This window comes from Beta vulgaris, chromosome 9 (genome assembly GCF_026745355.1).
Source record: "Beta vulgaris subsp. vulgaris cultivar EL10 chromosome 9, EL10.2, whole genome shotgun sequence".
In the NCBI taxonomy this organism is placed as follows: domain Eukaryota; kingdom Viridiplantae; phylum Streptophyta; class Magnoliopsida; order Caryophyllales; family Amaranthaceae; genus Beta; species Beta vulgaris.
The window spans coordinates 52,977,135-53,038,082 of record NC_079210.1 but is presented as its reverse complement, the minus strand read 5'-3'; the positions used below and the strand labels follow the sequence as shown (position 1 = coordinate 53,038,082).

Here is a 60,948-nt window from a genome sequence, read left to right as displayed (position 1 = left end):
GCTAATTCTCTTTTTAATATCGGGCTTCTATTGCCTAATTTTAATTTAAAAGTAGACGGTTTCTTACAAGACAAACTCATAAGTCATAAGGTCTATTATGCTTACTCCGTTTTTGAATAATTATTATATTGATATATGCACAAGGACTATGGAGTTGAGAGTGATAAAGAAGAATCACAACACGTTAGGAGAGAAGAAGATATAGCCATATAGGGATCATTTAGTTCACTATTTTCGGGCTTTGATAAACGAAATTAATTATCGATTTTCTTTCTTATTCTTCTTTTTTGATGATCCTTTATTCTTGTTTAGTTCAACCCCTTATTAATCTGTTACCATTATTTGATAGTATGAATTCCCTCAATTTATTACTTTCCCCTCCTCTGAAATAGCAAAATGTATTATTTGGTGGTAATGATTACCGTTCATTTTTATTTCTTGGCTTGAACCAAACATTCAATAAAGGTAACTATTTTTGTTACCATTCACTTTCTCTAGTTGTGTCCATTCCCTTTTCATTTCTATCTTGAACCAAACGATCCCATAATAATAAAATAGAATATATTGTCAAAAATGAAAAACGTTGCAAGTATTAAATATCGCAGTTAGTTTAGTACTCCCTCCGTCCCATAATATAGTGCTTGTTTCTTTTTTCACGGTCTCCAAAATGTAACTTTGACCTTTAATATCTTCAATTCCTTATTAATAAAAAATATAAAAAGTTGATATTATGAAACTACACATTGAGACGAATCTAACAAGATCCTACATGAATATGTTTTTTTATATATACAAATGAGAATATTCGGTCAAAAATTTTAAACTTTGACCACCAAAAATGAAATAGGCACTATATTATGGGACGGAGGGAGTATATGAAGTATTGGATTTTCCATTGAGGTTACTTTATTATTTTGGTCCCTATGCTATTGGGTTATTTGCATAGTCCAATTAAGGGGCCTGGTTATAATATGAGAGGAATGTGATATAATTACTCAATAAAAATACACAAACTTCAGGAATTTGATTTTATCGTGTATGAAGATTTTATCATGTACATTCATATTGGTGTGCAAGTGCGACTATTCTATGTTTCTACATGTAAGATGTAACATCGTTAGTAATGCACATTTTTAATTTAGAAGTCTTAACAAAATTTGAAAAAATATTACTGTCTACAGTTCTATACAATTAAATTAATAGAGTAATCAATTTGTGAAGCTAAAAGCCTAAAACTAGTATAGTAAAACTAAATACATCATGCATGTGACTTTTAAACAGCCCTAATATTCTTTTCGTTATCTAATCTCTATTATATAAGGCAATACATGGGGACACCAAAAAATAGAAAAAGGAAAAAAAGAAAAAAAGAATAGAGGATAACTAACTATTTCATTTGAATGAAAAAAGGGGGGGGAAGTAAGACATTTAAACTGAATATCAGTTTTTTGAAAAAATAAAATCTAAAGACGATTTTTCTACCCAATTAATTTTATTTTCTACTTCATTTATTATCACACATTATCGCACGCATTGCGTGCATGTAAGACTAGTTGTTATTATTATAACACTTTGACTTCGCCTAGTGATTAAGATTAAGGTGCTGTGAAATGTAACAAATAATGAAATAAGTGAACAAATAATAGAAAGGGAAAGACACCCTATAAAAACTAAATTTCAGAACACTTACATCATCCCCAAAATTCCAAATTTGACTCGAAATATTTTGGCACATAAAAAGGCCGAATATATGTTAACGGGCTAACAATATTTCAAAAACGGGCCGATCATTTTTGGATTATATTAAGATCGAGGAGCCCAATATGTTCACTTATTGCAATCTTATACGAGACTTTGGAGTTTGGGCTCATCAATCATCAGTCATCACCGACGTGATTACCAAACAAGATATAGTTATACGCTTATGAAATCAAATCTTATGTGCTACATTTTTTTTTATATTATTTGTGTATCATTTGTTCTCATTGGTTAATTATAATTGTTTTGAGAGAATATTATGAAGTATTTTGGCAATTGAATTAAAACTAGAAGCCTATAATAATATTGCCATAATAAAATAAAGTGGTACATAAATGATACAGAAAAAGTGAGTTAGGAGATTTTCATTGATCTATACTTCATTTATACAATCGATATTGACTTAAGAAAGATGAAATTTAATTACTTAAGCCCTATATTTTTTACTCTCCAATCCATTTTTATCTTTTATTTTTCCTTTTTTTTCTAAATTAAAATGAAATATGGGAAAATCCAAAAAAAATGATGTCTATTACGGACATGTAGGAGCTCACGTGGTAAGAGTTCTCACCTTCCCCACCATGAAGTTGTGTGGTTTTAAACCTTATCACCCTAAAGTTAGGGTAGCTTTTTTGGCAGTTTCTATTTTTAGGTAAAATTTCTAATACTTTACCATGTAAGTTGGTTAGCATTCAACATGTAATAGTCGTCAAGAATCAATCATCTTATATAACTTCTTAAATTTATCTCATGTAAAGAACCATGTGTTGTAATTCCGAATTTTAACATTATTTTATTTATAACTAATCTCATTTATTAAACTAAAAGTGACCCAATTTTAGTTAATAACAATCACTTAGTTAATTTTAATTGTATTTGGATTTCTAAGTTATGATAAAAAGGTATCAAATATTTTGAACTTATCTGATTTGAACTTATTTTTTCTGACCTGATCTGAAGTGATCTGATCTGATTTACAAGATCTTATCTTTTAGATTTTTCTCAATATATAAGAAAAAATATAGTCATGTGGGGTATTGTTTGATTCGTTTCAATTAGTACTTTACTAATATTTAATTATTATAATTTTTACTAATATGTAATGACATATATTTAATAGTAATAATGATTTTTAAATATAAGCATGATCTGATCTGAACTTTTTTTTTTTTTATCTGATCTGATTAGATTTGAAATAAGCAAAAAAGAAGTGAACTGAACATAGCGTGCTGGTCTTCTTTGTGTTTGGTTAAGTAGCCATAAGAATGTGTAATTGTGTATGATGTGTTTCTTTGTGTTTGGATCAAACTAAAGGTCTTCTTATGACTCACACAATCTCCGCATTTGGCTACTTAACCTTGCCTTCTAATAAAACTCATACACATTCTTATGGACTTTCAAAATGGGCCCATATAATATATTTCTAAGAAACATCAAGATGTTTAGAATTGGTTAAATAAGATCACTTGTTTTTTCTTTCTGTTTGGTCAAAATGGTTCATATAGTGCTTGAATTATTATTACACTCTGTTTGCAAATAAAATAAATTAAAATGAATTTACATTGCTAGAGTAGCTTATTGTTGAGTATCGGCTCATAACGTTTTGTATTTATGTTTTAGGTATTGCTGGGCGCAAATAAGTACATGCACCCAAGTGCATGGAGAGCATGGTGCACCTTTTCTAATTACGTCGTTTTATCACTTTTCGAGTCTATAATTTTAAAAAATTATTATTGTTATTTGCTTCCTTAAATTTTGCAACTAAAGATTTCTTTTTCAAATTTAAATTTAAGAGGTATATGTTCTTTTATCTTCAGTGTAAATGTTCATTTACTATATATTCTTTTCATTATAACCTTTATTCTTTTATAAATATAAATTTACACGTTTTTTAATTTTAAATCGCGTGTTCTTTTTTAGAGTAGAAAAGTTGTTGAAAAAAGTTTGTGTTCTTTTATATAAATGGTATGTTCTTTTTGGGTTCACGATTAGCATTATGCACCCTAGCGCATAATTCATGCTTTGCTGGCTGGGAACGATGGTATTGCATAGTGCGTGGCAAGGATTACCACCTTATTTAATCATCTTGTGGTAGTGCTTCCTACTTATAAGGTTAACTTAACTATGGATTACCACCTTATTTAATCATCTTGTGGTAGTGCTACTAATTTGTATGGTTAACTTAACTATAATGTAAGATCATACACTTTAATATAAGTTATTGTTGTTATATCAAGTAATGTTAACATTATCTGCTTTAATATAATATATGTTGTTTGAGTAATCGTTAATATATCTCAAAATGTTAAAATATATTATATAATTGTAGCCTTTTACTTTATTAATTGAAGGTGCAACACTAATGCCTCGACCGGATAGGTATTTCGTTGCTAATTAGTCGTCTTAAATTGTAAATTAGTGGTCAGGGTGCTACATGTGTATTGCATTTATTTTTCACTATTATCATCAAAATACACGTTACAATATCTTGAAATACACATTATTCTCAAAATACATCATATGTGCAAAGCACCTCATACTTTTCTTTATTATCCTTATAATACACATTATTTTTCTTAAATTATTGAAAAATGTGGTCCTCATAAACAGTTATTTGCCTATATAGAAAAATTAATGATACATCTAGGAGATGTACATAATTTGTCAATCAAGTGATTTCATAAATAAATGCAGTATGAATATTTGGTCGTAGAGTTTGTCTTATGAGAGACCGTTTACTTTTAAATAAATTAGGCAATGGTAAGCCCGATATAAAAAAGAGAATTAGCCCGATAGTGACTATAGGATAATTTCTCTCGGTGACTAGTTTAATGCATTTAGTAACTAGGTCTATTTTTATATTAAAATTAGACCGTTTTTTTAATAATTTTTGTTGGTCGTATAAATTATATATCATGTCGTTATTTAAGGATCGCTGAACTAAATACTTATCCTCTATAGTCTGAAAATGTCACTCGATTGACAAAATTGTCAAACCTCGTAAAGTATCGAATATTGGGATAACCTTCCTCAAGTATGATATAACAAATTATAACAATTTTTTTCTTGATAGATACAAACTCCAAATCCAATCCATTTCAACAATCAATGAATTAACTATCAAAACCCAAAAAAACAAAAATAAGATAATCCTTGCCTGGCATTTGTGTAACCAAATTAAACCACATACATTACATCAACCTACCCACTATCACCTCACATCATCATCCAACTTTATAAATACTACAGTATTAAAATTGTGATAGTAAATCTTACTTCCTCCGTTTCAAAATAAGTGCAACATTTGCATAGTGTTTACTATTCACAGTTTAAACTTTAATTAGCTTTGGTGATTTACATTTTAGGAAAAACATAGTCATGTGGGATCTTGTTAGATTCGTCTGAATGTGAATTTTTTTAATATCAACTTTTTATAATTTTTACTTATTGATAATTGAAGATATTAACGATTAAAATAATGCATTGGCAAACGTGAAAACAAGAAGTGTTGCACTTATTTAGAAACAGAGGAAGTATATTTGTACTGTAAAAAATATATTTGTATGTCACAGGTCTTGTCATTTCCTACTCACTGCTAAGATCCTACTGTTAATCCTAAGTCCTATCCTCTGAATCTTTGCACAGAAGAGATACGGATAGACGAGTTTGTCTAGGCAACCAACCGTTTGAGTCTCTTAGGGGACTCAAACGGGGGCAATTTGGTCAATTTAAGCTTTGGAAATTTCACGCGCGTGTTGTTTGGTACCAATGCTAGGTTAGATTGGTACCATTGTCCGAAAATTTTGATATCAAAGTAAGGTTGCTTGGTACCAATCCTGATAAAGTGATAACAATGTGATACCAATACCAGGTTATAATGGTACCATTGTGTAACTTTATGAGTGTTTGAGTCTTTTTTGGACTCAAACAGTTGGTTACCAAGACTTTCTCCGGATAGACGTAGCAGCTACCTGAGCGTGATAATGACGAAGCTGTATTTACTATTTAGCAGGCATTAATTACGTACCGTCTTAATTAATTTCATTTTCTTCTTTGTCCTTTTAACTGGATTTTATAATACTCCTACTATGCATTTGACTTTGTTTTTATTATGCATTTGACTTCATTGCATGCAAATTAAAATTAAACGATGTGGACTGTGGACAAATTTACAGCTTCCAAAGGAACACATACTCCTTCCATTTCATTTTAATTGTTACACTTTGATAAATATTCACAAATTCACTTTGATCATACGCGCGTGAAAATATAGTTATGTGGGATTTTGTTAGATTCATCATAACATGTATTTTATTAATATGTAGTTTTTATAATTTTTACAAATACAAAACTAAAGATATATGTTCTCAAAGTTTTGCATTGACATGCGTGAAAAGTGTAAGTATGTAGATTAAAATAAAATAGATGAAGTATCAAGTAGAACCCTTTTTTGGGTATAGTTTCAGTTCAAGAGAAAAAATGAAAAATAATTGATGACATTAATTGTAACATTTTGGTTGAATAAACAAAGGAAAAACAAAATTCAAAAAGCAAATAAATGATGGGACACGATTTTTCTAGACAAATAACGAAAAAATGTGGAACTAAATATAGAAAAGGAAACTATATTTTGGGACACCCAAAATGAAAATGAGAATTATATTTTTTGATGAAAGGAATATTTTTTTAATGGTTTAATTCAGTTTAGTTGAAATCGTTTTAGTTAATTCAGAGTAGAAAAATATGACATTACTTCATTGTTGGATGTATATTAACATGGTAAATTTGCACCCATACATAGGGATGGCAGCAACCCAGTCTGTATCTGATCCTAATCCGCTCCGATCTGAAGGAAAATTTCGAATCGACTCTGACAAAAAAGTAATCCGACTCCGTTTAAAAAGTCTGGCTCTGAGTCGGAGGAGGTGGAGTCGGATTTCATAAAATAATCCGACTACGACTTTGAGTCAATCAATCATTTTTTCTTACTTATGTTAATGTATTGTTTATGTATAACCTGACTTCGACTTTCATCCAATTGTATTATATAAGAATTTTCTATTGAAAAAATAATTGTTAAAAACAATTGTAATATTTAGATTATCTGTACTATATAAGATTTTCATATGATTATTAGAATAAATTATAATGATTAGATTATTGTATTATAGAAGACTATTATATTATAAAAAATGGGCAGAAAAATAAGTCGTGTTCGGTTCAGAGACATATTTTCGGATTTTAAGTCGAATGTTCGGATTTTAAGTCGGATTGAATTTGGAGCCGGGTGCTTGAATTTTAAGCCGTGTCGGATTCGGGTTTTCAGAATCGGGTGTCGGAATCAGACTCAGATTTGAAATCCGACTTCTTGTACGGCCAGAGTCGGATTATGCATAATCCGGTCCAAATCCGACCTGTTGTCATCCCTACCCATACAATTATACAGACATACAACGATACAAACGTGTATTAGTAATATAACAATATTTGAGGATTTCTATATAGGTATGCAACTTATTATCAACTCAAATGTCATACTCATAAAATTTTCTTATCTCAATTCTCGGCTTAATTAAGGATTTGTTCTTTTGGAGTCGATTGAATTGAATGGAAATAAAGTTAACTAAACTCAAACTGTGAGAGAATTTTGTTTGAACTAGACTGACCGAATTTACCTAAACTAAGTTGAATTTCCATTAATTTGGTCCCAAAATATAGGACCGAATTGTCAATTTAAACATTACCATATTTGTCTTATTTGAGGAAATTTAATATATTAATTAATAAATGAAATAATCCCTTTCAAAATAAAATAACCTAAATCATTAGATTTTGTATTTGAAATATACACAAAACTCATATAAAACACATGACGATCAATTAGAGTTCATGAAAATGTGGACTAGAAATATTTTGGTGGATTCTCTTTATAAAATTCTTTTTAATTATTATTATGTGTGAATTAGATTGATTTCAGCTACTTGAAACTTAAATTTGAAAAATTGATTAAAATTTACTATATGATATGAATTTATTTTTTTCGATGTAATATGATAAGGTGAGCTAATATATATACATTTTCTATAAATGTAGGTGTTTTATTATTAACATTGATCTCTTAACATCTTTATTTAATGAAACATAATTCATAATTTAAGTGTATGTTTTCCCCTTCGATTTTTGTAGAACTAATAAGTTCAGTCTTGGAGATAAGTTCTAATAAATTCTAATAGATAGTAATAAATTTATATAACTTCAATAAACTTAGATAAGTTAAAAAAATATAAAATAAAGAAAAAACACCTTGAATTTGTTCATAATTTATTGTATATATAAGGTTAATTTTTTAAAGGAATCCAATTTATGAAACGTACATATAAAGCTAAAAATTAATATATCAAGTAATAAATATGTAGTAATATAATAATACTAATCAACGCATTATCTTGTCATAAGTTCCTAACTGATTATCTTAGAGAAAACAGACTTTCACCATATACAGTTGAGTAAATTTATTTTACATAATATACCCTCAAACTTTTCAAAATTCACTATTGCTCTTAATATATAACTAATGATCGCTAACTATTATTGTAGTTATTTGTGTCTAATTATGTTACTAAATCCTAATTGATTTATGCTTGGCCATTGAATTCTAATTGACCATCAATAAATCACCACCCATGTCCCATTTATGTCATTTCCTCCATAATAACTCTTTTTAGTCAAATTAAAAGTGGTGTTTTAATGGTGGTTGTTAAGGTAAATGGTCAAATAAGAGTTAATTACGATCAATTACGAAATAAAGGGTTAATGATAAAAAGAAAGTTGTGTTGATTCAATAGCTTACCAAGGGGGGTGATCAGTAGCTGGTCCAAGAGGATGATCAACCACACTAAGACTGAGATACGACCCAAGCTAATCTCCAACAAAAGGCATCAAGTAGTTGTTATTCATTTAGGGTATATGATAAATTTTAGTGAGATTGATGGGTATACGGTGAATTTTGAAAAGATTGATTTTATATGGTAAATAAAATACACACGAGTGTATATGCAATAATAAAAATTCATAGAAAATACTATATAAATCTTATGTTTATATATAACCTTAAAGGTTGCATATATCAGAACTTGATTGTGACATCAACTTTAAGGTGATCATGGGCTACCCTCCCCCCCCCCCCAAAAAAAAAAAAAAAAAATCGCGACAAAGCTCGCTATTTTGACGAGGACTACACTTAAATTCGACCAGGGTTTAAGTTGTTTGTGCCCCCGTTTTTTAACCAAAATTCGAGCCAGTTCAGGCTTAAACATCGGGTCGAAAAATCTTGCCTAAAAATCATGGACCAACCCATGTTGATCACCTATATGGTTAGAGTAATTTGAACTGAATTTATTAGATCTCAACACTGATTTTACCTTGTAATTATAGGGAAAAACTATATGGAACGTTAAGGTTGCATACAAAAGCTAAAACTGAAGAAAAAAAATGCATTAATTGACTATTTATTATATTGGCCGACACATAATTTTTCCATAAATTCACAACTTATTTTCACATTAGGCAGTACACTTATGTCTTAAATTATGGGATTTGTAAAAGACAAAGTTATCTTTCTCTTTTCAACTGAGTTGATTCAATTAAGTGTAACTTAATTCTTTAATAATTGTAAGATTATTTAACTTCTAACTGTAATTTAATGCTCTAACTTCCTATTAAAATACAACGCAACACATTCCCCCACGAGGGACTCCCGTATAATCGTCGTTCTTCTTTGGTAAAAAAAGACACGCGGAATATCTTAAATTAAATGAAGAAGAGCGTCAACTTGCGTTGGGACGAGGTGCCAAACGACTCCGTCGATAAGAGCTCTTGGGAGTCATCAGCCTGTTATCCCCGGCGTACCTTTGATCCGTTGAGCGAGAGCCCTTCCACACGGGATCCCAAACTGAGTCCTGATCACCCCTTGGTCCACTTTGTTATCACGCCTCGATTGGAGATCCATGGATCACAAACGATATCTCCCCATGGCCTTTCGCCTCTGAAAGCGTCCTTCCTTCTCAATGCCCGGGCATCCATCCAATGCATTCTTTTCGATCTTGTACGAAAGTACACTGAAGACCAACCCAATCTCGACGAAAAAAAGAAAAGCGTTATCGGTCGACGAGCCCTCCTTCGACTCAGTCCACTAAGACACAATGTCGGGCTAGTGCCAACAGTTCATCACGAAAGAAGGGACTCACTGAGCCGGGAAGAGCCACATTTTCCATTGCAAAAAACACATCTAGCCCTTTGTTGATGTTGCACCCATGAAGTATGGAAAGTGCCAAACATTAAGAACTATAGCGCAAATTTTGACATCACCACAGACCAATTTGTGTTTCTCGCTCCTCGCAGGCATAGCGGCATACCAAAAAAAAAACAGAAAGGTCGACACATATCCCCTTTCTTTCCTTTCTCTGAGCCTGAGGCGAGAGCTTGCTTTACCGAGAACTAGACAGGGCAGCTAGGCGAAAGGCAAGGAAGGCTAGTCCGGCGACTGTTGGGTGTCAACGAAAAAAAGTCAAAAGCATTCCTCAAAAAGCGGATTTCTCTCTAAAGGATTCAATCCAGCCACATGTTCTCCTGTACCCGTAAGATCACTCTACCAAGACACCTTACTACCTCTGGCTTCTCCTCCAGGCGATAGTGGCAGAGATCGAAGTGGTGGTATGTACATTGATATGGGACAACTTTTGAGGGTGAGACGAGGTTTACCGCAGTCTGATCAGCTGGAGAATTGGCTTCTAGGAGAATGAGCTTCACTTTCTTTAGCACTTGACTTACCTTCTAATTCCATATCGGAGAATGGCCTTCTAGGCTTCTTTTTTGAGTAGAGCGCTGGTGTTGAATATGGCTCTTTATGCCACTCATCTTAAAGCTATGAGTTAAAACAATGTTCACCAACTCTTCGGACTACGATGTGAAAACACTCGAGACGGAGAATTGTGACCTCCTATAAGCTTGAGACCCCTTCACATGCTATACTGTGAAGTCTTGCATCATTAAGGTTCACTGGCCACTTATGGGATTTGCAAAAGACAGAGTTATCTTTCTCTTTTCAACTGGAACTTTCTCTGTCCTATGCCGATAAAATGAGACAAGTGCTGTTTAAATCACTACACAAGTCATCGCTCTACACCTGTGCCGAAACCCGTGACGATTGTAATTTGGGTAAATGTTACAAGGCTTACAGGAAGACCTCCTAACCCCTTTTAATCTTTGAGAAGTCTAAATGTTATTACACTAGGTTTAGGGAAAAGATGGATATAGTGGAGCGCTTACTAGAATAGGTGCTAAGAAGAAAAGTTGCAAGAGAAAAATATCTGTAGGGGGCAAGGGGCAGTCAATAATTGTTCCTTCGAACGCTAGGATCATCACTCTCTAGCTAAGAGCTGTCTTTCCTGGCGCCAAATCTTTTTATGGATTGCTTTTTTCGCCTCTTTCGGGCGAGGTTGCGCGTGAGCCAAGTGACATAAGTGCCCAAGAGTACTTCGGCCGCAAGTTTTCCCCACCCGCCTCCTATTTTCCAGGGATACGGTTTCCCGATCGGAGATCCATGGATCACAGAACAATTCCCATAAACCTTAAAAACTGCATATAACATAACTTTTAATTATAACTCGAAACTTAATTAATCAAAAGCACCTTAATATACATAGATGAATATATACTTTATCCGCTTCGTTTTAAATGCAATAAATAAATATTTTATATCTCACAAATAATATTCATTTGTTGCATTTAAAATGAAAATAAAAAACTACTTACATTTGTGGTGCAATCAAGGGGGTTGAAATATGACATACTACACCACTCCATAAAAATAGTCTATACAAAAAAGAGTCTAGAAAACAAAGGGACAATTGAAATGAGTTTATTAGTAGTATAATAGTAAATAATATTGAGAGAGAAGCTAGCTACAAAATCGATAGTCGAGACGCATGCAAGAGACTCATCATTCTGTCCTCTGTCTCCCACGCAAACTCTCTCTTCTCGTCCCTCTCTCCTTTTTCCTTTTCAATACCCTTTTTTTTTCTCTTTCTGAACCATAACGTTTTTCTACCTCTTTTATCCCTTCATTTTCCTTTTAATTACCATTTTTGCCACCCATTTTTATTTTCATGCTTCAATAACTCTGCCCATATTTACCCCAGGCATAGCCATGATCATTACTGAAAGTACTCTATGGCTATGTTTAGTTCACCTGAAATTTTCTGATCTGAACTTATCTGATCTGATCTGAACTTATTTTTTCTGATCTGATCTGATCTGAACTTATTTTTTCTGAACTGATCTGATTACAAGATCTTATCTTTTAGATTTCTCTCAATATATAAGAAAAAATATAGTCATGTGGGGTCTTTTTTGATTCGTCTCAATTAATACTTTATTAATATTCAATTATTATAATTTTTACTAATATGTAATGAAAGATATTTAATAGTAAAAATGAGTTTAAAAACTGATAGATCTGATCTGATCTGATCTGAACTTATTTTTTCTGATCTGATCTGATCTGATCTGATTAGATCTGAAATAAGCAAAAATAAGGTGAACTGAACATAATGTTTTTGTTAACTTTGGTAACTAAATTTACATCAAAGTTTGGGCGGCCCCACTTTTTCATTTTATGGTTAACTAACATAGAGGATCAATTTGATGTGTTAACTGTTAACAATATTAATCTATCCTTAATTCTTATGAGTGTTAAGTTTTTACTCATATTAATTACCTTGTGTTTCTATTTGCAGTTTTGCACTGTACTAAAGTTCGTCTATTACCTTCTTTTGTTCTGCACGGACTCTTAAAGTCTAAAAGCATTTGGAAAATTTTGTGTCAAATGCACAATTTTTTTGATGTAACGAAACCATGCCATACCGTGCCATGCTATATGTTATGGGACTTGGTGGGGTGGGTTGGGGGGTTTCGGGTGTTATCAAATCAACAATATTTTATTCGATTTATTTATATGGTTACATTTTGAATTTTAATACTATTTACAAATTTTTGTATGATGATTATTTGTGATTAACGGGTAAGGAAAAATATACTCATGTGAGATCTTTTCGATATAGACTTTTGGAATATCGAATTTTTATAATTTTTACGATTATAAAATTTAAAATATAAATTTGTAGACATTTACATTGACAAATATGAAAAGATAAAGCTTCACTATTAAAAAAAATAGAGGAAGTGTTATGCATGATCTTTTTCATGTATAAAGATTAATATTTTATAAAGTAATTACATAAATGATTTTTTGTACGAAAAAAGTTTATATCATTTTTGGGATTAGGACAATATGGCTTAACTAACAATGGAGTTTTGGTTTTTATGGTCTTAAAGAGAAAAATATCTTATGACGTGGCCTCTGGATCTCTTTACACAACCTAATTTGAAAAACCCTACTTAAAATCCAAAATTAATATGAATGACAAACAATTGTCTAATAAAGTAGATGAAAATTCTTCTATATTCTTAAGCTATTGTTTTAGTTTCCAAGATTATTGTTACAATCAACATTACAAAATTATAATGTCATCAATGCAATACGTTGGTGCAACGAAGATACAAGGGGCTGTGGAATTTGAACTTCACTCTCAATTTCTTGAGGAATGCACTGAGTTTCTCCATAGTACACAAAGGCCGAGCCACAAATGTCGTTGCACACTCATTAGCCAAATAGGGATTAAGGAGATGTGACGAGTTCGTAGCATGATATTGAGAAGTGGAATTGATGTATCATTAGTGCATCGGATGAGCTAATAGTTTTTTGTGTATGCTGCAACGTTGTTATCCTTAAGCCCTTTAATGGACTTGATAATATAGATCCTACAACTAAATTATCAAAAATAAAATCAAAAGTTACAGTGTCAAAATTATTTCGTACACTCTTTATTACATCAAACTAGCCCGGGTAAGAAAAGATTTCATTTATTAATATAATATTTTATGATAATAACACTAAATACAACTTAGCTTCGTGGTTAAAACCTTTAGTATATGTACTTGAAGTCTCACGATCAAATCCTATACTATGCAATTTCTTAATTCTTAATTTTTTATTTTACATAGATTACATGAACTATAACTCTATAGGGAGAGCGCCACATGGCACAGTTTCTTGTTTTCACATGCCTTTTAATATATTTGTATAGATTATTTAACTGTCAAACAAGTAATTTTTTCCTCAATCAAAAATGTAAAAGTAACCAAAATAGTTCCAAATTACTGTTCTCAACAAGAATGTAAACTAAAATTCCTTTTTTTGGTTAGACAATTCCGTTTAAAGCAAGAATATAGACAACAAAAAAGAGCTTATAAACCACACATATTAGCATGCATAGACACAACATCTACAGCTTAAGAGCATGCATGATAAACATGACCCTTTTGTCCTACAAAAAACAACTAGCATAGTGCAAAAGCAATCAATTGCTATGAAAATCCATTTACCTTTTCATACCCACTAGAATTTCCAAAATATGTACCCAAACATTACAAAGAAAAGAAAAAATACTCCTAAAAGAAAGAATGAACCACCATGCACCAATCATCTCAGAAAGCTTTGATCCTACAAACTCTTGTCTGTTGTTGTGTCCACTAAAAACCCTCACCTTCTTTACTATCCTTTCCTTTTGTCCCACCAAAAAACACACCAAAAAGAGAAGGAGGAGGAAAACAAACATCTCACTCTTCACAACACCCTTCACCTACAAGCCTTACATAAGAATTTGTCTTAAATGCCTAAAATAAATTGGCTTTAGTTTTCATGATGGTATGGAACAATAACATACTTCATATTACAAGGACATTATTTTTGTAAAATGGAAAAAAAATCATGGATAGTTTTCAGGTATTTAAAATATAAGTCGCTGTTTCGAGAAATTTGACTCTCTTAATTTCAATATTGCCACTTTGATATGCAAAATGATCATTCCTCTATTTTACTCTATTACGTTATATGAGGGTTCACGTTTGCTAAATCGCAACTTTGATAATTGATATGTCTAGTTATCTACCAGTTAAAATTATAAAATTTGATATTTTAACTCTGACAAAATCTACATGACTATAGTTTTCCTTATGTTTAAATTATTAAAGATGTTCAAATCACTCTGTCTCTGTTTATGAATAGCATCAAAGTAGAGATAATGCATTAGATAATTTCATAGAAAAAGTTGATCTTTAAGCTAAGTTCTAAAGGATTGAATTGAACTGAAAAATAATGAAATCAAAATAAAAGAACACGTCGATATAAATAAGTAGTTTATCCCTTTCTAATTATGGCCTAATTGTAAAATATGCCAAAACTTTTAAAGGCAAATTAAACCAACATTTATCCAAGGGTAGTTTTGTCATAATATCCAAATTTCAAAAATTCCCACTCTTACATTTTCTTTTATTATAAAAAAACTATTTTTAAAAATATCCTCCTCCTACCTATACTAAAAACAATACACCCCAAAACAGCTGAAAAAGCAGACACGCCATTGAAGAGAGAGAAAAAGGTACTGCACTTCTTTCCCTTCTACAGAGAAGCAACAATCAAAGCATATCAAAAAAAAAAACCCAAAATTCTTCTGTGTTTTTCCTCAAAAACCCAAATTCCCAATTTTTAATTTAGGGTTTGTATTTTTAGGGGTTTTAAGTTTTGGCCTTAGCTTTAAATAGTTCTTTTTAACTCATTTTCTCAACTTTCTCTCTCCTCAAATGCAGTGTTTCAGGGTAAATTTCGTTAGTTCCATCAACTCAATCTGGAATTAATGTTAAGTCCTACAATTTCTCAGTGATTAGAAGATGCTGGCAACTTTAGAAGAAGAAGAAGAATTTTTCTCACTATATTTAGAAAGTATTTATAATAACATCAGCAAGAAGAAGAAGAACTATCAAATTCAAAGTTTGGAGCTTTATTTTGCTACAAGATCTTCAATTTCTTGGTTGAATTTGAGGAGAGAGAAGAAAAAGTTATGGGTTTGATGGTTCTTCAGTTGAAAATTTATATACTTTAAGTGGGTTAAATAAATGAGAGAAATATTTAGATCTTTTAATTACTTAAAATAGTAACTTTCTAGTGTACTGTTTGGTTGGTTGGTAGTAGTAAAATTCTCAAGAGCTCTGATCTCAAAAATTTGGAAGAAGAAAAACATTCCTTGTGTTTTTCACTGCCTCATCTTATGTTAGCAGGAAATTATTTACGTTGTTGAAGCAATAGAAGATAGAAATAAACAAAAAACAAAAAAAGAGATAGTATATACTATTACTAGTGTATTTCTTAGCTTATTTATCTGGTTTTTTGTTGTTTGCACACCAAGTGTTTGAGAATTTGCTTCATAGAGAGAAAAAAACCAAAAAAAGGTGGTGTGTTTGTATAAAATTTTGTGGTTTGAAGTGGGTATTTGTGAAGTAAGAGTATTTATTGATGATGGCAATGTCCTGCAAGGATGGTAAGGGAGTGATGGATAATGGGAAGTATGTTAGGTATACACCTGAGCAGGTTGAAGCCCTTGAGAGGCTCTATCATGAATGCCCGAAACCGAGTTCGCTTCGTCGTCAACAGCTTATCAGGGAATGCCCAATTCTGTCTAACATTGAGCCTAAACAGATCAAAGTTTGGTTTCAGAATAGAAGGTAGAACTATATTGCATGTTATCAAGTTGATTGTGATAATTTTGATTGTGAATTGAATATTTTAAGTTACTATGGAAATACTATAAGTTAAGCAGATCAAAGTTTGGTTTCAGAATAGAAGGTAGAAATATACTGCATGTTATCAAGTTGATTGTGATAATTTAGATTGTGAATTGATATTTTATGTTACTATGGAAATACTATAGGTTAAGTAGCATAATGTTGGGTTGTTTTTAATGTTATTGGGGTTATAATTATGTGGTTGAATGTGAAATATAGATGTAGGGAGAAACAAAGAAAAGAAGCATCAAGGCTGCAGGCTGTGAATAGGAAGCTGACTGCAATGAATAAGCTTCTTATGGAAGAGAATGATAGGTTGCAGAAACAGGTTTCTCATCTGGTGTATGAAAATGGGTATTTTCGCCAGCAAACACAGAAAGTGAGCTTAATAGATTAATAAATATGTTAACTTTTGACTAATTTTTGGTTTTAATTGGTATAATCTAGAGTTGCAATTAAGTGGGTTTCTCTTGAAAACTAAGTTTTTGAAATGGGTGTTGTTTGTTTTTGTGGTTGTAGTCTGGTATTGCTAGTAAAGACACGAGTTGTGAATCAGTGGTGACGAGTGGTCAACACCATTTGACGCCACAGCATCCGCCAAGAGATGCTAGTCCTGCAGGGTAAGTGGGGGAATAATTTGGTTGTTGTGTCATTTTCTGAAAAACAAACATCGTTTATTGTGAACTTCTTTGTTGGTGAGTGGCTGATGGTTTTGTGCTTTTTTTCAATACTTCCCAGACTTTTGTCCATTGCAGAAGAAACTTTAGCAGAGTTTCTTTCAAAGGCCACTGGAACTGCTGTTGAGTGGGTCCAAATGCCTGGAATGAAGGTACCTTTTTCTTATTAACTTCTTAATTTTTTATTTTCCATGCTCTATTACTTGCTAATTAACTTATATAATTACTATTTAGTAGTACGGTTAGTGAACATAATTTGTCACTTTTTAAAAAGAAGTTATCTTGGTACTGAAATTTACACGGGTACTTGTGTTTCTAGCAGATTTTAGTATCATTCAGATTTCAGCATGTATTAATTTATGCTTTTTTTGTATTGGTGGGGAAGAGATTATTTTTATGCGTACAGCAAGTATGTTGTGGGCGTAATTTATTCATGAATAATGGGTTTTGCTAACTAGTTGATTTTCATATGTAGCCTGGTCCGGATTCCATTGGAATCGTTGCTATTTCTCATGGTTGCACTGGAGTGGCAGCACGAGCCTGCGGCCTAGTGGGTCTTGAACCTACAAGGGTAAGGTCATTTTACAATCACGAGGATTGAATATTCCATTATGGTGTTCATTTTGAGTTGAGTTGACTGTTTACCCATCTTACAGGTAGCAGAAATCCTCAAGGATAGGCCTTCGTGGTTTCGCGATTGCCGAGCTGTGGATGTGCTTAACGTGCTGCCTACTGCCAATGGTGGAACCATTGAACTACTGTACATGCAGGTTAGTTGCATTTGTTGGTGTATCGACCTTTCTGGTTTTATGTTTTCTATTGCGCTACTCTCGTAGTTACCTGTTCCTCATGATGTTTGGTGCTCTCAGCTCTATGCTCCAACAACTTTGGCGCCTGCCCGTGATTTCTGGTTGCTTCGCTATACTTCTGTTATGGAAGATGGCAGTTTGGTGGTATGTAGGCTTGAATCTCACTGGGCTTGGCTCTTAAGTATGCTGTTTGGTTTTCTTGTTTCATGACTAATAGCTGTACCTACTGTCATAATTTATGTGCACATACAGGTTTCTGAAAGATCACTTAACAACACTCAGAATGGTCCGAGCATGCCTCCTGTCCAAAATTTTGTTAGAGCAGAGATGCTGCCTAGTGGGTATCTTATAAGGCCTTGTGAAGGGGGTGGCTCCATTATACACATTGTTGATCATATGGACCTTGAGGTAAGTCATTATGTGTTATCTTGGAATGTTTTTCAGAAATCACTATTTCTATTATGTTCTTAATTATGATGCAAAGTGACGACATTGATTAGATGGTTACTGATTGTTCCAACTTGCTGTGAAACAGCCCTGGAGTGTGCCGGAAGTGTTGCGCCCCTTGTATGAATCTTCTACAGTTTTAGCCCAGAAAACAACAATGGCAGTAAGTTTCTTTTAATCCCTCATATTGTGGATTGTAAATCACTGCTATTAGAGGACATTGTAGCTTAAGCCACGCATAGTAAGAAGGGAGGTTGAATGACTAAAAACAAACTAATTCAGGGCATTCAATATTGTTTAGCTAAATTATGTTGTTTGATTGCAGGCGCTGCGTCAACTGCGGCAGATTGCTCAGGAAGTTTCTCAGCCTAATGTCTCTAATTGGGGTAGGCGGCCTGCAGCTCTACGAGCTCTTAGCCAGAGGTTGAGCAGGTGGTGTTTACACTTGTGCTTTCACGAAAATTTTAGTGTTTTATTGGTTCCTTTTTTATCAGAATATGATGATTGTCCATGTACCAGGGGTTTTAATGAGGCACTTAATGGGTTTACTGATGAAGGATGGTCAATGATTGGAAATGACGGCATAGATGATGTCACTGTTCTTGTTAACTCATCACCTGACAAACTGATGGCGTTAAATCTTACATACGCTAATGGTTTTCCCGCTGTGAGCAATACTGTCTTATGTGCCAAAGCATCAATGCTTCTACAGGTTCGTCTCATTATATTTTGCAGAAAATCTTTGCCAACAAGGTAAGTTTATTATGAAAACCGCGTCTATTTTTGAACGATATCCATTTCAGAAAGCCAGGTCAAATGAAAATTACCATATCTATCCCATTAAGCTTTTGCCTTTACCTGTTGCCTCCCCATCTCTTGGCTGTTTAGGATGTTGTCCTTTTGTTGGGAATTCATTTTGTCATATGAAGCTAAAGCTCCCGAAACTTTTCTCTTTGTGTGAAAATAAGGCTCCTTTATTTTTTACTTTGTTTTTTTTTACAAGAGCCAGACATCTCTACCATTTAAATGGCACCAAAGGGGTTATATTGTTTTGGGTTCCCTGTCTCTACGTTGAATATCTTTCTCATCTTGGATTTCATTATAACTTCCTTTACCCCCTTGAACTTCAAGTGAGGATTTATTATTGAAATTCTCTTAGCCTCTAAATCTGCTGGTAACTCCTTAGCAAGTAGACTATACTTTCGTGAAGAGGGCCTTGACTTTTGCTATACTTTGATCTGTTTATTCGCCTCAAATTAAAGTAAGGGTAAGAAGAGCACTCTTTGAGCTTCTCTGATAAACATTATTCAGTTTGAAATTTTTTCTAGTTTAGGCTGGGAAGTCCAGTGTGAAACCTATAGGATATCCATCTAAAGATTATTTGAGTCACTGTGGTTGGACTATCTGGATTGTCTGACTCTGGATCAGTAAGATGGTTCTTAAATCATCAAAATATAGGGAATCTGCTCTAAGTCCGATTTGGTGCAGTGGTGTATGATATATCTGTTTGAGGGATTCCAATTAGGTATTCAATCATTGATGAGTGAGTGCTGGGAAATATTGTTACCCTCACTTTAATAGGGACTAGGGAGCGATGCACGATTTATTCAAGCTTGCTATTGAAGAATCACCATGCACATATTTGCTTTAACTCCTTAAGTTGCTTGGGTTATTCGATGAGCCTTTTGCTGTAAAGATTCCTTTTGGTTCAAGGAAGGCAAAGAGAAGGAATCTAGTGTAAAGAGAGGAAAGAAATGATACTCTCGCTATTCCCTACTATGTCCAAATGACACAGGATAGGAATATTATTTTCCTTCTGATTGTTTGGTCAAAAAACTTAACCTTGCATTCTATCTCTTCTATCAACTGCTTGAATGGCGCCAAAACCGCCAACCTCAAGCCCAAAATTGCCCACCCAAAAAACTCGACGTGACTGTCGAGCTTTTGATTGAAGGTTTGAAGCAAAAACACTCTTTATTCCCTTAGTTGAGTTGGGATTTTAGTTTTCTTCTTGTTTTATTTAAGGTAAGAGGGATCATTGTGGTGAAAGGGTGGTTGTGCTGATAGGAAACTAGGCAAAAGGGTGGTGGAACTGGCAATTTAGGAGTTGATGGGCTTAGCTGTTGGTGGCTATTGGTGTCGATATTGGGTTGGTTGGTGGTGGCCTGATGGGCCGGCGGTACAAGTGGTAGTGGATTGTTGCTAGCTTGTGCGAATAGAGCTGGTTTGGGGTGGTGGTCAAGGTTGGTGAATAGTTCTTTTGGTGTGGTCGACTGGTCATGTACATGTTGTAGAGGAGTTTTGAATAGGTGAGGGAATCAGAATTAAGAGATTTGGGGTTACTCGAAACTGAATAGGGGAAGGGAATTCTCAAAACCAGCTGTCTGACACCCTAAAAGAAGCAAGGCTGTTCAATACCTTTCCATTTCTTGCAACCTCCATACTGAACTCTTGCTTAGGGTGCTTCATCGAGCGTCTTAAGTACAGACCAATTCTTTGTTCATCCAATACGAACCCCTTGATGCAAGAAACATGTTAGAGGACATGATTGTTTGTGTGATGAGATGAGAGAGAGAGAGAGAGAGAGAGAGAGAGAGAGGTGGGGGGGGGGTAGAAAGAGAAATACGAACATAGACTTGGTTATGGACTCAAGGTTAACTATGTCCTTTTTGTCTTGCTGTACTTTTGTAACTTGTAAGTCGGATCAATTTTTTGTTGAAAGAATCTACTCGAGCGCTGAATGATGAAGCTGTATGATTCACTTCATATTCTTAGTTTTTTTCCATATATTTATATCATATCCCTTGTTGGCTTGCTTATGCTCTTATTTTTGCAGAATGTTCCACCTGCAGTGCTTCTTAGGTTCCTTAGAGAGCATAGATCAGAATGGGCTGACAACAACATTGATGCTTACCTGGCTGCAGCTGCCAAAATTAGCCCATGTAGCTTGCCTGGAGCTCGAATTGGGGGCTTTGGCAATCAAGTCATACTTCCATTGGCACATACCATTGAGCACGAAGAGGTATGGTATTTCCAGTGTATGTAAACCAAATTGTATAGGCCCATTTTTTTGACCCTTGACATTGACATTTATAACATGGTTATTGTTAATTCTCTTTTATCTCTTTAATAATTAGTTGTTGGAGGTCATCAAGCTTGAAGGTGTTGTCAGTTGTCCTGAAGATGCTATGATGCCAAGAGACATGTTCCTTTTGCAAGTAAGTGCCGAGTTACCTCTTTCTTCAATTACCTATTAGTCTTGAAAGGTGATAGGATGGTATGTCTTATCTACCCCATAGTATCAATTTGGATCCCATGAAGTGAGTAATCCAACTAAATATTGAGTGCCCGATTCAGTGTTATAGCCTTCCCCAAACAGCGATCTTTAAAAGATGTAGTGGCACATGCAAGTGGCTATTATTTTGGCTAATAATACAAAACTAGGTAACGGATTGCGTTCCCACATCCATTCTCATTCTGCAAATCAGGTAAGGGTGTAAGGCTGTGTCCGTTGATGTTAGGAATATGGGGGCTTGCAGGATGTATATATTTTTTCCTGATAGGCTGATTCGACCTTATCTAGTAATAATTACATACTAGCTGTTAAACTATTTGGTTTACTGCTGGAGACATGCTTCTCTGATGTTAATGCTACTTGACGACCTCACTGGGATTTTTATTTCAATAAATTTGATATTTCCACTAAATATAGTTTTTGTATCCAGTATGTCATTTTGCGTCTTTCCAAAATATTGTTGGTTATGTCTTTTCCTGACATGCTCTATTCCTTGGCAGTTATGTAGTGGAATGGACGAGAATGCTGTTGGCACATGTGCTGAACTCATATTTGCTCCTATTGATGCTTCCTTTGCTGATGATGCTCCTCTTCTACCTTCTGGTTTTCGCATCATCCCCCTTGATTCTGCTAAGGTTAAATCTTGGTGACGTTTTCTTTTTCATTTTTCTCATCTAGTTATGAGCTCTAGTGATGAGAGACGGCTCATATTTTTCAAACTGTTTTGGAATTGTTATACCAGGAAGCCTCAAGTCCAAACCGCACTTTGGATCTCGCTTCTGCTCTTGAGGTTGGTCCATCGGCAAATAGATCTTCTGAAAATTCTGGATCTGGTAACAATATGAGATCGGTGATGACTATTGCATTTCAATTCGCTTTTGAGAGCCATCTGCAAGACAATGTGGCAACTATGGCTCGACAGTATGTTCGGAGCATTATTTCTTCAGTTCAGAGGGTGGCCTTGGCTCTCTCTCCTCATTTGGGTTCTCAAACTGGACTTCGGTCACCACTTGGCAATCCTGAAGCTCACACTCTAGCTCGATGGATTTGCCAGAGTTATAGGTGTGTCTTTAGCCTTTGTTGCTCAATACTATTTTAATTTGCTAGAAGTCAACTTCCTACCCGAGTTACTTGCAAAAACATTGTATGATGCAAGGAAACTTTTGAGTAAAATGAAGTAGGAGCTGTTGTTTATGTGGTCCAAAAATATGCATATCCATCATTCTCCTATGATGAGTCTTTCTATCCATAAACTGATTTTTGAGGCATTCAAAGACAATTGTAATCGTATAAAAAGATACTGAATTTTGCTTTCTAGCAGCCGAAGTGTTGCAGATTCCAGAATGGCTGTCAAATGAAAACTCAAACTTGTACGGTTTTTACTTGTACAATGGTTTTGCTGGAACTAGGTGATAGACTCCCCTACATTCCTAGAAGTTATCATCTAACATGTCCAATCATTTTAACTCCCACTGTTTTCTGATTGCTAATCATCTTGATGCTGTTTACATGCAATGTTGATCGTTACTCGATTGTGATGTTAACTTTGCTTATCTACGAACAGTTCAAGAAAAGCTGATATAAAGTTCATAAATTTTCAGATGAATTTAAAAAAAAAATAAAAAATTCGCATCCCATCATGATCTTGTTAATAATAATATATATTTATTTATTCATGAAGTATTATGTTATCGTCTTCCTCGTTTGCATCTCATCATGATCACCCTGACAATGATGATAGTTCTTAATGATAATAAGCCATCATAGATACAAGTCTTTCTTGTGTTACCACGTCAACAGGGAAGTTAAATCTGCTGTTTACTTTGAACTTAGCATACTATAGTTTGTTACTCTGCATACTGACTGTTTGCTGCAAATATCTTTATGATTGAGTGGGCTGTTGTGCCTCTCTACTCGGACCCTCTTTATGTATAGAATTGCCACGCCTCATTCATTCGCACTCATGGGCTTTCGTCTGGATGAGATCTCTTTCTCCCTCCTAGACATGATTTGTGAAATGTACCTCTTTATGTAGGAGATTCCAGAAGTTTATGATACTCTAGTGTTCTACTGTCATAAAAACATCCTACTTTTTGTCAACTATATAGTATATACTAGGTTTCCAGACTTGGATATCAAGATACCTTAAAGTGTACTGCGTAAAACATCCTACTTTTTGTCAACTATATACTAGGTTCCCAGACTTGGATATCAAGATACCTTAAAGTGTACTGCGTAAAAATCTCTATGATGTAGCAGGTCCACTTATTGATGCTGTAATTACCACCCTTCTTTAATCTCTTAGCATGCTTAAAAGGAGCTACCCTCGATTGATATAGATAAAATTCTGCATTTTAAATCAGCTTAGGCGGTGTTTGCGTCCTGCTAGGAGACTGGTAGAGGCTAAAAGGGGAGTTTCTGGAAGAAAAGAGGTTTTCACTAATTTATGGAGATAATTGGTATTGAATAATGGATCGGAAAGTAATCAAAATCAGAAAGAAGAGCTGGAAATTTATTTTCTTCAGAACATTTACACACTAAAGGACATTTCTAAAAGACATTGATTGAACTGCCAATAGTTTTAGGGTGGGCACTTAGGCAGGGAGTAACAGAATGAATCTTTTACTTGCCTCCAAAGCAATATATATTTTGGCTGGTTTATCCTAGTCTTTTATAAGATAGCCAGTTTTTTTGATGTGCAGTATGAAGTCTCAGTATTTATATACTAGTATTAGATGCTGTGTTGAAGACATGTTATCGTTTATATCAGAGCATCCAGGGAGGGACTAGCTTACAAATATATAAAATATAAAGCTACTAGTTCTACCATTGTGGAGCTACAAACATTTGTGGCTTGGAATAACCTTGTAGCTGGATGCGAAGCTACATGGTTTCACAATAATCTAGACATGGGTAAAGGTACATAAGCGCTTGTAGGAAATAATTTCTTTTTGTTGCCAGGTGTCAAGTTGCTTGTCTTACTTTTTCTTGAAGGTGGGATTGTTACTGAGGGGGTTGTAATGACATATCTTTCCCTTTTTCTTCTGTCTAAGGATTTGTTTATGTGACACAGTCATGTTGATACTCCCTCAGTCCCTCTTTGTTGTTTGTTCACTCCATCCCGTTCTTTTACTTTTTTTTTGAGATTTGTAATGTTGTTTATCAGTTAAGTATGGTTGTCCATTTTTATATGGGGTAGGAGAAAGGTACAGAGGGATGTTTCATGGACAAAAAACAATGATAGAAATTGGGGCAATCTTTGGGACAGAGGGAGTACGAAATATAATTGAGCTGCCGAGCCAAAACATTACTCCTGTCTAGGTAGAGAAGTCATTATAGCATAATGTAAGTCTATTTCATGGAAGATCGAGTATTGTTCAAGGTCAAGTTCAAATTTACTATGTAACTTAGCAAGGTTGTCTGTTTCTGGACAGATGCTTCTTGGGAGTGGAGCTACTCAAATCTGCTGGTGAGGGTAGCGATGTTGTCCTGAAGACTCTGTGGCATCACTCTGATGCAATCATGTGCTGCTCCTTGAAGGTGATCTACTATTGAGTCTGTTATTATTGTTATTCATAGAAAAAATGAACTGTACATATTGTTTTTCCAAGAGTTGTTTCTTTTTCTTTGTTTTTTTGGGATTGCATAATGCAAGAAGTATCAGGTTCCTTATGCAAAAAGTTGCTTGCTGCCTTCGTTTCTGAATGCAAACTCCTTTGGAGCAATTGAATATTACAACAGTTTTACATATGCAAATAATACACCTTTCCAAATTCCATATTTGTATATCTACAACAGATAATATACTCAGATAACAATAGCTTTCCATCTGAATTTTTCATTATTTGACCGGGGGTTTTATTCTTTTGCAGGCTTTGCCGGTTTTCACCTTTGCAAATCAGGCAGGTCTGGACATGCTCGAAACGACCTTGGTTGCCCTGCAAGACATCACACTGGAGAAAATCTTAGATGACCATGGACGAAAAACTCTCTGCTCAGAATTCCCCCAGATTCTTCAACAGGTCTTGATAAATCAGTTAACCAACCTTTGAAAAATAACCAATTCAACTCAGAGATATATGTTTGCATGTTGGTGCTGATGCTATCATACAATTGTGCAGGGTTTTGCTTGCCTTCAAGGTGGCATTTGTCTGTCGAGCATGGGTCGTCCGGTGTCATACGAAAGGGCTGTGGCGTGGAAGGTGCTGAATGAAGAAGAGAATGCACACTGCATCTGCTTTATGTTTATGAACTGGTCATTCGTCTAGTAGCTGCTAGCCAGCCTTAGTCTTAGTAGTACTATCAGTAAAATACTTCTGAAAAAGAACAGGATTATTTAAGTGAGAGTATCAAGTAGTAATATGTTTATTTTGCTTTCCCGGTTATCACTGAGAAACCTTGCTAAACTTATCTTATCTATGGAAGTTACAGCTAGGCAGGCATAGACCTGGGAACTGCTTTTCTGTTTATTTGTTTTGCCAATCTTAACTTTGGTTTATTGTTTAGTAGGATAAGAGTTTGCATCGCAAAAATTTTTGGTGCAATTAATCTTGCAAAATATTTATACCCTCTTATAAGTTTTCTTTCCTTTTTGTTCCTAAAGTTGGGAACTGGAATGATAATGCTGAACATATTTTAACCTTTTTGATGACAAAAATTTGGGATACTACTGTTTGAAGATTCGTGCTACTTTGGTATATAGGTACCAATATTGAACTACTTATTATCACTAGTTTATTACAATTAAATCAACAAGTTGTTTATCTCTAATTTTTTTAGAAAACCCTTGCAAACTCCATTATACTTTTTGACAAATTTTGAAGTTTGTGGTGAATCTACTTATGCTATCCCTCCAAATAGAAATATCGTACAACCTTGAGAGTGGGGGTTCATTTTCTATTCATCGGTGATTCTTAGCGTAAAGCCCTATCTCTTATGAACACTTGGGGGAGGAGGTTTCATTACCTTTCCCCCATTATCGAAGTGTCTAACTCGTTGGATAGGATGAGTTGATCGGTGAGAGGGTTTTAACTAGGACCTATAAAAGCAATGTTCTTGAACTTATATCAGTGGAATTTATTTAAACTTATTTTCGCCACTTCTATTTAATTGTAACACTTTTAGTTTTGATATTATTGACAATGATCACTGATATAACTATCTTTTGTGTTTCATATAATGGAATAATATAGTCATGTACGATCTTGTTGGATTCGTTTTGATATGTACATTATTAATATTTAATTTTATAATTTTTACCAGAATATAGCTAAAAAATCAATAGTGTAAATTGTGAATTGGTAAACGTGAAATTGAGTGTTGCAATTAAACGAGAAAGAAAAAAGTGTTTCAACTTATTAGACTTGTACTCCCTCTGTTGCAAAATATAAGTCATTTGCGTTTTACGAAAATTTGCTTTGACCACAAATATCTCTCAAATACGTTAAATAAAAATTATAAAAATTATACCGTTGGATTCGTCTTGAAAAATACTATAATAATATTATTTTTTTAATTTTTTTATCAACATAAATTGAGAGTAATTAACGGTCAAAGTTCGACCTAGAATATCGTGCGTGTCTTATATTGTGAAACGGAAGGAGTATAAACTAAATTGAATTTTATTTAAACTTTTTTATTTTTTTGAGGGTAATTTGCCAAAAGGGACCTTAGAATTTTTTGTTTTTGCGAGAAGGGACCTTAAAAAAAAAAGTTGGCATTTAAAGGCCAAACAGCAAAAAATATTGTGATGAAGGACCTTACCACCGGTTTCCGACGTTGACCAATCTTTTCAGGCATTGACTTGCCTCAATTGCTAAATGACACTCCCTAACTTTATAATTGCAATCCATCTAAATACCAAAAACAGACCCAACTCCCTGTCACTTGAACTCCTTTATTTCTCTCTCTCTCCCTCTCTCTTTCTCTCTCCAAAATTTGAAAATCACCATTAATGATGGTGTGTTGCTGAATATTGAAAGCCATCCAACTGATTGATTGCAACTGGTAAGTTCACTGTACTATCCTTTATTAAAGTTTTCATATTTAATCTCTTCATTGCACTAACACAAAACTGTTCGAAAATGGGGAAAAGCAGAGCAAAGCAGCATAGCAGAGCAAGAAGGAGGATTAGAATAATTAGAATAGGAGTGCCATTTAGAAATTGAGGCAAGTCAATGCCTTAAAATATTGGTCAACGTCGGAAACCGGTGGTAAGGTCCTTCGTCGCAATATTTTTTGCTGTTTGGCCTTTAAATGCCAACTTTTTTTTTAAAGGTCCCTTCTCGCAAAAACAAAAAATTCCAAGGTCCCTTTTGGCAAATTATCCTTTTTTTGAAAGCAACAAAAAGCACACTCTAAGGCCTTACCTATATTATACTGTTACACTTGCTATGCCATCCAGATCCTTACCTCATTGGCTCCTTGGTAACAGAAAAAGCACCATCAGTGTCTCTAAAATATCTTTTGCTTCACAGACATAAAAGAGTTTCATCGAAGATAATTTTCATGTGAAGTTTCACGATAAAATTTTGGTTTCCTTTTGAGGGAAATTAAAAGCATAATATATGCAAGGATTTTGCATGCTTCTTCTATTTTCACCTAAAGGCTATAACATCATTACAAGTTTAGAACTATATAATCTCACATGCAAACGCATCATAAAGCAGGTTGTTTCATTTCTTTTTGCTTTGTTTTGGCGAGCTACTTTCTTTCTCTTAGTTTTATTATTTTGACTTTGGACACTATTTACATATAATATACTCCATCTGTTTTTTAGATGTAACATATTGACTTTGGGCACTATTCATCCTTTACACTTTGACCACTGATTGTTATTTATTCATAAGAAAAAATATAGTCATGTGGGATCTTGTTTGATTCGTCACGGTATACACTTTCCAAATATATATTTTTTTATAATTATTACTTTTATACAATTGGAGATATTATCGGTCAAAGTTGTGCCTCGGCAAATGTGAAAAGTCCAATGTTACATCTAAAAAAAACGGAGGGAGTACTTCATATGATTGATAGTCTTAGGCTATGTTCAGTTCACCTGAAATTTTCTGATCTGAACTTATCTGATCTGATCTGATCTGATCTGAACTTATTTTTTCTGATCTGATCTGATCTGAACTTATTTTTTCTGATCTGATCTGATCTGAACTTATTTTTTCTGATCTGATCTGATCTGATCTGATCTGATCTGATCTGATCTGAACTTATTTTTTCAACAAGATCTTATCTTTTATAAAATATATTATTACTATTATATTATTACTTTGTAAATCATTATTATGCAATACATTATAAATATTCTTTATAGTGTTACTATTATTATCATTTTATTTCTATTACAACTTTTATACAACTTTTATTATTAATAATAATATTATTATTATCATTATTATAAGAACAACAATAATAATTATAATCATAATTATTATTATTACTAAAAATAATTATATAACTCAAGTCATTATTTTATAAGAGCACTTATACAATGTTTCACACTTTCCCTTAAAAAAAAGTTTCACACTTGAGAAGTCGGCAAACTGAACTTTTTTTTTCCATATAAAATAGAACAAGATATACAAACAACTATGACTTGAGCAAAAAATAAATAAATATCGTGCAACTTCAAATAGCTAGAGAGATTTGAAATTCGGTAGGAAGAGGTATACCGAATCTAAATTTATAATTTGTATCTCACACTTAGCTTATTTTGAAATGTAATCCGATATAGTAGTTTCGTTATCATGAATTTGAGATATCATATTTTATATATTTCTTATTTTTGCGTCAATCTTATGTTCTTAACACGTGGCTTTTAATTTTCTATTATTTAATAACAACAAAATAACTTAATATAATAATAACAATGACATTTATAATGGTAACAATAAGATTAATAATAATTACCAATATTAATAATTAATAAGTACAACAACAACAATAATAATAATTCTTTTGAACAAATGTACTAGTAAATAATAATACCCCCTTTGTATTTTTTTTATCTTTGTCACTTAGAATCTTGACACTATTCACAATAAGAGATAATCTTTTAGATTTTTCTCAATATATAAGAAAAAATATAGTCATGTGGGGTCTTGTTTGATTCGTCTCAATGAGTACTTTATTAATATTCATATTATTATAATTTTATTAATATGTAGTGAAAGATATTTAATAATAATAAGTTTTTAAATATAAGCATGAATGATCTGAATATCTGATCTGATCTGATCTGATCTGATCTGATCTGTCTGATCTGATCTGATCTGTCTGATCTGATCTATCTGTCTGATTGATCTGATCTGAACTTATTTTTTCTGATCTGATCTGATCTGAACTTATTTCTTCTGATATGATCTGATCTGATCTGATTAGATCTGAAATAAGCAAAAATAAGGTGAACTGAACATAGCCTTATTCGTGTAATAAGTAAAACAAAATGAAGAATAATTAGCTTAGTGGTTAAAGCATGTCTTTTAAATTAAGAGAGCTTAGCATTGATTTCTCAATTCTGATCCTTGATAAGCTGAGATTCTCTTTACTATCCTCTACTTATGAAGGTTTTTCCTTACAAAAAAAAGTTTTAGAAAAGTAGTCATATGCAATCTTGTTAGATTCATCTCAATATATTCTCAAATATCTATCATGTTTAACTTTTACTTGTACATGATAAGAGATATTAACATCCGAAGATAACGAACTTGCCAATCAGACGAAGGAACTACAAAGATGAAAGGAAGTAGTTCATCATATGTACTTCTTCTGTTCTCAAATAATTGTCTTTACTTTAGGCTCCGTTTGGTAGGGCGTAAAATATTTTCAGTGTAAAATGATTTTCATGGAAAACAATTTACAATGGAAAACACAATTCCAAAATTAGTTTTCCGTTGTTTGGTTCGATGTAAAAAAAATGATGAAATGAAAGGAAAATGAAAGGGAAAGTAAGGATGTAGTGAGAGGAGTGTACAAGAGAGAGAAGGAAAATAGTTTTCCCTTCATTTTGAAAGGAAAATGGTTTTCCATCCTTGGGAGAGTAATTTTACCCCAAGGGAAAATGGTTTTACACTCTTTTGCCAACCAAACAATGTAAAACTAAAAATAGAGGAAAACAGTTTTCCGGGAAAACGTTTTACGCCCTACCAAACGGAGCCTTAATGGAAAACTTACTCAACCCATATGTCCCTACTCCCTACTCCCTACAGATCGACTCAACCCGTATGACATGTGTCCCTAAACTAACTATTGCATTTCACATAGATCTCTCTTAATAAGTGGCCCAAACTTAACAAGACAATTAATTGAGGACAATTTTATACATAATAACTCAAATATCCTAATAACTAAATATGATTGTTTTCATAATTATTTAATTCTTTGTTGGATGACGTACAAATATGTAATTATTGTTTCTCAACTCATGTTCGTCATTTGTTAAAAATGGATGAGTTACACTATTATAAAATCTCATATAAGACCGTTTTATTATCACGATTTAATTTATAGTAAGACGGTTTTATAGTAAAAGTGACATTTTTAAAGTACAAAATGATCCATTACCTATAATTAAGTGATCTCTTTAACTTATTAAATAACCCTTTCAAGATACAAATTAATGTGGGGTAGTGATCTTATCATAAATATTATTATAATTTATAAAGCAGTGTTATATAAACAAGACTAACTATTGTGCGGTTATATATATCCTTGCTGAAGAAAGTAATAGAGAAGTTAATTAATTGATTATTTAGTAATAATCTGTTTCCCCTTACATTGAATTGAAGAAGAAAATAATACTATTTCTGTAACTAATTATCTAACTAAGCATATGCTCTCTTCCTTCCTCTTCAAATGCCTCAGTTTGATTCAATTCAGGCGTAAACCATTAATTATGAGTAAAAAGCAGATGAAGAACAACTTAAATCTGAAAGCTGGATCTCTGAATAAAAGTATATTAATATGACAAGCTGAAATAATTAATAACACAGTAAATTAAGATAAAATATTTATATTAGTTTTCTCATATATATTATGCATAATACAAGATAAAGACTTCCGGTTTGGCCGAAAGGAAAAGCCAAAGTTGGCACCTCCAATAATGGCATCTAACAACATCAAGAAAAGTCTTGTTACATAAAAAAAAAAAAAAAGATTACAAGCAAAGTTTATAATGGTTCTCATCAACATATATAAGATATGCTATTAAAAACCCACTTAAAAAACCCTAAAAATGGGTGTATGTGTAGAACATCTAAGTGGGATCATTAGTATATCTTATACTAATTAACTTAAGAAAAAAAAAAACTCCTTAGAAGTTAAAAAAAAGGAGGTGTTAAAACAATGAATTTGATGTCAACCATAAAAAAAACCATCTTAGAAGTTAATATCATTCTAACCAAAGCCAAAAACATTAAACATGCATGGCAATATGGTATTAATGAATTAATTAGTTGTCAAGACTAAGATGATTCATCATGGAAGGCATGCAACTTGAGCTCCTAGTGATAGAACCTTTCTTAGGACCTTTAATATCTCTAGGGCTCATAGATTTGGCTCTAACCCTAGAGTTTTTCTTCAAAATTTCTCTCATGGCTTGAGCTTGACATAACACAGGATAAGCCCTACCAAGTTTATTGAATCTCACACAATGGCTCATGTGAGTATCTAGGGCTTCCTTGCATTTCCCACCATTTTTCTCCATTTCTTCTTTCACAGCTTCAGAACATAAACCACATATCCAATTTCCTAAGAATTTGTCCCGTACACGCTTTATGTACTCTGGTGTGTACTCTTCACTCATCCCACAACACTCACACTTTGCATCTTCTGCTTCAGAGATAGCTGGTAGAGGTTTCGGTTCTTCTATTTCTCTTTCGATCTCTTTGCTTAACTCGAAAGCAATGTCTGAGACCGTCCTTTTAAGGTTATCATTAGAGAGTTTTGGTGGTTTTGAGAAGGTTTTGGTTGGTGGCATAGGTAAGGATGAAAGAATTGCTTCTCCATGTGGTGGTGCCATGGATATATGAGAAAGTTTTAAGTTTGTAACTTGTAACTAGCTTGAAAGATAACCTAATGTTTTGTTGCACTTAAGGGTTTCTTTTGCAAGTGATGATGAATAAGATAAGTGTGAGGTAAGGCTTATTTATATGGGTACAAAACTCTATGTGCTTAAGATTTCAATATAAGATCTTGTGGACCATAGAGTTGTAAGTGTCGAAATCTAGATTTTTCTTGAGTTTGTTGTTAATTTACGTGATTACAAAAGAATGCAGTTGAAGGTCTTTTTCATGCAATGCATGTAAAGATGAAAGTGCATTTCATTTCTGTGGGGATGCAAAAAAGAGTGTATGCATCTTTTCTAGTAAGTAATTAATAGAAGTAATTGCGTTGTAGTACTTTTTTGTAGGCTTGATATGTTGCATGAACTTAGTTAGCTTTATGCAGTGAAAAAGGATCTTTTTTATCTTGATATTTTCTTTCTAAGAATCTGGATAAACTGCATTGTGTTGATGAACTGAAATTATTTTCTGTTTTTTAGTAAGTACTATGACTAATTTTTTTTGTGAACACGAGATTCACGTATGATTGAAATAAGGGTTCTTTGGACGTTAGGTTTTAGGGGTAGGGAAGTATATTTCAGAAAGAATGTAACTCAATGAAGTGTGTTCAACTACCTTTTGTTCTTCCCTTTTGTTTGTTCTTTTAAAAATACAAACAAAAAAATTTCAGCCACCTTCATTGAGAGAGAGAAAATGGAAGTTGGCTCTTGGTTACAATGCAACCTACAATTAACTCAATGTTATTTTGCATTATGTTTGTACCTAGGGGCAAATCTACATTTGAATTTAACCAATTTTGCGTATTAGCAACATGAGCAAATATTATACTTCTTTAGTTCTTTTTCTATTACAACAATTGACTTTTCAGACTTGTCAATATACAACTTCAAGTATTAATATTTATAATTACTTTTTAGTAAAATTATACAAATTTGATATTTTTGAAAGTATATATCGAGACGAATTTAACAAGACCTCACATGACTATATTTTCCTTACGTAAAAATCACAATAGATAGTTAAATGGTCGTGAGTGATAGTTAAATCACAATATATTTCGCAAAAGTCAGTTTCTATCTACTTGTTTTACCCCTTTTTTTCTGCGGCGATCACCTGTGGATTACTTGTTGTTATCTGATTTGTCAACGATTTGCATTTTAGTTGTTTAGGTTTTCGATTTTCTGGACTTTTTGCATGTTCTTTTACGGATTTCTGTTGATTTTTGGATGTTATAGTGAATTTTTGTCTCTTTGATTGAATTTTTGTCTCTGATTTGTCAACGATTTGCATTATAGTGAATTCTTGTCTTTTTGATTGAAGTTTGTTGTTAATATTAATTTTTCATCTTGCATCAAATTTCGATTGATAGTTTATTGAAATATATGATATGAAATGGTGATGATCTGTCGCAATTTATTTATTTTTTTGGTTAATTTGATGGTGGTGTGGTGATTTTGCCCAGCTATGGCAGTGTGGAAGGAGGAGGTTTTGTGGCTAGGAGGGTGGTTTCGTGGTGGGGTGGGGGTGGTTTTATAGGGGAGGGGAGGGTGGTTTCGTGGGCAGGAGTGAGGGTGGGGGTGGGGTTGGGGTAGGTGAAGGGTTACAGTTGGTTGGGGGAGGGAGAGGAGAGAAAGAAATTTTGTTTTGTTAAATTTTTTTACCTGTTTTAAAGGTCACAAGTTAAAACTTGACCTGCTGTAGGAATTTGGTGGGAAGTTTGTATTATTTAAAAATAATCAAAAGTTTGTATTATCGTGAGAGAAAGAAAAAAAAGTTTTCATTATTCTAGTTAAAAAATCCTATTATTTATAAAGTATATCGAGCTATTATCAAAGATATAAAGCGTATAGATGTAACTTTGAAGTACTAGTGTGTGTAAGTATGTTTAATTATCTAGTAGTATAAATTATAGAAAAGTGATATTTTTAAAATATATATTGAGACTAATCTAAATATTTTTTTACATATAGTAACAATTGTTTCTTCTACATTACTTTCTCCATTTTTTTTCGTTCTTCCCATTTATCTGGAATCTCGACACTATTCAAAAAACTCGAGCAGACAATTACAGAAAACATATAATAGTCATGTAGCCTTGTTTGATTCCTCTCAGTTGAGTATATTAAAATTTTATAATTTTTACTGATACGTAATTAAAGATATTAATAATATAAAAGCGTGCATTGACAAACTTGGAAAAAGAAATAGGAAGAACAAAAAAAGAAGGTGGACTACTTAATAAAAGAATACAGTCTAAAATAGTACATGAATTGAAAAATAGAACGAAAGTCAAAATATTGCAAATTAAGCATATTCATAATGCAAAGGATATATATGTACTAGTGTGTGAGTAACAAGGAGACAATGCACGTGCTAACACTATTATAAAGGTTACTTTGATATATATATATATATATATATATATATATATATATATATATATATATATATATATATATATATATATATATATATATATATATATATATAACTGTCCTACCTTAGTTTATCCATTTTTTTTTTTTGATTGTTCATATATTACCAATGTAATATATGTGACAAGTATAGGACAAGTGTCTTCAATCAAATTAACTTTTAGCATTGTGAGAATTAAACACATAATTTTGCGTTTATAATTGTATAAGTATTATCCTTACCTTTTTCTTTTTTGAAGAAAAAAAAAAAATTCCCACAAAATATATTGACAAGGCTCACAGTCGATGATGCCTAGGAAATTTGATCGTTTTGCCTCCCACAAGTGTACGTGAAAGTATTGGATATCCATCAACCATACATAATTATTAAATTAAATTAAATTAAATTGAACTCATCAGATGCATTTCGATCACTTTGTGATTACATCATTACATGTATTTCATGTTGCTGCATGGTTAGCATTTTGCCATGCATACGTTCTCGAGAACTCATTGACTAAGTAAGCCCACTTGCATTTCGCCTATACTTAATGTGGAAAGCTATTTTTTTTTTTTTTTTGGTAGCGAGCTATAATTACTTTACATGGCTATTAATGATCATATAAAATTAATATAGAAAGGAAATCTATATTTCTGGCTGCAGTTGATTACTTTATTGTTTCATCTAATTTCGACCAAAGATATAATTTGACTTCCGATAATAATATATGTGTTTCATATTAATCTCAAGTTGTCATATCATATGTGGTTTTGCATTTTACAGCCATGTCCAATTAAACTAGCATAACTTGGGTTGATTTTTCACTACTACTTACTAATTAATGTCTTTTTAGTAACAACTTATCCAGTCTAACTAGCCGGTAATCTCCATGGGCAAGGCTTATGTATATAGTAAACTTTCCGTTGTTTATATGTTGGTCTCGTTTTCGAGCAAGGAGAGCATTCACCGTATATTCGAGTGTACCATGTACATGGTACGTACACTTAAGGCTTTTTTTGCTCATTTGCTCTTTTGAAATTCTCCTTATCGTGCGAATTTTGCACATTTGGAGGTTTCATACAAGTTATTAGCAAAAGAAAGTTTTGGATATACCATACTCACGGTGCACATAAGTGTTGTATAATAAAATAGTATTTCAAGCTACACCTGTTTATATATTTGGGAGTACTATTTTTTTTGAAAGAATATTTGGGAGTACTATATAAAATTATAAACTGCCCTTTTGCACAATTTTGTCTCCGTATTTAGAAATATGTCCTCTTTCCCCAAAAACATAGAAACATTTGAATTTTTGCCTGTCTGTGAACTAGCCAACCCATAATTATGGTGTGAAATGTGAATCATATAAATTTGTATATCATTATTGTTTTTTTAATTGTTTCCTGGTTTGCATTCTTAGGTCGAAACCACCACACTGTTAGTACAATACTACTACAAAGTAACCAATAAGGACATAGTACATGCCATATAATATACAAATAAGCAGAGAATTAACAAGATACAAGAAGATTCATGAGACTTTGAGATACTAAAGTTATTTATGGTCAGGGTAACCAATAAGGACTAAAATTCGTATTTGGATATTAGCAGATAGTGGTGGTACCAACTCCAAATACTAATGCAAGGCTTTATAGTACCAGACTACCAGTAGAGGACTATATAGTAGATTAATACAATATTCATAGTACATTTGTAAGTTTCATATATATAGTACAATAGTACATTGTGATACATGGCAACATGCATGATAAATCAAATTTGTAAAGGTGCAATTTTTATTGGTTTATTTAAGACGTGATGAAAATGGATCAAAGTCTGTAGGTCTACAATGGGCCAGTTTCGGACATGAATTTCTGGCCTGCAATTCGAGTCCGACTTAATTTTTAGACAAGAAACTCGTACCATGAGCATCCTAAATTTGGAAAATCAAGCTAACTTTGGACCAGCCAAAAACAACGGATTTTGGCACTTGGCTTGCCCTTACCCGCGGGCCACTTTTTTTAACCAATGTTCGGATCAGCCCATCATCACCTATTTGTTGTACCACTTGGCAAGCTTAGGTGATACCATACATAATAGTTGCATCAGGACTAGAATATGTTCAAAATATAGTGAACCTCATGACGCTAAAAGTTGTCATATTGAAAGTTGAAACCATCAAAATATTTAAGACTCCATAATAGATTCCAGTTGTTAGTATCTAGAAAGAAAGGGAAGGAAATTGGATATAGATATGGATGAAATTGTATATTATGGTTGATATCAAGAGCTTGGAGCACGATTGAAAACTTAATGAATGGTATCAAATACTTGTACGTGCATGTATGCTAGGAGTATATGATACTAGTCACTAGACACCAGTAACTGAAATAATTCACGTGTGCTCATCTTATAACCATTAAATTGATTGCTGCAGATTAACATTATGCGATGCGAAATTATTTCTGGGTTCTTCAGTCTTCATGATCTCACGGGTGAGTGTGACCAATGCATATTATGATGAGAGAGAAACTCTTACAAGTCATTTTCTGTGTCACAGACAAAGTTTGGTAAATCAGTTACAAAAAAAGAAAAGATAAAGTTACTCCTTTCATGGTAGTTAATTGAATGAGTTTTGGTTTATTGGTCCTCTCTTTCTCCCCAATCATTTTCATGGGAAGTTTGTTGGTGAGATATTTCCAATCGACATAGATTTGTGTTCTTAGTAATGACTTCACCAAAAATTCTCCAAAATCCGCAATCAAAGAGAGCCATATATTAAAAACAAAAGATTGTAATTTTGGCGCCTTAGAGCTAATTATATTCCGTCAAGGTAAGATGAAAGTGGCGCACTTATATATTTGGAATAGAACATGAAATATTATTATTCTCGTGTGGGGTTTTCGGAGCATCTAAACCTGTCATGTGACAACCTAAAATATGTGTCATGGTAAGGTACTTATATTAGGGGGATAGAAGGAGTTAAGATATAGGTTGTATAAGAGGAGAAGATAATGTTCCAGCAGAAACTGAAGCATCTTTAAGTAATCCATGCAGTGTGATACAACATCAACAAACACAAGAAGTGATTTAAAACTAATACAGAGTTGACACATTTAAGAGAATCAAACAGAAAACAGAAAAAAATGTAGAGAATGGTGTTGCAACTTGCAATATGGGTAACAATGAAAAACATCACTGGATTAAGTAGAGAACTATAAAATACAGGTTTCACTTGATACCACAAAGAAAATAGCAAACATTTTTTCACTTTATGTTTGAATAGCTAGGTCCAATTTCTATATAATTTCTACATGGTCTCCTTAATATTGAACATTAACTAATGTATCTTGGAGATCTTCTCATTTAACTAATATGATTATTGTTTTCAATAATCACTTTACCTGCAATCTAAAATTGTTTAGATACATACTATATACTGACCCATCAATTTCTAATGCTTCGCATTGCTTTGGTTGCAGCACATCATTTGTCGAGGGAATTTTCAGATTTAGCTTGTCAACTTGGCAATTTCGGTCGTCGATAACGACAATACACTGCAGGGAAGAGAACCCCATTAATAGATGGATGCCTAAATGTGCTCTACATGGCTTCTTTTTTTATCCTAATGTATGCTAATATTCTCTGATGCACTCACAAAACAAAGAAGACAATTTTTAATACAAGGAAAAGTATCCCAACCTTTCCTGGATTCATCACAACAGTAGGCAGAGATATAGAGCTGCGGAGTTCCAAGTCTCTGCTAGTAGCATCAACTCTAAGTACACTTCCATCTTCCTCCTCAATCCTAGTGGCCTTCAAAAACAAAATTTCAGGAGACATAAAGACAGTGAAACTCTAGCAGAAGACTAACATTAGATTGAGGTTTCATATATACCTGCAAATGATCCGCGCCACTCCTGTTTTTAAGAGCAGTTTGCAATTAGCAAGCAGCAAATGACAGCAAGAGTAATACATTACAGAGGGCAATATTTTGCTACACATAATATGGTATTACATGATGAAAAGATGAAATACTGCCTAAATGTCACTTAACCTCCTTCAAGTAAAAAACATTCGAGCTTTGCAAATAGGTTGTTATTATGACAGACAGAACAGGCACCTTTGAGAATCTTAACTTTCTGTCCCTTACTCCAAGATCTGCCCTTCCAACTTATAGCTTGAAGAACCCTCACAACTACATAAATAGTAAAAATAGGTTCTATAAAACAATAGCACAACAAATACAGCAACAATTAAGTTTCTTCCTGTTGGTGACAAGTATATTCTTAAATCATTCATCTATACAAGGCAGCAGGAGGGGGGGGGGGGGACGATATGCTCTACATTCCATAATAAACTTCTTCATCGATTGTTAGGGTTTTTTTTTTCTGATCCATATGAGCCAAGAAGGCAGCACAAAGAAGAGGAAGGGGGATTTGAACCCGTTTGTTCACAGCACCTCAATCTTAACCACTAGGCCAAGACATCCTTGGTTATTTGCTAGCCAACAACAAATGTTATAATGTAAATTTGCAAAAAGGAAGTCCCATGATAATTCTTCTCCACCTCTAAGTATGAGTTTTTCTCCAAAATAAGTTGATTACAATAATACAATCACCTAATGGTACCATGTTGTTCACGAAAATCTAAAAAGGAAAACATTTCAGGGGACTCTTTACAAGTAGAAATAGAATCGCACTACCATGGACATTGGTAGAAGGCTTTCCTTAGAAAATTTCATACAAGCTCATTGTCATTACTAGTAAGGCTACGTTTCTTTGGCCAAAAAACATTATCAATGGAAAATGATTTTACTTATAAACGATATGTTTCAAAAGAATATACAATTGCAGCTTCCTTTGAAGGGTAAAGAATAGGGTAGAAAATGTGTTTTCCCTTTCTTTAAGAAGGAACCTCAATAGGGAAAACCATTTTCCACCAACTGAAAAACTGTCAACCTTCCCAAACCAAAAAAGGATAATGGGTAAACCATTTATCCAGGACAAGGTTTTACGGCCGACCAAAAACTTTCTAGTTATAACCGTCTACCTTGTACTAACATCAACATTCACTATTTTGATGGAATTGAACAACAGTTTCATTTGGCCAATCTGACTGCTTAAAAATCAGAGAAAAAATCAATTTTAGAATGGTGAAACTAACTACTTGACTAATCTTTATTATATATGGGAGCACATGGCCGACATGGAGGACACCAAAAAATAGAAAAAGAAAAAAAAGAAATAAAGAAAAGGAAGATTAACTACCTGCTTTATTAAAAAAACTAAGATAACCGTATCTCTATCACTATTATATTTGAAAAAAATTATACGCTTTCGCACGCATAGCGTGCATAGAAGACCTTGGAAATTTTATACGCTTTACCACATAAACCAGCTTAAAGCCTTTTCTCCAAGTACTCCTAGATAGTTTAGAAAGTTCGGAATGGTTCAGGAAATTTCAAACAAATTAGTTATTGTAACTTCAGAAAAGTGTAGGAAAGTTCAGAAAGATAAGTTCAGATGACAATTTCAAAGGATGAAGGTATTATCTACTTTACCATCACAGTTATGCCAAGTTCTTGTTTGATTGATTCAGCAACAAGAAAAACAGGTTCTTCATCACCACAGTTGAATTCACTATCATACTGACTATGCATTTGTAAAATCCAGTGTTGATACTCTCGCTCCAGTTGTTAAAGCGTCAATTGCTTCTCGCCTCTAAAAATTTGGACTTTTACTACAGCAAGAATTAATCAGTCAAGATGCTTATTAAGACCTCTTACAAAGTTACAATTTAAAAGAAACTATGATGAGACAGTTCACCAAGTCACCTTTCTCTTTTTGAGGAGTGTAACATCCCAGATCCTTCAATGCCTTGGTAAAACGATCATGAGGGGCTAGATCAGTCTGAAACATCCACCATCTAAAGATCAGGCTTTAAACAAAAGGCGGTACAACAATTACCGCTGCTAGTACAAAGAAGCACCATAGAAACACAAGGACAAGGGGAAGCAATTAACTAAAGTATCCATATGACTTAAGACACTCTAATATTATATTTTCATTGTTGTTACATTTTCTTATTTCTAGGGGAGTAGGGAGCAGGAAATATAGCGTTCTTTTTGAGAGGGCTGCAAATTACAGAATGATTCTTCTCCACCCAGAAAACACACCATATCAGCAACTTCTCATTTGTGCCTAGGAAAATGTATTATTTCCAAACTTCCGCTATGTTCTGAATTATGATGTTGTAAAGATCAGACACGAACTTAAAGCCGCCAGTATCTTGGCTTCTTTTCATTATCTAAGACAAGTATCACTATCTAACTATTAGTTTAGTTGGTTGAAGTGGCAGGTACCCAGGTAGCACAAATACCTGGGGTAGTGGTATGCAATGCTTCCATTACGATTTAAGAAACATGAAAACAGTGTACAGCTCGAACATATGGCAAGAAAACGTTGGGCAGAAATGCAGTTTGACAAAGAAGGTTTCTTGTTTCATTAATTTCAGAAACACATCCTCAAATTTGGATTACTCTTGATTTTCAACTTTGAAAAAAAGAAAACAAAAACACAACTCTTTCTGCAGAAGATTTTGTTTTTGACTTTTTTCCAAGCCAAACCAAGAGTGTAAAGGAGCGGATATCTAATTTCCAACACAGTCATGTCTCCTGAAAAAGATCACTGGTATCTAAAGGCTATTGAATATTTATTTATTTATTTATTCAGTTTGCTATTATAACGTTTCAGCAACCTTACAGCAGAAGTAAACCTCCCACATAACATGAACTGAACAAAATTAGGAAGGACAAGACAAGATTCACTTGAAAGACAATAGGAGTACAGGACAAATAGAAATAAGAATAAACAATGTAGTGCGGTAATAGCAATGCAATACGCCAATATCTTCGATGGTATTGGATTAAAAAAAACCAGCATTGGTGTCTGCAAAAAAAAAAGAAGTCCGTATAAAATAACACATACTCCGTCTGTCCCTCAGTAGTCTTCACATCTTGGTTTGGAATAGAGATAGAAAAAAAAAGAGCTTGGCTAGGCGTCCAACCGTTTGAGTCTCTTGGTGGACTCAAACAGGGGCAGTTTGGTCATTTCATGTGTTGGAAGATTACACGCGCGTTTGGCAAGGGTTTGCTTGGTACCAATGCTAGGTTATAATGGTACCATTGTGTTTTTTTTGGGTGTTTGAACCTCTTTTGGACTCCACCAATTGGTTACCAAGTGTTTCTCGAAAAAAAAGGAGTTAAGTGGGTAGATGGAAAAAAAAAAGGTAAGAAAAAGTGGGATAGAGTGACAGAAAAGTAAAGAGAGATGAACATTACTTTGTTAAAACCTAAAATGGAAAATATCAAATTTATTGAAGACATAGAAACTAACATTTAGAATAAGATTTTTGGTAAAGCAAACAATCTTATCAATGAAGCACTTAACTCTTGAACAGTTTCTCTTCAAAATTTCAACCTTGTTCCCCTTCTTCTGTCTGGATTTCACACAAGGCAGCAGTTCCTGTAGCACATATTGGATAAGTTCAGGTCATTCTCACATGCTGTATCAAGTAAGCACATTGAGGCAAAGATGACATATTACTTTATAAAGAACTGCTGTTACCAGAAAAAAAAAAAAAAAATATATATATATATATATACAAGTAGAAGAAAATATGTCCACTAAAATATCTCCTCGATCAATGGTCATAGAAAAAGGAACGAAGAAACAACCAACTAACATTTGAAGCGTACACACTAAAGCACAAACCAGTTATATGACTAACTAACCCAGCGAGCTTCAGGAAGAAGACAACCCAACCGCCTGATGGAAATACGACTAAAAGATTCATAGTCTTCTTGAATTCCACAGCCATTACAATTCAGTTTTTCCAAAATTTTATCAATACTCTCCTTGCCCTGCAGAGATCATTCAAGCATCAATAGATTCCAAAGCCATAAAAAAAGACAAAAATCTATACAAAATTCTATACCTCAACTATGGGAAAGTAAACACACTTCAGGTGCGTGTTCCCTTCTCGCACTGCTTTTACGCCAGAAAGCACAGTCAGAAGAAGTTAATCAACATCATAAAAATAGATAAAACACCTACACAGCTAGTCAAGAAAACAGGAAGAAAGTCTACGATGAGAACTAGATGCTAACCAACTGAGGGGCAGGGCGAGAAATCTTCACTGTCAGAGGCAGACTTTCTAGAGTAGATTTTTTAAATACAGACTAAGATAGAATACTGGTCTTACTTGGAGATTTAGACGCAACCTTATCCTCTTCAAAAGAAAAGTGAAGATTCCGGACAAAGTCTGGGCCACTAGAAGAATTCAGATTCGTCACTGCCACTTCAACTCCTTCAACTAAAGCTAAATTGATGCCATTGATCTACCAAAACCAAAGATCAGTAAATTACACCAGTAAGCACCTGGGAAACCTTATAGATAACCAAAATATGAGCTTATTATAATGATCATGAAACAATTTAGTGAGATGCCAATCCACTCTTAAAATGTGACATGAAGCAGCCACCAAGGACTGTGGCTTCTAACCTCAGCAGATAAGATAGTAACTGGATAAAAGCACAATTATCAGTCGTCAGTACTCATTATCAACTAATGATATCTAAATTTAATAATAATAAAAAGCTAGAGCTCCTCGTAGAGCTGATTATAAGCTTCATATACAAGTCTTTGTTGAATCCTAAAGAAAAATAGGATTTTTTGGTCACAAAACATCAAAGAAATGAAAAAAAAAATGGTAGAGGACCTGGAAATCCATCAATATTGTAGACTTGTAGTCCTCTTGGTCTTGATATCTTAGCACACTGCAAAGAAATGCTCCACGATATTAATCTAGCAGATATTATCTAATACTGATTCTATTTCAGAGAATTGAAGCAGCTAGGAGTAGAATCATAACACTTTTGGAAGTCAAGGAATAGTGAGAGTGGATGTGTGTTTATAACAATTATCGCATTGACGGTAACGCTAACAACGCAGGTCTTTGTTCTGCTGAAAGCCCAATAAATTGTATTCTCTCCTTCGATGGACCACCCAAATCAAATATTTTATCTTCATACTAGACAAGTGAAAATTCGAACATCATTCCTGGACAGCTAAAATACAGACTATAAACTCAGTGATTACAATAATGCAAGTGCAGGTTTCTAAATTAACAAATTGACAATGAACTCCAGTTTTATCTAGTTCTCCATAAAAATATCAGTAAGTACTTACAGAATGACAGTTATGCTTCATTCTCATTATTTGGAGAGTAGTCAAGTTGCAATTTAGATTGACGCTAACATTCTAGAGAAAGAGCAGCTTATAATCTAAAAGCGCTATGCTATAGACCACAATGAAAGGATCAAAGCTCCTTTCATAGTTATTCATACTTTGTAATTGATTAAAAAAAGAATTAATAGTCGAGATAGAGGAAATGTTTCAAGAAACCTGACTCTTGGTGAAAAATGATTGTCAATAAATCTTTCCAGGACAGCACTTTCGAAACCAATTAAAGACTACAACATCAACTTCAACAAAACCCTTAGAAGAGACCAACCAAAGACAAATAAAAACTTCTAGAGATTAAAAAGTGAGCAGAGAAAACCTGAATTGTTCTTGTATATAAAAAGTTCATACATCTTAAAATATAAAAGAAAAATGAAGATTTTTGTGCACATTATTTCTCAAAGCTCCAGAAAAAGTAGCAAATTAGTACAATTTGATATAAAAGCATACCTAAATGTAAGGGAAACAAATATCCTTAAGCTTGCACTGGAGTTAAAATGTATCAGGGAGTTCTAACTTGGGATTCATAGCAATCTGCAGTGCATTGAACAAGAATTTAGGATCAGAACATAGAACACAGAACAACAGTACACCACAAAGTATCAAATAACCTAATCTATAAATTCTAGTTTTCAGGTTCTTGAATTAAAGGGGTTAAAACAGAAAGGGGACTCAGTTGAAGTACAACTGCCCATGAATCTAATATAATTCGTCATGAAACTAGGTAGGAGACTGAGAAAGAATAACAATTAGAGTCATTGTGCCTTTTAAAAATCAACAAGCATCTACTACACTATGTCACAGTGGTCAATGCAGAAGATTATTAGATTCAACAAGATTATTTGAAATCTCTAGACCTGTAGAAACAACAGTAACAAAGGCTGAGAAACCATGATTCATGACAATGTAGCAAAAAGGTAAGTAGGATAGTTTGAGTAAAAGATAGAATATTATTTGCTTTATTAATCAAATATTTATTCCAGCAAAGGTGACACCAGAAGATGTTATGCAATAACACACCACAATGAATTAAGGGAAAATAATTTAAGGGGGTCATAACATAAAGAGAAGGTGATGGAATAAGGTAGTGGTGGTTGATAGAGGAGGGATGGGGAACTACTTTCATTTTGGGTCATACATTACCCTAGCACTTTGGGTTAATGGTCACATTTTTCCCCCATGCCTACTCTCTCGACCACCACCTCTACCCAGCTTCTTTGTGTTTATTTTCTCTTACTTACCCCTTAATTCTATGCCCCCAGTCCAAGCATGCCATAACGAATTAAATATAAGCTTATAAAACATGCAAGCAAAAGAGTAAGTTGGGGACTTGCCTAAAAAGAAGCAAGAAAACCCGAAGGACCCAAAAGACACCAAGGTGATAAACAAGCAGAACTGCACCTCCGTAAAACTTCCATGAGGGGACAGTTCAGTCCCTCTGTCTGGCGGATCTCGAAGTCGACCTGCAGCCTGAAAATTAATAAATATCTCTGTAAAATGACACTGAAGATAACTTTTAGAGCTTGCAAACAAATGTTGTCTAAAGAAATACAAGTCATTTATGGACTTCAAAAAGTTCACATCTCAAGAAAAACCTATATTACCTTTCAGTTAAGTTAAGATCAGACTCAGACCATCTTACAGCATGCCCAATGTTACCTAATTTGCCTTTTGAATTCGCCAATTCGCCCAAAATGGGCCAAAAATGAACCAAAACCGACCATAATTCGCTTTTCTCAATTCGCAATTCGCGGGGCATTTAGAGAATTAGGTAACACTGAGCATGCCTAGCACAGGACACATGATTCGAAAAAATGCCAAAAAAAATAGATTCCATACTCAAGACTCAACAGTAAGGAGATTCCATCATCATACCTCCCTAAATGCATAGAGGCAATAGTTCCACCATATCCAAACATCCCAAAGAAAGGGTGCAAAAAAAAAAAACACTTTTCAAAAAGAAGTCAGTTGTAAATCTAACTTCGAGATAACAACCTAGACGAAATGCTTAATTTTAACCCTTGATTCAATAAATTCACCTTCCTCAATAAATCCAAGTACACATTTCATGAACTATCTCCAAGAGTAGTTTTGTTTGCTTCCTAATAAAGCTCCCTGGAAGTGAATGCAAATAGATTCTCTTTCTAAGAGGCATCTAATCACATAAGGGACGACACTAATCTATACATGATTATTTTCAAAGATAGCTTTCTACTACAAAATATTTGAGTCTCTACATATAATTGCTACTAGGTTGGATAAACTTTTGTCATTACCGTGAGATATGGAGGTTTTCCACTGATGGCAAGTTTTTTGGAAGTTCTATGATAAATTTAGAAGATTAACAACCCAAGAAATAACATAAGAGAGATGAAACATGTAGTAAGAGCAAAAAGAGCAGAAATTTTAATAATTATAGCCACAAACTAAAGCCATTAATTAAAGACCAAGCTTTTCAAAGGAGGAACTGAAAATACCACTTCACCATCGAATTCTCATCACTTCCATTAATTCCAGGGCCAGTATGAGATACATAAACTTTATCCTTGTACACCTCAACACTGCAAAACAAATTCTCTTCCGGTTAACCAAATAAGTTAACTACGAAAATTCCATCATGCAGTTACTGATTCCAGTACCCTATATTGCAGAAAGGTTAAAAAGTGAGTTTATAGCAGCAGAGGAGACAGAAATGAGAAATCATAAATGAAAATGATACTATATCTCCAAAGAAAAGATAACCCCAATAAACCCTTGAGAGTTAGGCATATATATGGCCGTATACAACCTAGTCAGGGAGGCTTGAAGATAGAAACTGCAATCTGATTCATGAACTTGCATATGATGAACAAGTAGTACACATTTAAACTCAATGTATAAAGAGGAAACAGAAGGAAAAAGAACAATTTACATCACCAATTCAGACATTAAGTAAAAGATCAACATTTCAAAATCCCAGCGCGGACATATATAAACATAAAACACAATTCTTAATCGTCTCCTTTTGAGAAATAGCTTTACATTCCACTGTCTCGAGGATAAAACTGAGTATCTCAGCTAAGGACAAAGGAACAACACTCCCGGGTCTAGGATAAAAAAAGACAAGTGAAGTACGTATAAATTAACTGTGACAGTTTCATTATAAAGGTTATGCTATTCATTCCTCTTTCCCTGGAAAAGAAAAGGCCTCAAAGTCCTAACATCAAGATGATGAAGATTAACATATTTTATTACAAATATGGTTGCCTATATGGCAATATGTTCCTTCAGCTAGCAAAAAAACTAAAAAGTAGCAAAGTTAAGAAAGCACAGGTATACCTGAGTGTATTTTTGATAGGAGGCATTGATAGAGTGATCAGTGCAACATTCAGTCAATAAGAGCAGGGAATGATTGAACTCTGAAAGCCAATACAGGTAATAAATAAGGAGCAAAAGCTACAATAAAGCATTGACCATAACTGCAGCCTCATCCCATGAAGAACAAGTTAAACTACGCACATGTTTAAAGACCAAACTAAAGTATCCTTCATCAAGAACAACTTAAAGAAGAATCAGTATAAAATATATAAAGAAATCATGTTACTAGAACATCAGATATACTTAAGATGGTGATGAGCAAAATTATTTACCTTATCAGTTTCCTTTCGCCGTTGCCATTAGACCACACTGCCTGTAACGAATTATCCTGGGAAAACAAAGAGTCATCCAACTAGAAGCAAACAAGAAACAACAAACTGAACTAGAAAATTGAATCTGTTGTTCAAAATGCAAAACCCAAACACTTACAATTAAGTCTGCTAGCGCCGTCATAAATGTATCTGGTGTCAAGTCCCACAACATATTCTGTGAATCCCACAAAAAAAAATACAACGAGAAAAGGCAATGTGGTCTAATGGCAACGTAGTTCACAAACCTCACAACAAGTATCAACAGTGTGAGCACCACTATCCTATAGCAAAGAAATATCACCCAATCAAATAAATGATCTTGCTTATTAAGCCAACAATTGCATTGAAACAATATTAATCACATCATATAATAGCTCATACTAGAAATGGTACCGAGAAATAGCATCAAATTTTACTATTTAAGACCTGAAACAATAAACATAACTACGAAAAGTGCTTTCTCTTCACCTTAATATTATACATTTCATCTCTATTCTCAACAACATATGAAATAAACTTCTATAATTTCAACTAAATCAGGCCAGGAGAGTAAAAGGTGAAAAGAACGCATCCTAAACATAAATGTTAAAAAATCAAAACCACATGAGCATTCCTCGAGATGAAAAACCTAAGATCTTTTTCTAGTGAACTACTACTTCAAACCAGCACCATACTAGGAAATTGAAAAAACATAAATGTAGTAGTACTTACAAGACTATAAACATGATAATAATTCTGAAATACTTTAATCCAAACAAGAAACACATACAAAAACAGCACATTTTGGACAAACAGGAAACACATACAAAAACCAACAAAGTAAACAACCAAAAAGATCAGAAATTTGAGCATAATGACGATTACACCAATAAAAAACACAAAAACAAATACAAAAAATGCAGCATTCCTATAGCATTAACATTAATGAAAACTTACCCAAATTTTCACAAAGAAAAAGAAAACCGCCAAAACCATACAAAACTGAAAATCATTCAAAAACCCTTTTAAAAGTTTAACAAACACACCTCAAAAATAAAAATAAAAAGTAGTAGAAGAACTCACAGAAAGTCTCAAGTAGTGAATTTTGTTAGGCTTGAATATATATCAAAACATAATTGACTCCTTATTATGAACCCTCACTATCTTCCAAATAAAACTCTTTAGAATTCCATAAAATCTTCATCCAAGAATTACTACTATCTTTTGGGTTTCTTTCAATGATTTTAACACTAATCACACATTTGAGAGAAATATGTGAAATCGATCAATTTTATCTCCATTATTGTTTATTATCATCATAATAAACTTTACGAATGCTTCGGAATTTCCTTTTTTCTCACTCTTTTTTTTTTTTTTTTTTACTAATCTTTAACGAAAATCAAACCTAAGAATTGAGGAACACCCAGATAATTGAATAGTGTGCAAGAAATGGAATTTCTTTGAGAGAATCTGCGTATGTTGGTAGGGGTTTATGATTGTTATATTTGCTATAATGCGCGTCAAATTGACGCATATGTTAGTTGTTTTGGGTCTGTTATGTCTATAATACGCGTATGATATACGCGTACGTTAGCTGTCATGAATGGGTTGTGTCTATAATACGCGTAGGAATGAAAAGTGTAGCTGTTTTTTATGATACATGTGGAGGGTTTTTTTAAGGGTTTTTTAAGGGTTTTTTTGGAAAGTTTTTGGGTACATGATCTTGGCGTGCTGACGTGGAGGTGTGAAAATGGATTTTTTAAAAAATATAAGAGCGCTTATAATTATAATAATAATAATTGTTAATTCTATAATCCGAATCATTAATTTATAAGAGCACTTATAAAATATTTCACTATTTCTCTTTAAAAAAATGTTTCACACTTGAAAAGTCGGCAGTCTTAACTCGTTTTTTCCATATAAAATAAAATACGATATACAAACAACTATGACTTGCGCAAGAAAGAAATGGATAATGTGCAACTTCAAATAGTTAGAGAGATTTGGAATTCGGTAGGAAGAAGTATACCGAATCTAAATTTATAATTTGTATCTCGCACTTAGCTTATTTTGAAATGTAATCCAAACTTACTAGTTTCATTGTCATTAATTTGAGCTATCATATTTTATATACTTCTTATTTTTGCGCCAATCTTATGTTCTTAACACGTGACTTTAATTTTCTATTATTTAATAACAACAAACTAACTTAAAATAATGATAACAATGACATTTATAATGATAACAACGAGATTAATTATTGAAATCTCTATTATATAAGGCAACACATGGGGGACACCAAAAAATAGAAAAAGGAAAAAAAGGAAAAAAGAAAGAAAGAAGATAACTAACTGTTTCATTTGAACGAAAAAAGGGGGGAAAGTAGGATATTTAAACTCAAGATAAGTTTTTTGAGAAAATAAAATGTAAAGATAGTTTTTCTATCCAATTAATTTTATTTTTTCTACTTTATTCGTCATCACGCGTTCGCACGCATTGCGTGCATGTAAGACTAGTAATTAATAAGTACAACAGCAACAATAATAATCCTTTTGAACAAATGTACTAGTAAATAATAGTATTTATAATAATAATGAGTTTTTTAATATAAGCATGATCTGATCTGATTAGATCTGAAATAAGCAAAAATAAGGTGAACTGTACATAGCCTACCTCTAGCCAAAATAAAAATTCCTTTGCCTTTACATGTATATGGTCCACAATCCACTGTCCACATCGACTATGGTGAAGCAAAATGGTAAATCTGGCTAGCCCAGTAGTGGAATTCATAGAATTGGGTTTTCCAAACAAGTTTATGCATCCCAACTGTACTAATCCTGCAAAAATGGACAAAGGCCCATTGTCTTTATATATATATATATAATATAATATATAATATATATATATATATATATATATATATATAAATATATAATTATATATATATATATATATATATATTTTGGTTATGAATTTGAATCAATGCATGAATTGTTAATTAAGAGGAAAATAATTCTCAACTTTGATTTGCTGCCGAAGTGTATATTCGAATTATTACTCATATATCATAATGTGTTTTGTAGATGAGTTTCTATTTTTTAAAACAGGTGATTTGATTTTTGTCTGGAAAGATATCATGAAAAACTTGAGATTATATTATACATTAATCAATTTAAGTTGTAATTAAATTGAGAAGATGTCTCAAAATTTTGGATTTATGTTGGTCAATTTTCCTAATGAAATAGATAATTGGAGATTAGGATAGCCAAAAGAGAGATCAGTAAATTGTGTAAACCTACAATAATATTTAGTAGCACAATTATTCAAAAATTTGTTAATATTTTCCATTAAGTTTTACTCTGCTAGAGACGTTGGTTAGGTTATGGCTCGGTCAAGATTTTACTTGGAGTAGCATGATACAAGGCTATTGGACTGTGTGTAAGCCTAACCAAAGTTCCAACACATAAGAACAACACATGAGCTAGCCCTATGTAGAGATCATTATGATATTTAATTTTGTCATCGTTTTAGGTTAATGACAAAAGGGAGAAAGCGTGACATGGTGCCTCAAGAGAATGCAATCTCGTATACCGAGTATGATGATGGTGGTAATAGGTATGAAAGTGAGAATTCATCTTCTTATTTGTTTCCTTTTAATTTGTGCATGATTAATTATAAAGTTTAAAATACTTTCAAGTTTTTATATATGAACTAGTTATTAGGCTCGGGCTATGCCCCGGGTAAGAAAAAATTTTCATTTATTAATATTGTACTTTGATATGATAACACTAAATACAACTTGGTCTGGTGGTTAAAACTTTAGTACATGAACTTGAGGTCACGGGATCAAAACCTATACTATGCAAATTTTTTTTTATTGTACATGGATTACATGAACTAAAACTCCTTAGGGAGAGCGCCACGTGGCACCGTTCCTGGTTTATGCACGCCTTTTAATATATTAGTATAGATATTTTTTTTGTAATACCTTTATTGTAGTACTATCAAGGCACTGGTCCAACTATTCTTAGGAGAAAATTGATGAATGTAGGGAGTTGTGGATTACATATGTCGGAGATCAACACGAAGCACAAATGATGAATGAGTTCTAATTTTCTGCCTACTTTTTTTTACCTTAATCCACTTTATTTGGACATACATTATATTTTTGGATTTGGATATTGGTATCATGTGGATGTGGCTATAGGCTAGATTTGATCTTGTTTATGATTTAGATTGATATTGATATGTATATATAGTAGTTTTTTTTAGAAGTTTAGAATTATGAATATTAGTTGAATTATTTTGTGATATAAAGAATTTTGGAAGTTTGGAATATCATATTCAAATTATTGGGTGTACGATCTCATGCGTTGAGTATTAATTATACAACAAATACAAGTACTGTACTGTCCTGTAAAAAAAAGGAATTGTATAGTACGACATTGTTATGACTTGTGATGCGTGCTGCAACGCCTACTGCCAATATATGTGTGAAACGATAATTTGATTTTTTTTTTTAAAAAAAAAACATAGATAACAGTTATAGGTAATATATGTTATATATGTTATAGGAAAACATAACAATTATTTCAGATAAGTGTTAAATTTTCCTTCTTTCAATTTATCATATAAATAGCAAACATAACACCTATTTACAAAATGCGTTATATATCTAGCAGTATAACCAGGGCCGTCTCAAACAATTATGAGGCCCTGTACGAAGTATAAATTTAGGCCTCTAAAAAACATACCATACAATATATTATTTTATAATATTATATTATATTATTTATGTATTGGCTAGCAAATTTTTATATATACTATCTAAACGTCTCTGAGAATATATAGAATTTTTTTTATCACTAAATTCTTGGTATAACAAAATAAAAAATTGTTGAAATTACAATATATAGTGGCCAAAAACATTTAAAATAGTTGAAATTGCAATATATAGCATTGTTTAGATGATAAAAGTCATGAGTATAAGTTCAAGATTGATATTTTATGGTTGAAAGTATTAAAGGGAAAGAAAGTAGTTCCCTTGTTATTTTTTTTTTAAAACAAAAAATAGCAGTATATAACTCTAATAAAAGTTAGCAAAACTTGCCATCGCATTGAGCCAAATCGAACTGCAGACCTTGGAAACCAAGAGTCCTCGAATTCACCCCCACAAGTGCCACTGTGGCAATTGAGTAAACTATAAATTTTTGTTTCGACTTTATTCTTATAGTATAGTTTACCAGATTGGGGCCCTGTATAATTTTGGGCCATGTGCTATTGGTCTGATTGCACAGGCCAATAACCGGCCATGAGTATAACGTGTATTATTATAAATGAATGTTATGTTTTCTCTCGCAAACCTAACACTTTCTTCAGGTGTTATGTTTACTTTATATTACATTGACTTGGATAACACCTCAAAATTATTATGTAAAGTCTTATTTAACAGTTATCTTTGTCCTTTTTTATAGTTTATATTACAGTAGCTTAGGACCTATATATTCAATCATATATGTATAGATGTAATTAAACTAGCTAAGTTGATAAACTTATATAGATTAATATAAGTAATATCTAAGTTTAAACTTCATCCACGTTATTATTCTTTGTGACTCCTTTTTTTACTAAGAAAAGTACTTTATATATTGCCTAACTGTCCAAAGAAATAATAAAAACTTGCGATAATGCATTTTACATGTATTAGACCTCAACTTGGAGAAAAAGCCATATTATTTAAAAAAGAAACCAAACAGGCCATATTAATTAATTTCTGTCGGAGAAAAGGTGGGAGAACCTTGATTAAGATTTAATCCATAATTATATACTCCACCCAACCTGTTCCACTAGATAAGTGGATCACCCACGCACATCATATATATATATTAAAGTACAGTAAACCTAGTGTACTCTAAATCTGAGTCATAAATTTAATTGAGTCTTTTATCCACTAAGTTCAAAAGCAAGAAAAATCTTTATGAATCTAATTTAAAGATAGTCCTTAATTTTATATCCACTTAAATATCAATTTGGAGTATAATTTTCTGCATAAAGATATGTATGTTCTATGAAAATGAACTTTCCATTTGTGTTTTTTCCCAACTTCCAAGGAAATGCTTAAGAGAGAAGTACAATCTTCCTACATTAGTGTAAATTTGGTGGCACTATCTTTTGGGAAGTATAATCTTGAGGATAAGGGAGAATCTAAAAACTAATCTAGGACACTTTGTTTTTTATTTATACAATTTTCTTCTTTTTCTCTAATAAAAGCTCTCTAAATTAGTGTAAATTTGGTGGCAGTATCTTTTGCAGGAAGAAAATACTAATATAATAGTACTATATGAAGTAATTAGATTATACTATAATAAACTCCTCTCAAATTGGCCTGAGCTTAACCATATAGGTAAGAAATTAAGACCTACTTTACTCGATTCACTTTGTGTCTTATAATGGATCTCATGCAGTCATGCCCAGACTTCGGGATGTGCTATGATGGAATAGAGGATTGATAAAGATTTAGTTTTTTTTTCTTCCCTCGTGCACTTTGAGAATTACTCATTATGATTGAAATTTGTTATCACCGAACTAGATAAAGATGGAGGGGCACTTGAGTGCGATAAGGAGAGTCGCTTAAATGAGTCATATGAAATTTGATCTCTAGACCTAGAAATATGAGGTGAAAGTTATGCCACTATTCCGCCACTGGCCTCAACTTCAACTAGTCGGTCTTATATGAGTAATATTTTCACTAGTTTTTGTAGTAGTGTATTTTTATTATTATTATTTAATCGAATTCATTTTCACTAAAAATAGCTTTTAGATTTGACTAGAGCTTATTTTTGCTAACTAATTTGCTTTGATTAACAGTAATGATGTCGGGTAAAATCTTCTTGAGTCTGTTCGCTAACACTTTACTTGATGTCAGGTAACTAATTTACTTGATCATTCTTCATTTTTTAGTTTTCTACATATAGTGTCCCTATAAATGTTTTTTTTTTCTTTTTTCTTTATTTTCAGTCCTCGTTTTTAGAGATCTACGAATATACACCGTAGGTTTGTACCTTGTGATTTCAGAAATTATATAATATATATACAAAATCATTGTTGGTTAACTCAATGTAAATGCTTATTTATATTGAATACATCGAAGTATATATAAAACATTATTCGGCCGCTATAAATACATATTGTTTTTCTATACACACTCTTTATTCATCTTTTCGTGAAAAAGTCTTCTTCCTAATTTTTTTCAGTATTGAATTCCAATGTTAATTCATCGCCTCTCCGCAAATTAAACACAACTCAAACAAGCTAATTTTTACTGAATACCTCTTTAGACTTCATATTCATACCTATTGCAAATAAGTAATTTTAATACAAAATCAACTACTCTTAGTTTTGTATCAAACTAACAAATGGAGTATCAAAGACGATCTCACATGACCTGTTAAGTCTTTATAAAGCATTTGCTGTTAGTTGTATGTGGTTATTAACTCATTTTATTTGCCATTTTTTTGTTTTCTTGATCGAGTATAGTCCTCAACAGATTTGCTCTAGGATTGAAACCTTAAGTAACAATATATTGTTTGGAAGTTAGTAATGCATTTCACATCTTAGTATCTTGCATGCAAAGAAAATCTAGATATTCAATTGTGTAGAAATCATCAATATGTACACGTAAATTATATACTTTATTTAATTTTAACAAGTCCACATAGTCTAGGACAAGTAATCACTTGTACATTAACTTGAACACAAATCTCCCATCAATTATTGGACTGAAACACTAATACTTTACACATAAATTAAAACATTAAACTCCATCAAAACCCACAAGCAAACATATGTTGTCCCACCAATCAACTTCAACTAAAATCTACTTTATTTAGTGATTACACTTTACAAGTCTAATCATAGGAATTGCAATTTCTTTAGCCAATAACACTCTCTCAATAAAATTATAAACAAAGAAATTAAAGGAAAAGGAAAATCATACGTGGATGTTGAGCATTGATCAACTCCCTCTCTATATATATATCATTCTATCCCTTAATTCAACTCACAAACAAACTAAACTAATATCTTTTTATCAACTTCTCCTCTCTTACTTTCAACTCACAATCAAATCATAAACCAAAATATTAGACAAGAAAAAATGGAGCAAAATGTACAAGTGATGGCAAAAAAGTTATGGCACATAGTGAGAGTGGCCTTTTTTATGGTAAGAAAAAACATGAGCAAAAGAAAACTCCTCCTAGACCTTAAATACTTTGCCATGAAACGTCCGAAAATCGCCGATAAATCGCTTGTCGGAAAAGTCACTCCCCACCACGACTTTGGTGGCGCGTACGAGTTTAGTTGTAGTAACACCCCAAACCACTCAAACTATTTCCATTTTCAATTTAAACACAAAAAGAGGTCCCACAAAAGCAAAAACAACGCCCACGCGCCTATTTATGAAGACGTGGAAGAGAGTGAACTTCACGCGGTCAACAAGGTGCTCGAAATGATGTTGACTTCAGGAAATTGTCAAAACGACGACGTTGATGGTTCTCCTTTTCCTTATTTTTACTCACCCGCTTTGTCCGGGTTCGGGCGGAGCCCCGTCGTGAGGGTCACGGACTCACCATACCCGTTGCATGAGGGAGACGTGGGAAATAGTAAGGTGGATGAAGCTGCCGAGGAGTTTATTCAAAGGTTTTATGATCAACTTAGAAAACAAAGGATAAGGGATAGTGCTTAAAATTTTGTGTGCTTTTTGATCATGCATATGCTTGTAATGTAACTATAGTTTAGTGTCCTTGCAGAAAATTATCTTTTACCTCTATTTCTTTCCCTTTCTTTTCTTTGTTTACTTTGCCTTTGTAGTTTTGTGTATATAACCTACTTTTTGGGTGCATATATAAGAGGGGCTAAGCCCCTAAGTAATATGTAAATTATCGAATCAAAATATTCTGTCCCACAATTTGTGTATTATATCGATACTATTTTTAATTTATTGATTGTTATTATTAATACTATGACCTATTAATCATATATTCAAATATATTATTATAAGCAATCAACAAGAACGATATGATACATAATTGAGATATAGAAGTTTTAAATTTTAAATTTACCGGGGTGAAATCATAGTAAAATAAAGATAAATATTGTATACTTTTTGCATATATCTTTTTGCGCATGTTTTTATATTGTTTTCTCTTCTAAATTTAGTGCATCACAATATTAACTATGTTTTCTCTAATGAAGTACTCCTAAGATCTAAGAGTACCCTCAATTAGATTAAAAAGGTTATACAGCATACAATTAGGAAAAGATTTATTATTCCATACATGAGATAGAAGGCGTGAGCCCTATGTTGTTTAGATATTTGAATTTTCTACTAGAACAATTGGGGATTAAACAAGATTATTAGGAGATATTTTCCTCATAATGGGAATTTAATATATACAACATTTTGATTGGTTGAGAAGGATTTGATTGTATAATTTATGATTTACAATGGTTATAGGTGATATTTTTTGGTTATCGAATTGATATGTTGGATGAGTCCCCTAACTCAAGCTAATTAAGCTTTGTTTGGTACAGTACTACATTCAATGAAAAAAATTAGGTAAAATTGACCTCAACACCCTGATCTATAGCTTAGGTGTACCTAACACCACCAAATATGACTAGTAGCCTAAACACCACCCATTACAGGGCGGGGTGGGGTGCAGTCTGTATCACCAACTACGGGGTGGGGTGCAGTATGTACCATAAAAATCCACCGTTTTCGGCAACTTTTTAAGCTTCCGGCCTCATTTATGGTATAGAATGTATCCCACTCCATAGTTGGTGGTGTTTACACTACTAGTCGTAGTTGGTGGGGTTGGATCTTGGATTTTAAAATATATATCACTTTCAGACCCCAACCTCGTCTTAAAAACCTAAACTTAGATCTGATCCAATTCAGTTTTTTAGGGAGTTGGACACAAACCCTAAAAAAGGACTAAGTTTGCTAGTTGGATCAATACCTCTTAAACCGGTTAACAGAATTTCGTGAAGTAATATACATGGTTTATAACAAATTCTAATACATGAGTATGTAATGGCTGCATAATGGTTATATAAGTATTACTAGTTTTAAGACCCGTGCATAATGCACGGGAGTATTTATTGCTTTATTACATATTTATTAAAGGAAGTCACATAATAACATTGATTTAACTTCCCGTATTACACTAATATTGGCACTCAGCCATACACCTCCTTCCAACAGTCCCAATCACCCCTTCTCTCCATCTCTCATCTCTCTCTTTCTTGTCTCATCACATTACTTCTCACCACCTTATGGCACTCAATGGCCTCCGATTATGTATAATATTATAATATTTTGATTTTTATAGTAATTTACGAAAAGATTTCTTGTTTGTCAATTATTCATTTACAACACAAATGATTTACGATTTCGAGTCATTTTACCCTATATTTTGTGTCACCCAGGTTATTACTTCTCCTGTTATTCATATGAAAGTAATTCATTTTATCCAAAGCAATGAGTGTATAGAAAAAGAAAACATATTGGAAATTACTTCCTTTGATATACCAGCTATTTAGTCTCTTAGTTTTCATGGATAAAGAAAGTACTTTGATATAATATATATATTATATATATTAAATATATATATAATATATATATATATATAATATATATCAGGTTCCTTTATGCTAAAAAAGAAATTTTAGAAGTTCTTGCTAATTCTTTTTCTAATTTCATGTATTCTTGCTTGCTTATATCAGACCTGTTATCCTCAACTTATTTTCAGTTCAGTTCAGCTCTGGACGATAATACTTTTACTCTCACATATCACTATTCAGTTCAGTTCAGTTCAGTTCAGCTGTTTTATGCCAAAGAGAACATGCATCAATTCTCCACTTTATTTTTACCAATGATGCAACTCCTTCGATTAAATAAATCCTATAGCAAATAAACCCACTACCCACAACCTATCACATTTGAACATGGAGATGTAAATAAACAGACGAAAGAATTGATATTAAGTGTAAGATTTGTGGTGGAACCTAGTTTAGAAGTTGCTTGCCTCTTATAAAATTATTTCAAGCGTTAAAAAGGCAATGATTTTGATAATCCGAAATTAAGGTTGATTGGGGATTAATGAGATTCCCAAAATTTAAGTTGAATGAGAATTTCAAATCCTTAACATAAATTACGTTTTCCATATCAATCAAATAAATCAAAAAGGCAAAGATTTAGTATTGATTATATACATAGAGATTTGATGATAGTAATTGCCTAATTTAAACCTAAAATCACTCAAATTAACCATAATCTTGGTTGATTTGCTCAAATCTCTCCCATTCGAATTTCATTGTGCCACCTATTTATTCCTTAAGAGCAAAAAATTGGTGTTTAATTGACACATAGGATTTTTATGACCTTGTCTACATTCACCTAAGCAAATTTTTCAAACTTTATATAATATAAAAATGTGTAGCAATTGTGTCTGTCAGCAAACTAACATTAATGACAGTTTTATTGGGTGGCATAGAAGTAACAGTTGGATGATTAGGTGTTAAAGTTATAAATATGGTGCATAAAAATATTGCTGAGTAAAAAGAAAAATAAGAAAGTAAGGATATTTCTATTAATTTAATAAGTCATGTTAGGGTCTGTTCTATTCGGCATAAAACAACTGAATTATACTGATGATTGCAATTAAACTGAACTGATTGTAACTGATCTAAAATGAACTGATTGCAACTAAACTTAACTGAATTGAATTAAATCATAACTAATAGTAATGATAATAATTTAGGAACAGAACTGATTGGAACTAAATTAAATTGAACTAAACTGAACTGAAAATAAGATGGGGAGAACAGTCACTTAGTAAAAGATTGATATTTTCCTTCATTTGAACTTACTATATGGTTGTATTATATAAATACCATATTTGATTAGTATTTGTTTTTTCATTTTTCAAAAGTTTTGATATGTAATAAAACTGATATAGATTCGCATATTAGTCCTCTCAAATTAATGTAATTTTTCATCTTTTATTTATTCAAGTATGCAATAGACATAAAATATAACAATTCATTGAAATGAAAAAAGGTGGTAAAAATATACACCGAAAAAGAAGCAAATTATTGCTTAAAAAAAGTAACTGAAATATCTTGAACAGTGCAAATAACCATTTCTACATCCAACAAAACAACTCCTCAAAAAATATTAAGGGGCTTGTATAGATTTAAAGAACTGCGTGTATTATGCATAACAGGTGCATGAGATCCTTTTATTTAATTAGGTAGTGATAATAGTAGTACATAAGATTGTGTCTTTCACTTGGTGTATGATCACCAAAGTTCCTCGAGATCATATTGCTAAAAGATGCTTAGCTACTATGACTTTTTTTTTTAGTCAAATAATATATTGGGACGATAATTATATAATTTGTCTAAAAATTGAAGAGTAACTAAAAAATAATAACAAACATTCCCCTCAAAAAAAATAAAATAATAACAAACATATATTAAACACATATGCATTAAGATAAACACACCATAATATCTTGCATAACGCACGGACATATTACCAATTTGTATATATATAAATAGATAGATAGGTTGACACATGAATCATAAAAAGTGAAGTTTTGATGCTTTCAATTTACAAATTGGTCATTATTATGTTTCTTAAGCAACAAAACGTTAAGTCTTGTTACACTATTGATCCATTTAGCCATTTTATGGATGGCAAGCAAATAATTTATT

At 32.8% G+C, this 60,948-nt stretch overlaps 3 protein-coding genes across 5 annotated transcripts; 1 reads left to right on the top strand and 2 right to left on the bottom strand.

Moving 5' to 3' along the window:
* Positions 1 to 15,207: 15,207 nt before the first annotated feature.
* LOC104904753 (homeobox-leucine zipper protein ATHB-15) lies at positions 15,208 to 26,194 on the top strand. 3 transcript variants are annotated; one of them, XM_010693121.4, is made up of 19 exons: positions 15,208 to 15,317; positions 15,526 to 16,437; positions 16,717 to 16,876; positions 17,017 to 17,117; positions 17,236 to 17,326; positions 17,650 to 17,745; positions 17,831 to 17,944; positions 18,044 to 18,127; positions 18,236 to 18,391; positions 18,519 to 18,593; positions 18,756 to 18,862; positions 18,950 to 19,142; positions 21,267 to 21,452; positions 21,568 to 21,648; positions 22,226 to 22,360; positions 22,468 to 22,787; positions 25,160 to 25,265; positions 25,598 to 25,747; positions 25,847 to 26,194. In XM_010693121.4, exons 2-19 carry the CDS (start codon positions 16,229 to 16,231, stop codon positions 25,991 to 25,993), a joined length of 2,511 nt encoding a protein of 836 aa, XP_010691423.1. In that variant the 5' UTR covers positions 15,208 to 15,317; positions 15,526 to 16,228; the 3' UTR covers positions 25,994 to 26,194. The 3 variants fall into 3 exon arrangements, with proteins under 3 accessions (XP_010691423.1, XP_048492725.1, XP_010691424.1); XM_048636768.2 differs by lacking the exon at positions 15,208 to 15,317 and having other exon boundaries at positions 15,335 to 16,437; XM_010693122.4 differs by lacking the exons at positions 15,208 to 15,317; positions 15,526 to 16,437 and adding an exon at positions 16,517 to 16,558.
* Positions 26,195 to 31,733: 5,539 nt separating this feature from the next.
* On the bottom strand, positions 31,734 to 32,863 carry LOC104904752 (hypothetical protein). Its single transcript, XM_010693119.4, has one exon. It carries the CDS (start codon positions 32,755 to 32,757, stop codon positions 32,188 to 32,190), a length of 570 nt encoding a protein of 189 aa, XP_010691421.1. The 5' UTR covers positions 32,758 to 32,863; the 3' UTR covers positions 31,734 to 32,187.
* Positions 32,864 to 38,395: 5,532 nt separating this feature from the next.
* LOC104904751 (structural maintenance of chromosomes flexible hinge domain-containing protein GMI1) lies at positions 38,396 to 49,758 on the bottom strand. Its single transcript, XM_048636401.1, has 15 exons — positions 48,308 to 49,758; positions 48,151 to 48,206; positions 47,840 to 47,919; positions 46,999 to 47,082; positions 45,923 to 45,991; positions 44,972 to 45,055; positions 43,998 to 44,055; positions 43,481 to 43,616; positions 43,214 to 43,266; positions 43,011 to 43,139; positions 42,613 to 42,741; positions 41,052 to 41,127; positions 40,779 to 40,957; positions 38,918 to 39,031; positions 38,396 to 38,772 (listed from the first exon to the last, which is right to left on the bottom strand). Exons 7-13 carry the CDS (start codon positions 44,007 to 44,009, stop codon positions 40,914 to 40,916), a joined length of 579 nt encoding a protein of 192 aa, XP_048492358.1. The 5' UTR covers positions 44,010 to 44,055; positions 44,972 to 45,055; positions 45,923 to 45,991; positions 46,999 to 47,082; positions 47,840 to 47,919; positions 48,151 to 48,206; positions 48,308 to 49,758; the 3' UTR covers positions 38,396 to 38,772; positions 38,918 to 39,031; positions 40,779 to 40,913.
* Between the last annotated feature and the right edge of the window lie 11,190 nt (positions 49,759 to 60,948).

Bases quoted from the DNA above. Each gene is read 5' to 3' on its own strand.
- LOC104904753 (XM_010693121.4), top strand. From the start codon at position 16,229: ATGATGGCAATGTCCTGCAAGGATGGTAAGGGAGTGATGGATAATGGG. The intron at 18,863-18,949 runs GTGGTGTTTACA...TCCATGTACCAG, and splicing joins CTTAGCCAGAGGTTGAGCAG to GGGTTTTAATGAGGCACTTA. The intron at 21,453-21,567 runs GTATGGTATTTC...TTTAATAATTAG, and splicing joins ATACCATTGAGCACGAAGAG to TTGTTGGAGGTCATCAAGCT.
- LOC104904752 (XM_010693119.4), bottom strand. From the start codon at position 32,757: ATGGCACCACCACATGGAGAAGCAATTCTTTCATCCTTACCTATGCCA.
- LOC104904751 (XM_048636401.1), bottom strand. The intron at 43,267-43,480 runs GTAAGACCAGTA...CTGGCGTAAAAG, and splicing joins GGTTGCGTCTAAATCTCCAA to CAGTGCGAGAAGGGAACACG. The intron at 43,140-43,213 runs GTATAGAATTTT...TGATCTCTGCAG, and splicing joins TTTACTTTCCCATAGTTGAG to GGCAAGGAGAGTATTGATAA.